We start from the raw sequence: 63,439 nt of genomic DNA on the forward strand, positions 1-63,439 counted from the left end.
CCCCGCCCGCCCCATCGATGCCCCCCTCATAGCCCCCCCCCATAGCCTCGGGGCGCGCTTGGCGCGTCACCGCTCACGTGACGGGGGGACCTGGCAGCGCCCGGGCGCGCGCGTGGTGTCACTGTCACGTGATGCTGCCGTTCTCTCCTTCAAGAGTCGCCTCCAATCGATTTGCGGGCGCTCGATGCAGCAGCCTTCGCGGAGGAGCATTCTTCGGTCTCGGCCGCCGCCGCCACCTCCTCCGCTGCCGCCGCCGCCAATCGATGCGCTCAGGGCTCCGGTCGCCATTTTAGGGGGAGAGCGAGGGAGGCAGAAGGAAGGGTCGGTAGGTACCGGCGCTGCGCTGGGCGCCCCCCTGCGCTCGTCCCCGCTGCCCTGGCCGCGTCCCGCCCGCTGCCGCTCCCGCCCGAGGCTGCCCGCGCTGCCCCGCAGGCCGCTCTCCGTGCCCGCGGAGCGCTCTCCCCGCCCTCATTCAGTCCGTCTGCCCCACGCCCCCTCCCCGCCCGGCTGCTGGTGCCCGGGACCGGTCMCTGCGCTGCGTGCGGCGCTGCCGGCGGGCAGAGGAGCGCGCGCCGGGCGGGAAGGCGCCCGCCGGGGAGGGGAGGGAAGCGAGGCAGGGGCTCCGCGAGGGCGGCTGGCGCCGGCAGCTCCCGGCACCTTCCCCGCTAGCCGCGCTCCCGACCCTGCCTGCCAGGGCCCCGTGTGCCGGCACTGGCGCGGCCAAGGAGAGAGCGGCAGGGGAACCCTGCCGAGCGATGCTGCTTTTTTTTTTTTCTTTTTTCTTTTTTTTTCATCCTACTGGATTATTTTCCTTATTGTTCCTCAATATGGTTCACATTCCATTTCCTGGCAATGTATTCATTCACCCATGAGAAAAGTGCAACAAGTTTCATTCATTTCATAACACTTTTTCATTTTTTTTGTATAGTATTGAGTCTTAACTAAAATATGGCAGTAATAGGTCTGATCTTATATTCCAAAGTTCAGCAGGAGGTATTCTGTGCTTTATTGCAGTTGTTACACGTAACAGTCTTGTATATAGTTTTTTTTTCTTTTTTATATCTTTATTCCAGGCCCCTCCAAGGCATTCCTTGCTCACAATGTATAGAACAAAAGTCAGCTTGAAGGATCGTCAGCAACTTTATAAACTAATTATTAGTCAGCTCCTATATGATGGATACATAAATATTGCAAACGGTTTGATAAATGAGATAAAGCCTCAGTCAGTCTGTGCACCATCTGAGCAACTGCTGCATCTAATTAAGTTAGGTAAGCTGCAATAAAAAAAAATTACTCAATTTCCTAATCTGTAGTTGAAATCCATGTGAATTAAGACCTCAGTGTTACTGAGAGTATGAAGCTCATGTTTATTGGTACTATAACATTTTTATGTGTTTAGATAGTCTTTGTCTCCATGGTTTTTGAGGTGCCTTTCAATTCTGTTTGTTTTAGTATGCATTGGAAGCAAAACAGATAAGGCATGTTGTCCATGTCTGCCTGTTTGAACTTCTGTAGCATGTAAGACTACCTGTTCAGGCTTCCTGGGTGACTGACAGCCTTCTAAAAATACCCTCCCATGAGTAAGATCATTGAGTCTATAGATGTAATAAGAATAGGTTGACCCACCCCAGTTCTCTGTAAGCAGCAGAAATATTTTTAGTATTATTCTCAATGAACGCATGGAAAAAGGAGTACCTTTCTATAGTCTTTATTCAGTCTTCATTTAGTCTTTATGGGATTTAGTCTTTTTATACTGATCTCACAAAAACAAACCTCACAGGCTAGGGCCTCAGCAAGGCCATGGTCTGTTCTCTTTCCTGGGAGTGCATCTGTGCCATAGTGTGTAGTCACAATACCTGAGCTGCTGTTGAAACAAGCAAGGTGCTTGGAAGAGGCCTGGGCATGGCAGCATGTCTTCTGTGCTTTGTAACTGAACTGGTTCTGCTGCCTGAACTAGTTAAATTCCAAGAGTATAAATATGTGAAACCTTGTGTCTGTGTGAATTAAGAATACTAGGCTCAATTCGTAGATGAAAGTATTGAGAACTTTTTATTGTCTATGACGGATTAATGAGCACATTKGGGCCCATAACTGAAAATTCTCATGTCCTGGCTCAGGTTCCAGTGCTGAATTGTCTTCCTCCTGTAGATGCATGCTAGAAATCAGAAAGTTAAATCTACAGGATGGGTGTGAACAGCAGTAATCATTTTTATTAGCAATGCTGGGATAGTTTGTGGGATGAGATTTTTTTTTCCTTTAAGACAATAAAGAATCACTAAATGSTTCCAGTTCTAACCTCATGCATCTCGTGCATCAGTGGCATTGAGGTTTGTTTTTCCTTTCTCTGGAAAAACTGCATCTGTCTGTGACTTTCCAAAGTGATCATTTGTGCCCTTATCAGTATTTAGTAGAATATACTTGCTGGTTGTATATGCAAGGTTAATACTACAAAAGTAATATTAACTACTGTGTTCTGCTGTAGKGTAAGCAAATTGCCACCCATTTCTTATGTATAAATTAACATGTTCTGTTCGCTCAGTTTTGAATGGGATAGCTTTTTTAACAGTTGACTCATCTAGCTGTTAAAGACTAGATCTGTAATACAGATCCAGCYTCAGCATACCCATGTATGGGGAAAGTTAGCATACTTTTAAGAACATTAACATCTCTTTTTCAGGAATGGAGAACGATGACAGTGCCGTTCAGTATGCAATTGGACGGTCAGATACGGTAGCTCCAGGCACAGGAATTGACTTGGAATTTGATGCAGACGTACAAACCATGTCTCCTGAGGCTTCTGAATATGAAACTTGTTATGTCACATCTCATAAAGGACCGTGTCGTGTAGCTACGTATAGCAGAGATGGACAGTTAATAGCTACAGGATCTGCTGATGCCTCAATAAAAATACTTGACACGGAGAGAATGTTGGCCAAAAGTGCTATGCCTATTGAGGTAAAGTGTGGCTTGAATCATAGCCATTTGCTGAAATTTTAAAGGGCATCTGTGTTATATGGTGGCTGTGCCTTGTGGTTAGCCCAGTGGGCTGGGCTAAATGTCTGTCTTGCCATATTTTGTGCTCTAAAGCAACTCAAAAACATCCTTCAAGTAAACGAACAAGAAATGGGGCCAGTAGGTAATGGGACAGGTGGTAACCTCTGGCAGTTGGTTAGAGAACGAGCCAGAAGTTGCTTCTAAATGCTTGTTTCTAGTACTTGTTGATAGCTGCTATCTTATGCGAACAGAGTTTATTTTTGTTTAGACACATAGCAAATTCCCAGCACTCAGCAGTGTGCTGTGTGAATGAAAGTTGTGATTTTCCCAGATGTCACACCTTTCCTAAATTCTCACGGAAATGCTGTGCTTTAATTTGGACAGTTGAGAATGAAGGCAATGTTTAGTGTCCCAGGCTATGCTTTTGTGGGTCAATTTTCCGCTATTGGTGCTAGCTTGGACAAGTCAGTTTTTGTAAAGATACTGGGATGTTATTTGGTAACATTATCATGGGCCTTCAAATAATGAAGGCAATCACTATTAATTTGTATGCCTAGTTACATGTTAGATTCTCAAGCACATACTTCTAACAGGAAACCTTTAGTATGTTCAACCTCCTAGGACTAACTTTTGGAATATTCATTGTAGGTCATGATGAATGAAACAGCACAGCAGAACATGGAAAATCACCCTGTTATTCGGACTCTGTACGATCATGTGGATGAAGTTACGTGTTTAGCTTTTCATCCGACGGAACAGATCCTCGCATCTGGTTCAAGGGACTACACGCTTAAATTGTTTGACTACTCAAAACCTTCTGCCAAAAGAGCCTTCAAATATATACAGGTCAGATACAATAGTTCCATTGAGAACAACCAGAGCTTGAATCTCTTAAGTACTGTGGCTGAATAATGTCTATTTAAAAAAAAAAAATGACTAGGTGGGAAGGAGTGTGCAATGACACGTAATACAGGCATTGTGGTAATTGTGTGTTAATAGTTTGTGCATAATATTGACACATTTATGCCTACRGTGTTTAAAAATCTAATGCCTATTTAATTTTTGTAATTATAAACCTATTGTAATACTGATAGCTTTGAAATCAATCCCAGTAGTTTTGGAGGACGATTTGGAATTGTTTTGTGCTAGGGCGTGGAGCATGTGACAGGTTGACAAAATCTCCTCTTGCTCTTATGTCATCCCTAAAATGAGTGGGCACTAAATGTTGCTTAAGGACAAAAGTTATGATGCGCTTAAATGTTTTTTCTCATCCTGATAGTATAGAAAGCATTTTCTGTTGATGGATAATTTAACTCACTTTTAGCACTTTAACATAATTAGAATTAACATTTTCTYGCAGATTTTTTTTCTTGTTGATACTGATTATCCGGTTGTTTTTGTCTGATTGTTTTTACCAAACAGGAGGCAGAGATGTTACGTTCAATCTCCTTTCATCCYTCTGGAGACTTCATACTTGTTGGTACCCAGCACCCTACCTTACGCCTTTATGATATCAATACTTTCCAGTGCTTTGTGTCTTGCAATCCTCAAGATCAGCACACTGATGCTATATGTTCAGTGAATTACAATGCAAGCGCAAACATGTATGTGACGGGAAGTAAGGATGGATGCATCAAACTGTGGGATGGTGTTTCAAATCGCTGCATCACTACTTTTGAGAAGGCACATGATGGAGCTGAAGTCTGTTCTGCTATTTTTTCCAAAAATTCCAAGTATATCTTGTCAAGTGGAAAAGACTCTGTRGCTAAACTATGGGAGATCTCCACTGGTCGAACGCTAGTCAAATACACAGGTATGTGGTAGGTGATCTKCCAGGTATCTTTTTTTTCAGATTGTAGCTAGTGAGGAGATGCTATTATCAGAAGAATTAAGTTTCTTTTTTGCTACTAGAAAATAAATTGAATCTGTAAGAGAAGCTCTGATGGTTGCATATCAGCCAGTATTATAAAAATGTTAGACTAGATGAATTTACTCCATTGTTTTCAAAGGCAACTTATTTTTTAAAGTTAGTGAAAGTAAAAAAGGAGCATGAGTAGCTTGTAATAGTAGGGCGCTGGTGCAGCAGGACTTGTTCTCTGGGTTTCTAAAACGCTTTAGGAGAAAACAGTGGTTATTAAAGCAAAACAGTGTCATGGATTTTCTTGCTTGTGACCATTTTTATTTTTGTTCTTGTTGTATGCATGGCTAGGCAAGGGGCACACCTCCAGCTGGAAGGATTAGAAGTGGCCTAATCCACTTCTAGCTGGAGTAGACCTGAAGAGTACCCCAGACCCAGGGGGACTAGAACATGGCTTCAAACACATGCCTTAACCCATAGATTCCTGCTTTGATCTCAGCAGGATGTAGAGCACTCAGCAGGAGTGAGTGAAAGATATGAAAACTTTGCACATAACAGCAGCTGTAAAAATGCAGAAGTGAACAGTAGTGTGCTTAAATATTACTAGATATACTGGTAGCAGGTAAGATGACAGCGTGTTGAAGACTTGTGTCTGAGCATTTGGGACCAGTGTTGAGTACTTGCACATAGGAGCTGTGTTTTGCTCTCAACCAGCAGGGCGCAGCACTTCCCTAATAGACCTTGCAAGATGCCAGTCAGGAGGATGGTGCTGTATTGCTTGCAAAAGAAATATCCGCACATGAAACACAAATTCCAAAATTTGAAGGTTGTAGAGTGGAGATATGACCGAGCTAGGTCCATACATTGTGGTTTCTGCACACACAGAAGAAACAAAAGGTGTCTTTGATACTAAGAACCTGTATGTTCTACTAACAGTGGTCTTTAAAGATCATTATGGTTGCATGTCTCTAACGGGGTTGGGGAGGAGTAAAACTGCTCTTCAGGCTAAGTATTTGCACTCAAAGCGTGAATGGCCTGCCTTGGTCTATGCAGCTGGGGTAGTTAAATCCCTTCCATCTTCTGTCTCTAGGAAGTTGACTGATTTGACTGTCCTTTGTTTTGTACTGTCCTGCACACTTTGTTTTGTAACTCAGAACAGTTTCCTTAGGCCATAGCAGTTGGTAACTGGGGGGGGTTTGCTAACAGCTCTTTAAAAAGATTCCTAAAACAGATCCTGTTTGGCTTCATATCTTACTGCACGTATCGAGTGAACCTTTGTGTTATTTTCACAGGAGCTGGTCTGAGTGGACGACAAGTACACAGGACACAGGCTGTCTTCAACCATACAGAGGACTATGTGCTGCTCCCGGATGAAAGGACCATAAGTCTGTGCTGCTGGGATTCAAGAACTGCTGAACGGAGAAATCTTCTTTCTCTTGGGCACAACAGCATCGTCCGCTGTATCGTGCATTCTCCCACCAATCCTGGTTTCATGACCTGCAGTGATGACTACAGAGCTAGATTTTGGTACCGAAGGTCAACCACAGACTAAAGACAGCTTTATAAACCAGTGATTTTCCAGACTCATTCTATCATCTTGTATTGATTGTACCRCCAACAGATGCCTAGATGAGAGCCATGCTGTGTCTGCTTTTCAGTTCTGTCAAACGTGGCAGGAAATATCAGAGTACTGAGACTGAGTGTTTGCCCCACGCTAATTTTTTTATTAGTGTGTATGGCATTATTTTTTGTAAGTCATCTCTAATTGTATTCAAGGGAGAGCAGGGGGGAATAAAATGATCCTTGCAACAAGGATTCAACTTGTTCTCCTGTCTCTAAATCCCGCGAAAAATAATGTGACTAAATCTTGCTCAAACTGGGCAGAACGAGCCAGTTTTGCTCTGCATTGTATCTGTGCAATCCCACTGAAGTCTGTTTAAAGAATAGATTACAAAAGTAACTGCAGAACTTGGCATATACTTTAATGAAGCCTTAAGCTGCTTTCAGTTCTGATTTATACTTTGCAAAGCTGTTGTGTATCTTAGGTTTTTTTGGGGGGGCGGGSAGAGGAGAGGGTTCTTTTGTTTTTTGGGTTTTTTTTGGTTTTTTTTTTTTGATTGTTTGTTTTTAATTGGCCCCGAGGACCTTCAATGCTGAGCCAATCTTGTGCCGTAGGAATTTGAAACACAATTTTGAGTTGTTTAGGTGAATTAAAGAAAATGGCCTTCTAGTTCTGATGTTAAAGCTCAGGTTTGAAATCTTGTCTTTCCTTTGAATTTATCTTAACAAGTGTGGCTTGAAAGAAAGCTCGTAGTGTTCCCAGGACTATCCACACTGCAACTGCAAAGAGCTTATGTGGCAGTGTTGCACTGCGTGAAGATGAGGAGAATAATTTTGCCATAGAAACCTACAGTATCCCTTCAAAGAAAGGGATACACATACTTTTTTTTTTTTTTTTTGTACTTTAGAAATGTCATTTTATTTAGAGGCTTTTATTCTGTAGTTGCTGTGTTACACAACACTTGAATGACATTCTTTAATTCAAAAAAAACCCCAAAAGTTAAATAATTTGACTTATCTCTAATAGTGCTACTAGTTCTAAAAGTTTTTCAGGTAACATTTACAGACTATTAAGATACTGTATATTTAAAAAATCTGTARATTTGAAAATTCACTATCACTTGTAGATTATTTGGCCTATGAAAGGCTTTAAATATGTTTGTTCTTCCAAGCATCCTGACTGACACAGTACTCTTGGGCTTCATACGTGGGAGAATTTCTTTAGTCCCAACCTCGGCACTTGCTTTTGGTAGGAAAGCATCCAAATATTAGGTTGTTCTTAGTCCTGAATTAATTTTCCGTTGCCACAGATGAAATATCTTTTAAAGGGTTGAAGGGGCTATAGGTTGTGCCTGTATTTAAATAAAAATTACCTCTTAAGAAGTTATTTAATATATAAAGAAATAAATGTATTAGTTGTCTTTCGATACAACAAAGAGCCAAGCAAATTAAATATTTTAAGGATCTGTCTTGGGAAGGTGTTACAGCTTGCTGGATTGTTCTGCCTCGTTACATGTAAACCTGACATGACATAAGCCTTGTAGTTGGATAGTTTTAAATGGATGTGATTTTTTTTTTTCTGATTTTTTTTCCCCTCTTAATTCCTTTTTTCCCATTTTTTATTATTATTATTATATTCTGTTAAGTTGCCTATAGGTAGCTCATTTCCTGATGGTGAATATTGTCTATTTTCAAATTTGCTATTTGCTCACTCTAAGTAGATAATGCTTAGATAACTAGTTAATGTAGAGTAAAATGCTTTTGGAGTGTAAAATCCCTGTGGCACCAGGTGCTGGCTGGAGGTTTGGGATAAGAGCAAGAAGCGAAGTTTGCTGTACAAAAAGGCAGTGTTCAAAGCATGCCCTGGAATTACTGTACAGAGGAGCTATAGCAGCATCATGAAGAACACACCTAGTCTGCCTTAGCTCCACCCTTGATTGAAGGGGAATGTGCCTGTGCACTACACAAATCTGGAGGAATCTAAAGATGGTCTTCGTGTGACCAGACTTGCTGGTCGGAGCGGCTCTGCTCCCAGAGCTTTGTTTGCTGCTCCTCATGGGTGGATGTCAGAGAGCAGGAATGTGGGGAGCAGGAGCAAGAAGGGGCTGCTGGTTTCCTTCTCTTGTCTCCTGGCTAGAAGGAAGCTAGGAGATTCTGAAGCTATGTGTGAAGTCGAGGGAAAAAAAAGGAGAATTTGTAGTTATTGATTATTTTTAGTGGTTAATAGCATTTTTCTTAGACTTGATGCTTTTGTAACGAGTAGGCTGAATGTGATATAGTTCTGATTCAGACCTGAAAGCCTAAGGTTTGGCATAGGTAGTACTCGTCAAGATGCCTCTTTCAGGGGCATTTTACTTATTTGGCTTACAGTAAAAAGTTACACTTCCCCAGCCCTTTTGCATAGATCCTGTCTTCAAGCAATACTATTTTAAGTGGTTTTGTTGCGGCACAGAGGAGAAGTGAAATGTGTAACTGCAAGACAGTGATTGATTAAAACGTAGGCAGTTGCACTGAGATGCTTTCCTTATCACAGTAAGGGATTTGCCCAGTGAGTTGCTCTGTTCTGTGGCTTAGCAGGCAGTTCAAAAGTACTTCCCATGTTGCCTTTGAGCAGACGCGTTCAGAGCATTTCTCTGCATTTCCTCCCAGAGCAGTTCAGGGGCCTTCTAAAGAGGGTTTCAAGAGACAGGGGAGAAAGGATATGGGGCGGTGGGGAAGCTTTATCCTGGTACTTGTGTGTGTTCCTCCTCACTCCTAAGAGTAAGCAGCATTAGAGCATGGAGACAGCTCTCTCTYCAAGCTGTTGAGATGCAGGTACTTGTGTTAACTTAGTCTCAAGCCTGTACCTTTTTCAGATGTTCTGCTGTTATGCCCTGCCAGACTTTATTTGAGGCTAATAACTGCCGTTCTCTTGTTTCAAACTCTGTGTTCCTTGGAGCTTACAGTCAGCTCCTCTTCCAGCTTAAAGAGGAAGCAAACATGTAAACAAGCCCCTTGCAAAGCAGAACTTTTGCCTGGGACAAGCGGTCAAGGGCTGTGAACTTCTGGCCGAGACGGTGGCGGTGGAAACCCATCACCCTTCTATGAAAGAGCGATCTTCAAATAGGCAGCAGTCTTGACACCGCTGTGACCATGAGAGTTGAACATTGGCCATCTCTCTCTGTCTTAAACCTTGTCAAAACCGTAAGATTTATTTTACAAAGAAACATCCTTCCCCTCCCATTCAGATCTAGTCTCTTTAGTTGTCCCACCTGCGGGAAGGCAGCTGTTGGTCAGCAGCTYGCAGCTGTGCTCTGCTGCAGGGTGTTACCTGCGGAAGGTGCTCACAGCTGAGCTCCAGCAAGCTGGCACTGCCTTCTTAGACCGCTGGCCTGGACCATCGCCCTAGATTTTTGCCCATTCTTTGCAGAGGGGGTGGTTTGACCAGTCTCTACTGATCAGCTAAAGTTTCAGTGCACTTGTGTCCTCTGTGAGTTTGGCCCTGTGTACCTCTTGGCACCTCTGCCTTAGCAAGCTTCAGGAGCTGCCACCTCCTCAGAAACGTTTCCCTCTTATGGCTGTAGGTCTGATGCATCTGCCCAACACGGGAGCTCTTCTCGCTGCTCCCCAAAGAAACTGTAATGGAAACAGGGTAGTGGGCTGGGACGTAAAGTTTCCCGATTTCCTAGACATGGATGCTGTATTTCCACAAATGTAAACCTGGGAAGCCATGGAGCAAAAAAATCATTAAATACAGTAAAGGGAAAAGACCTGGGAGAGAGAACCTGGCATGTGAACCTGGCACTCTCCACTCAGCTGCTCTGCTCACAGGCATAATTCTGCCAAGAGCATTTACAGCCCACGTCTTGTTTGTGTGGGTTTAAACCTCGAAGGAATCTTTTGTAAAGAATTCAGCCCCAGGTAAAATGTAAGATTTCTGTTACTTCAGAAGCCCTTTCTTTGCCTAACAAAAAATTGTGTAGGATATTTTAAATGATGCGACAGCTCTGAAAGACATTAAATTTTGGCTTGCAAATCTTGAATTAATATGATTGTGGCACTTCTTTCTATCAAGCATTGTGCAGCCTCTTGTGGTACATAGTATTCTTGTAGGCACTACACTTCTAAAAAAGGAAATACAGGAACAGGCTGGTTAATTACGACAAGTTGGTGACAGAAAGATCAAGGAAAATTCCACTTGCAGGCAACTTTCTTCTCAGTGCTGGATGCTATTTCCAGCTATTTTTTCTGTTTTCTTTTCCTTTTAATGATCTTTCAAGAGACTTTTTTGTACAACTTCCTAAATGCTGTTACGAGGAGAGCTATCAGATGTGTTCGTTGAGAAATAGTTCCTGACACGGTGCCTGTACACGACAAAGGTCTCTGCCCCATGGTAGTTATCTGCATCGCATAAAGCGACGCTGCAGGAGAAAGACAACCATGAATACGACCAGAAGATTCAACAGAACTGCAAAGGTAGGTCTAGTTTTTGAGTACAGCATATAAATGATTTTTTAAAAGTATAAGTCTGATGTTTTGAATTCAAAGCGCTGCCTGGTGATCCTGGAGATGTTTAGTGTGGTAATCGTGAGGTGGAAGGAGGGTTCGTTAGGATGCTGATGTGCCTGAAATATCCCTGGTCTTTTTGTTGTGGTCAAATCATTAGCCAGTGGAAATGCCTTTGTARGGAGGGCTCTGAATGAAGCAAGATTTGCAAGTAGCAAACACCTGTGAATAAACAAATTGGTGAAAAAAATAAACATGCACCTTCCTGGCCCCATCTGCCTTACTGCCGTGCTGTAATAACGTTTGATACGTGCTTACACTGCCAGAGACTTGGAGCAGCGGCAGTCCAGATGATCTGCTTGCAACAATAGGGAGTTTTCCTACATTAGAAGTAAAACAGCAGAGTATTTAAAGCATTGTTTTGGGTTGTTTTGAAAGATTGAAACTAGTTTTTGTGGKTTTTGTGTGTGTATCTGTGTGAGAAATTACTAATTTATTATATCACATCTAATATAATTTTATATACATATACGTTGACTTCTAGAAGCTGTAAAGGTCAGAAAATGCTGAAGTTTGCCTCCTAATTCAGTGCATTGTTTTTCCTACTGTCTGCAARCTTAATAAGCAGCGTAATAGAATTATTCTTTTCATCTTGGATTATCAGCTCAATGCTTACTGTGAATAAACTGCTGGCTGTACATCTGAAACAAAATACAGTGGAAAAAAATTTGGTCCCCCCTTGATGAGCCATTTGTTGCACTCAGTTTTTTCACTCTGTGTCCACTCTGCGTATGTAAAGATAAGAGGCCAATTTTGCATGTTAATTCATCAGAAACGATGGAAAATGTTTTTCACCTCTCTTCCAGGAAAAGAGTTTCTGCTCTAGGTCGGGTATTTTTAGTTTTATTGAATGGTTCTCCGATGGCTAAATGAATTTGCTGGTAGCAAGGTGATCTCCAGTGCTGCTCTGACAGCCTGGCCAAGTCAGGGGAGGTAACAAAAAGCCAAGTTTCTTCCCACTCCACCGTTCAGGAATGGTTTAGAAGGTTCCCTCTGTCCTGGCCTCAGTTTATCTGTTTACTGCAATAGCTGAACGCTGCACGTAGTGCACAAGCACTGCTTATGTGGGGTTTTATAGGATCTGGGCTTCTTGAAGCACCACACACCAACCATCAGTACTTCCCTACGGCAGGAGGCACCTCGCAGGTCCTGCTGGGTCCTGCTGGGTCCCCCTTTGCGGGGGAGCTGCCTCTGCAGGTGAGCTCAGCGCAGGCCTGCACCCCCAGAAATGATGTTTCTTGTTGTTGTTTCCGTAGCCATGGCCAAGTGTGCACAGGAAACGTTGCATGCCTGGCTGCAACCTAAAGGGCAGTTGCAGAATGTGCCCAGGAAACAGTTCTGTTACTGTGTGACAACATATACTGCGCTCTTGCCRAAAGAAAAATAGGATCCTGGCTTTAGTACCCATTAAGTTTATATTAAATAGTCACTTTTTCCAGCATGCCCAGCTTACACCTTTTGTAAGTGTCCCCTTGCGCGTCCCCTCACGCGTTTTCTGCCACGCTCTGTCAGTGCTTAATGACTGAGGTGCCCCATGGGTGCTGCTTGGAGCAGAGGTGCCCCAGGCTGCCCGGACGGGTGATGTTTGAGCTCACGAGGGTGTCCCTGCTGCACCCTGCGGCATCCCCACAYGGGCACCCACGGGCTCCACGCGTTACGAATTCCAGGGTACTAAACTCAGGGTTGCTCTTTACCYGCTGCGCAGCGTGGAGTGTTCCCAACAGCAAAAGCACCGATTGCAATCGGAAGGAAAAGCAAGCTAGCACAGGAGGCATCCAAAGGGATCACTTCGTGTCGGGTTGTTTTCCTGACACACATCTGCATTCCAGCACATCTAGACAGATGCATTAGCTGCTTGGTCCTGGCCCCTGCCCACTTGCGCAGATTTTGTTGAGAAAGCATTTTCAATTCAACATTTTCTATTTCAGCCACTCTGTTCTGCTTTGTTGGTTGTGGGTTTGGGAGCGAGTGCCTAATTTGAAGCTACTATAGAAAGAGGAAGGAAGCTTCACAGTAGCTAGAAAAAAAAGCAGGATACATAAGGATAAATGCAATAAGAGCATGCAAAACTGAAGATATTAAGAGGTAAAGAAGCAGCATAGCCTGCTCACTTGCATAAGCATCACCTTGGTAGGGATGGTGTTGAGCAGAGTACAACAACAATAATATTGAATAATGTGAAACATTTTTTWAAAAAATGAATAGTTTAAAAACAAAACCTGTAACCTAAAGTCAATGTTTAACTTTCATCTAAAGTTCTGTGCCTTTAAATAAGGGAATTATTTAGTGGTGATTTACACAGCTGCAAAGGAGCGGTGCTACTTTTTAGAGAACGGAACATGAAAATTTTGAAGTGCAAGACCAAACCACTTTTAGGTACAAAAAATGAGCAAAAAGAAAAAAAGATGTTGCAAAGGCTGTGAATATGCCTCAAAATCGAACGCCCTCATATTCTCAGCCCCCGCTTTCCACGTCGTGATGTATCTGCGGTGCAGCCGGCACTGCCGGCGGCTCTGAGCACGGGGGACATGAGCGTGTCCCGGTGCCCGGCCCTGCTCGCAGGGGCAGCTGCAGGCCGATTGCACCGCGGGGCTCGTTACAGAACTACGTAATCAGCTGCACACCGTCCCGGCCGCCGCTCTGCTGCGGGGCTCCCTGCGCGGGCGGCTGAGCTGGAGGGAGGCTGCGCGTTCGCTCGCGGCGCCCGGCCGGACCCCGCAGCGTTGGCGCCTGAGCCGAAGGGCTGGGGGAGATCCCGTCCGCCTCGCCTGGGGCATGGAGTAACGGGCAAGCAGAAGGCAGCAAGATGAAGGTCAATGTAAGTACGAGATGATTTTATTTCTCTTGCAATTAGCTGCAGTGTTTGTTTCATTTGCAATGGAAGTTTATACGGGGTAAATAACTGTATCTGTCAGGATTGCTGTTCAAAGGGTGCTGATGATCCTCTGCACAGGTTACTAGTAGAACACGTGGTCTTAATTTTTAAAACATATTCTGTGCCTAGCTGAAAAATGCTTTATCAAGAACAATAGGCTGCCCAAGAAAGGTGAGGTTTTCTGCCATTAATATTAGACAATGTTACACTTTACCACAGAAATAAACTGAATCTAAAAGGCTGGCCCTTGGATACCTCTTGCCTTTTTCATTTTCCTAGGGCTATTGAATATAAATTACTAAAAATGGTCTTGAGTTTATACATCATTCTAAAGAGGAGCCACACGTGCATTTTTTGCCATCAATTACTAGGAAATAGCCAACGCAAATGTGTTAACACCTGAGGTCACTTTTTGATATAGAAATACCAGGTAATTTGAAAACGAGCCATGCGAGGCTGAGGCAGCTTTTGTACTCTAGGATAATGTGACAGACCCCGTGCGACAGCGACAACTGAAGCTCAGAAGAGGAAAGCACCGGCTTAGCAAGCACCATGCTGCCCTGGGAGGAGAGGGGGACTTGTACATGGTGCATAGACCCCGCCTGGGGTTTATTTGTTAGTCTTGGCTCCCAGACCCYGGCACAGCGTGCGTGCAGATGCCGAGCGCTAGCTTGCCTTGCGGTAGGTAGGACAGACCCTGGCTATGAAAGGGAGTGTTCCAGCCTAATGTCACAGCTGATCCCGGGCAGCTGTATCGCAGAGCAGGAGCCCTGCCCGTTCCCTGTGCTCCCTAGTCACAGCCCAGCGGCTGCCTCCCTTAGTGGTTGGGGCAGGTGAAAAGCCATCGACTTCTCTTCCCATAAAAAAGCTGAAATTTCAGATAAAGGAAGTTAAAAAAAAAAAAAAAAAAAAAAAAGCCCTAATTTCTTTGTCTTTAAAAAAGTCTTTAAAAATGTCTCTAATGTCTTTTAAAAAGTCCCATCTTGGTGTAGATAATGGCAACGAGGGCCGGGGGAAGCTGGTGCCTTTAGGAAGCTGCAGCGTGTCCACTGCTTCATTATGAATCAGAGGGAGCCGCCTCGCTCGACCATCTGCTCCGCACTTATCGGTCAGTCGTTATTCAGCTAGTCAGATATCTCTGTGACATCCGTGTAGGCTGCAGCATCTCTACTGCGAGTAATGTGGGCTCCGGGGACGGCGTCCGGTGGCACCTGCGCTCCGAGCGGGAAGGGTGCACAGCAGCCACTGCAAATTAGAGACTGTAATTAAGGACGTGGCCATGCACTATTTATTCGGGGAATGGTAATTTCAGCAACCACGAGGGGAGCCCGTTTKCTTGCCTGGGGGGGAAGTGCAGGAGACAAAAATGATGATTGATTGGTTCTGTTCTCTGCTACATTTCTCTCTAATTAGCGCTTTTTGGGAATGAAGGGGGAATGGGACAAAGGTTTGCTTCAAAGCACAACCTATTGTGCGAGCCGTGCATGGTCAGCTCTGCTCCCATGGCCCATTCTAGGAAAATCTGCCAATTCCCTGTGCAAGCAGAGGAAGACAAGTATTAAAAACTTCCTTTTAAGTCTTAACACCCCAGTATTAAAGACTCTGTGCTAAACACTTACTGCTTAGAACCTGGAAAGAAAAAATTAATACTCATCAGAACTTTCTGCATTTTAAAATCTCTGTTTGAATATAAAYTTTGTGGTAAAATACAAAGCAGATACTAAAAAAGTTCAGAAAGAAATCAGAAAAGCAAATTAATTTGATGCATGTGGATAGAGAAGGTTGGTGTGGCAGGAGGAGCCCAAGCCCAGAAATACATATAGATGTATTTTGTACATATGAAGAAATGGCAGTTTGTTTTTCTTAGAACTCAGGCATGAAACAGCACATGTGTAAATATGAAAAATGGGAACAAAAGCCGGGTGTTACTTAAAACACTGGGATTTTCGTTTTTGTTTTAATACAGCTAGAGGTTGATTAACTTCATTTATGAAGAAAGTAGAACTGAGGAAAATTAACCAAATTGTTTTATAAACCCTAACATTGTATCACTGGCTAAATGTGATTCCACACAGGTTCTCCTCTAAGCAGTTCCACATGAAGTTTGAAAACTAGTTGTTCTTTATTTTATCAAAGACTGATTTGACTTTCAAAGCTTTAAATCTGAAGGAACTTGATTCCATCTTTCAAAAATTAATTAAGCYTTTGAATAAGGATTAAAGGCAAGTCCTGGCATTCCATTYTTGCTTAAATGCAGCTCTTTAAAATATCTATAGAAAAAAACATGTGGGACTTTTGTCTAACCAGAAAACATACACCAACAATACAATAAAGTATAAGGAGCTTCTGCAAGTGACAGAAGAAGTACCGCAGCCAGCGGGACGGCCAGCAGCTCACAGCTGGGAGGAGGTCACACACATGTGGAGGAAGCTCAGAGCACTTAGGATATGTTCTTCTTTCTTCTGTACATGTTCAGCTCTGTCTACAATTAATTGAATTGGGCAAAAGTTAAATTGACTGAATTTGAGCTTCTATTTGCACAGGACTTCTCTGGGAAACTCGTTCCCAGCTAGCAGGGCAATGGAGAATGTTTATTTCTTCAGCTTCGTTCAGAGGTGAAGAGATTAACTGGGAACAGTTATGTAAACATGTCAGAGGCTATCRCTGATGCATCAGCATAGCTGGCTTGCAAACACAGCCCACTGCCTTCAGTGGTATCTCTTCCTTCTGCTCAACTACTTGAAGTCTCATTTTCCTGCAATAAAAGTGCTTCATCCACAAAAGAAACCCCCAGGACTGAAACTGTGTCTTCGTAAGAATATTTCCATAGGTGTTAAAGAAACAAAGAAAAGGCAATAGAAGACAAAATAATTGTTTTTTGGGTTTTTTTTTTTTTTTTTTTTTTAGTTTAGAAATGAAGATGCTGTGAAGTATTAGCACAACTATAAATCAGATGAAATTTTACGTAGCAGTGGTTTGGAGTTTCCAAACACAAACTGTGGGAATACAGAAAGGATGATGCGAATTTATTTTCTTACTAGTATTATAGACTCAGGATAAGGATCAGGATGGGAAAGGGGTTCCTAGTAATATTGAATACTGTAGAAGTTGTAAGGTTTTTTTATTTGTTTTGCATCAGTGTAAACATTTATTATGCATATAGAACACAGATGTGTGCAGCCCACTTGGAGATTATGGAACTGAATTTTATGGACCATACAAAAAGGTACAATTATCAGGATTGTTCATGCTTAACTTTTCATGTCTTTGTGAATATACACGAGTGAGCAGCTTTTGTTCTGGAGACTCCCAAGCACTGCTTATTCTTTGCAGCAGACCCAGTGTTGCTGGGTATCCAAACAATAAAGATGAGAAAGGGAGTCAGAAAGAAAGAAAATGGATTTGTAGGGAGAGTTACACTCTTGTATTAGGTCAACTGGTCCAAAAAAAAGAACATCTACCCCCAGGTACACCCAGATTTCTCTTTAGGCCTGAGCTAACTGAGCCCGTGTTACCAGATGTCTTGCCCTTCAGGAAAGCCCTCCAATCTGGGCGGCTCAACGTAAGCCAGCTCATCTGCGTTGCTAAGACGAGGTCACGGGCCCCAGCGCGGGGAGGACAAGGTCTCGAATTGAGGCCACTGTGACCTGTCATGGCCTGGTCAAACCTGCCCAGCTCAGGGAGGGCCGGGCCGCGCTGAGGTGCTGCCTCACACAGCAGCAAACTGGTTTTAAGATGTTCTTCGTCTCGGAAAGTCTTTCCAGGGCCGCCCAAAGGGAAGAACCAACAAATGTCAAAGCAGAAAAACACTTTGATGTCTTCTTTGTTGCTTTAGTACTTATGCTGGTTATTGTAAGGACACATTAAAGAGATCACATAAAGTAACTAGGAACTACACACAGCTGGCCGAGATGGCATTCTGTGGATGATAGCGTTAGACAGGCGGTTTCCGCTTCTCTGGTAATAAAGAAAAAATGCAGATCCCATTGGCTGCAGCGCACAGCCTCTTCCTATCCAAGCATCCATAAGGTCTCTGTGATCCTGGGAATGCAAGAGTTGTTTATGTTTAATGGCAGGTCAGAGATACTTCTGCTTACATGATAGAAAGGGGCTGCCACAGTGATTCTTTACATATGTCCTTGAGAGCTGGAAGTGTAGATAGCGCCTGATTTCTGACTAACAGCCTCAAATTAGGCAAGCCAGATCCTGCACTACAAATAACCTCGCTCCATGTAACTGTAGATACAACGGGTAGACCTTCACTCTCCATCTGTTTTACATCAGATGGATGTTCTTCATCCCACGCTCACCTGTCACAAATATCCTGTAATTTTAATCCACAAAATTGCCTGTGTTTGTCTTCGCTGTCAGCTTGGCATGGTGGGTGTTAAACCCACACTAGGTTGGTCTTCAAGGTGTGTTCTAGGATCCTGGGCTCATATGGACCAATTCCATAACCGGGACTCCCACAACTGCTGGAGCTCATGCCAGTGGTTTCTAAACTGCCAGCAGCAGTTTGGTGATAATTCTGCATAAACGAAAACCCTCATGGGTCTTTTTCACACTAGCCCCCATTGCTATCGATGCTGGAGAGACCAGGTAAGAAAACAACCACAACACTCAGAAAGGAAATAAGAGAAGAAGAGGAGCTTTCTAGCCCTATAGAYAGAGGAGCAAAGGAAGATGAAGAACAAAATGCAAAGTTGTTCAACCTCCTATTTCTTATGTCTTGTGAAAATGCTTCCCCTTCCGTATTTTTTGGGAGGAGGTCAGAATTCGGCAGAGGGTAAGTTACTTGAGTTACGTGGCATTGCTCGTATTCATTTTTACGTGGCATTGCTCATATTCATTTTTACAACATACTGATGTTTGCCAGGTTGTGGGCAGTGAAAATATATATAGATGTGCCTGTTGAAAGGAAGAAGTTGGGGTTTAGGGTTTTTTTTTTCTTTGGTGTCAGTGGGTTTTTTTTTGGTTTGTTTGGTTTTGTTTTTTCATCCTCATATCTCGCTGCAACAGATGACTGACAGGGGAGGCTAAAAAGGAACAAGAATAAACAAAACAATGAATAAAGTCTAAAGTCTCTGTAAATTTTCTTACAGAGTATCCTAGAAGAGCTGCCATACAGAGCTTTGTATTTGTGTCAATTTGCCCTACTATAAAACAAAACTTTTTGGGAGGTGTTCTTTAAAAGAGGTTTACCTGACACCTTCCTGGGGTTTGGTGGCTACAAGTTACTAACATATTCTGCAGTTCAGGTGTTTCTACTTACTTATAAATCTCCTTTTAAGATGAGTTCCAAGACAAATGGTGTCTCACCGTGGGCTACTTGCCCTTGGATGTTTGCCCAGCTTTTATTGGCAAAATTGAAGGGATATATGCTGAATAGACCCCTACGCTGAAAAACCTTTTGACTTTCATGTTCTAACCTTAAAATTTCACTTTTTGTTCACTGTGGACACCCCTGATATTAGCACATGAAATGTTTGTCAGTTGAGGTTTGACCTCTTCTTTGCAGAATACCTTTGCTATTGAATGAAGTATTGACTGACTTCTCTGCTTACACTGTCCTGGCTCTTCTCTCAGTTTATTTGGAGGCAGAGCTAGTTTGTCCAGGAAAATAGATGAGAGACATCTGAACATGTGAAAYGTTTTATCCTCCTAGTAGCTGCTGCAGTCACGTTTGAAAGTTGCAGATGGGAAGAGCACCTCCTCCCTTTTATAATTGGGCTGTGGTGTAGATTTACCATTTGCAGAAATACTCAACGAGGTATATGGTCCAGAATTTATTTTAGCAAAAGTCAGTGTATTTACTCTAAAACAACTGAGATTTGAAATTAGRCTTGTGTATGCTGATTAACTAAATATGGTGTGTTCAGTTTGCTATTTCAAGAAGAAATAATTAGCTGGAATAATGATGACAACTAGTTGCTTTTAAAAATTACACTGTGAACCAAATTTTCCTATTATTTTTATTGGTGTAACTGGGAAGGACGGTCTTGTTGTCTAAGGCAATATACAGGACYTCAGTTCCTCCACGTTTGGACTTCCTGGTTCTACCACCGGTTTCCTGTGTGATCTTGGATAAAGCTCTTAATATTTCAGTTGCCTGTTTGCAAAAGAGGGAGGGCTCTCCCTTCGCCTGCCCAGCCTCTTCAGACCTAACAAGAGGGACCTTTATTTTATTTTATTTTACAATGCTCAATAAAAAAGGTGTCAAATTATAAGCCAAATTTAGAAGTGTCACCAATTAATAATAGGAAAAGTAGTTTCTCTATATTTTAATTGATTATTTGCAATTGCCATGCGATACCAAGCCCAAACCCTCCCCAGGCTGCAGTCTATGATGAGATTCCTGGAGGCCTGATTTAAGCACAGGTGGTTCAGAGCTTTTGCCGTTGTCCAAAGACAGGGTGGGCCACCACATCCATGGCAAGAAGACTGCTTTAACCATACTATGACATAAGGATAATGGGACTGTTGTTGTCCATCTCAGACAGCTGTTAATGGACAAACCCGTGTATGATAAAAAGACCATTGTTCATGGTCATCCTTACAAAGACATGTATGCTGCTAACAAGAGGCCACTTCATCAGCTGAGCTGCCAAATTGATTTTCTTCTGCTGTTACTTCAAAACAGCTGTTGCTTCACAGCAAATGCTCTGGACAAAAATACGAGGCATCATGTTTCCTATTTGGGCACTATCTCTCTGGACATGACTTGCTCTTTCTGATAAGAAATTAATGCTAGAACATATCCACTGGGGAGTGACCAGCCTCACTTCAAAGTCGAAGGCAAACGTGATGTTGCACTGAAAAACACCATGTCCAGTTCTTTTTACAGAGCTACCTTCTGCAACTACTTTGCATTAACCATCATCTTGAAATGATCAAGCAATTGCAGTTAGGATCAGCATATCCTCATATGCTAAAAATAAAGAAAGTTTATCCCACACACTGATAATTGCCACAAATTTATAGGCTTCAACCAAGGCAGATAGGGCTGCTCTGTGGTCAAGCAGCCCACTAGAACCCTGGAAAATATGAATATTTGTTCTCTCACAGATTTTCTATGATGTTTCTGAAAATGTTACTCTCTTTTTCCTTTTCACTTACTCTCTTCTTCCTTGGTTTTCTGTCTAAAACATATAAGAGCACTGCATGAGGATGCTGAAAGATGCATTAAAGATTCAAGTATCTGGRTACTGGTAGTGTCTGTATTGTGGAGAGAAAGGTGGACACTGCGTCAGATGTGCTTGCCTGAAGATAAGCCTGTGAACGCACTGTTTTGCACTGAAGATTACCAAGCTAATTGGTTTGGCATTATAGTACACAAACAAATCTCTAGATTTGTCCCCAAGCTGACGGGACATGTAAGAGGATCCCATTACTGTGGGATTCTCTGTATGAGGTAGTATCCATCTTACTCGTCCAGGGCGGCATGGGCACATCGAGCTGATGTCTGTGCCCCGCAGCAAATCAAAGATATCTTTTAGGGACATCATCGATCATGGGCACTTTGCCTGTGTCTTAGGGTTAAAGGAAAATAAGGGTTTTTTTGTTTTGTTTTGTTTTTTCTTCAGGAAGGAAATCATCAGCTTCACTTATGTGCAGCTGAAGTCCTCAGACAGTTAGCAGTGAGAGAGATGTGAATTTATCTTTGGTTTGGTGATGCATTTCCTGTGTGACTTTGACTTCTTATWAAAAAAATTTAGAATACCATTGAAAAAAGTACCTATCTTTCATATATGGATTTTCATAAAGTCAAAATAATGAGTGTTAGCAGTGTTCTTTGAGAATCTCAGCAGAGAAAGATGATGAAGAAATATATAACAGGATTATTCTGCACTGTATAGAACAGAGGACGCATGCTGAAAAAGCTTAACCCTATGAAGCCAATGCTCTTGAGGTTGTTCAGTATTAAAACTGACAGGTTTGAATTAAGCTGAAATTAAAGTGAAGATAAAAGCGAGACTGGCGACCAGTGTAACATTTCTATTTGTGTAAAGGATGCAAAGCCCAATTTTGTTTTCCCCTCTCCAGAACAGTCTGGCGAAGGCTCTGTATGACAACAAGGCAGAGTGCTCGGACGAGCTGGCCTTCCGCAGGGGAGACATCCTGACCGTTCTTGACCAAAACGTCATCGGCAGTGAGGGCTGGTGGAAATGTTCCCTCCACGGGAGACAGGGCCTGGCTCCCGCTAACCGCCTCCAGCTGCTGGGTGACTGTCAGGTGGACCTGCCATCTCCTGCCACCCGGAGCGACAGCGCCGAGCTGCCAGCCGCACAGCAAAACATTTACCAGGTCCCCTCTGTCCCCAAACCTGCCACGTCGTCGTCTGCCTATGAAAAGATGGACGGCTGGGTGAAATCACCAGCTACGATCTCCACTCTGCCTGCCCAAGGGCTGTACCAGGTACCAGCCTTGGCTGCACAGGTGCTCAGTGAAAGGATCCAGAGCTCAAGAAATCAGGTAAGAAAATGAGCAGATAATAAAGGGGAAAAAATGTTATAATTAAGACAATTATTAGGAGATGAAAAATGCTGAATTTGCAGAAAAGTTACTTGAATGATGTTTAGGAAACTCTTAAAATCTACTACAGTTTATAGTCTTATACAAGAAGTGTTACTCTGGGCAAAATACAATATCTTTTTTTCTTTTTTTGGCGGGGTCAGTTTAGGACAGCTGTAGAATAGGACACTAAGTAAAGAATATACAATTTGTTTGAAGGGGCCTAGGAATGATTTGCATTCCATTCCCAAAATTAGAAAATCCAGAACTTTCTCCTGTGATGGAGCTGTGCATATGAAGATGCATCTWCATCTTCATCTGCATCTACAAGATTCCTCTGGGGTCTCTGCAATCATCTGCACAGGAAGATGGCTTGTAATAAGTAAACCAGCCTTGCTGAAAGGCTTTCTTTGATCTAGTTTTTCCTGTTTCCAGCTCCTCGGCAAGCTCAGAGCGCTGTCGCTGTCTGTCTCTTCTGCCATTCAAGGTTGTCATTAGCCTTGCAGAAAACAGACAGCTACCTGCTTTAGACATGCTGGAGGAGACAGGGACTCCTTGCTCAATAGCAAGAGCAAGTGGCTCTGCCAGTCTGTGCTCCCAAGGGATGTGAGCAGTCACCAGCCCCTCAAGGCACACAGGGAAGATGCAAGCCTTGTTCTCCAGGGATTCATTACAGTTTCCTGACCTGAGTTTCCTGATCTGGCCCTTTTTTTATTCTCTGCAAACTCAGATTGGGTGACATATGGGGGGAAAAAAAGCCTTTTGCACGTGGTATTACCTGATTTCTCCTCATTCCTAACCTTAAAGAGTCATTCACAAACATTCACAAATAGTGTGTGATATCAATATACATTTTCCACGATGTATCARCAAATCAGGCCCTGAAGCTGCCAAATGACATCATCTATTTATTTGAATAAGTGACACTAGGTAAGAGTTAATCAGCTTTTTGGGTCTGTCATTTCAGGATGATGCCCTCTGATACCCAAGCCTTGTTTTCCTTAACGGACACCACAAGATAATGCCCTACCCTGCTTTTACCCCTCGGAAGCTCAGATTTTCCCGAGCTGCCCCTCGCACCACGTCACAGCTGCTCCTWCAACAACTGTCCCGGTGTGGCCACACGCAGATGCAGGCAAAGGGCCTCTGAGTGCTGGCCACAAACCGAGGTGCTCGGGAGCGCCCCGTGCAGATCCATTGGGACAACTGGCAGAGCTCCTAACATACTCAGCTGTTCTCTGAGCAGCTGCCTAAAGCCCCTGGAAGGATTTAAGGGAGCTGACTGAAAGCAACAAAACAAAACAAAATCCCTCAGAGCCTACAYGCTTTCAGCCTACATAAAAGCACTGTCACTTCTTTATTTGTTGCTTAATACACAGAGCAGTTTTTTTGCTCTACTGTGACTGAAAGGACTTGAAAATAATTTATTCTTCACAGAGCCAGAGATGGTATTGAGCGAGCTTCCTTTTTATTACTTACTGGATGAGACTTGCCCTTCTGAAAACAGGTTTGGGCTAAGGATAACATTTATCTTTTATCCTCATCTTGGAAAATGCTTTTTTATGCTTCTCTTAGTATTGTTTTGCAAACAGGATAACTCACACAGCAGAGCACAAGGGGGGGTTGTGTTAATTTTTCATTTCCTTTCTTCAGAGAAAAGCTTTCACAAATAAGAAACAAGCAGATGTAATCCTGTTCCTCTACCACATTTCCACTAAATTAAGTGACTTCAGCTCATATGTTGTAGAATGATCTTTCCAATTTTTAAATAATCTGCTTCCAGTTGTGCTTCCATGGGTCAATAGTTTGCAGTTATAACAGTCCTCTTCCAAAGTGATCGGGGAGAGCCAGGCTGAACCCATGAGAAAAACTCATAATGGATTGGGGGTCAATAAAAAGTCCCTTTCCAACACTTGGCATCTTACCTAACTGCCCTACAGATCTGATTGTAGATCTTGAAATAATGCATAAAGAAAATTAATCTATAGCTGACCTAGATAATGGAATTTCTATACCAAGTTCTCTGTTTATGGAGCTGGACAGTCCATTGAAATAACCATGTTTATTGCTTCTGAAAGAGTAAATCTTATTTTGGTACAAAATAATGCATCTCTACCTGGACCTTCTTGCTGGTCCTGCTCCCGTTATATGTGGTTTGACCTACTGGCTCTCTGAGAGACTGCAGAAGTAGAAATTCCCCTGTTTCTTTTTTTGGTGGTTCTGCTTTTGCATAGTCAGAAGGCTTAGATGATATCTAAAGCTGTAGTTTCTCCCAGTCTTTTCCCTCCCTTGGTTAATAAGTCCAATTCTCTTTAATTTGTATGCGTCAGTTCCTATCTGAGATAAAGTGGAAACGCTGGCAAAGAAGGATTACAATTATTACCACAAGAAGAGATACCAGGCCTGCTTTAAAGTCAGTTCTTGTCTGCTAGCCCCAGTGAACATTTGAAAGGGTTTGAATATGATCTGCTTAACTAATCGAGCTTTAAAAGAGGTCCTGGGCTCGCTGTGGGTTTCTCAAGCTGTTTTTCCCCCCTCTAAGCACCTGCTGACGCTCCCGCGAGCCTGCCGGGCCTCTGCCCCCAACATCAGACGAGAGGTTTACGACGTTCCAGCCGCGCAGCGCCGCGAGTCCCTGTTCACGCGGGTGAGTCCCGCGTCCCGGCCGGCAGCCCGGCCACCCCGARCCCCTTGCACGGCCCTCCCGGGAGACCTTAGAATACCCTTCAGAGGAAATTCTACCGTTTTCCTGTTTGTTTTGAAATCTTCTGTTAAATCTGGCAGAAACTCATGCTTTTTTTTTTTTWGGGAAGTTCAAAACCTAAAGCAGTTTTCTTTTGAATTTGTTATAAATCTGGCTATGTTTCCAATGAAAATGAACACTTTTGGTTTTACCTTGACTCAGTTATGAGGCACCTTTTTAAGGATGAATTCCCCATGTCAGGCAGACCCACCAGCCTCTTGGTTTACCTGTGAGGAAATGGGACTTTTTTCCTTGTTGACTGAGGAAGGTTTAAGTGTTTTCTATAAACTGTCGTGAAATGTTTACAGAAGAGGCATTAGTGCATGTACAAATGGAAACTAAAAGGTCACCCACCCTCCCTCTGGGCAACAAAATGCAAGGGATTAGATCATGTAACCCTGATATATTAGGCGTAAGAGCCTTTTGAATCCACCCCTTGGAGCAACCTGTCATATGATCTTTTTCTTGACACTGCAATTCCTGGGGTAGACTGAATGTCACTCCAGCAATCAACAAATGGCTTGTTTTGCCCACTCTATATAAATGGGGTGGTCCCTGTTCAGACCGAAAGCCAAAGTGTTGGTGACAGCTTCCTTGCACCACCTAGCGCCCGTCCTCCCCCAGGCTGTGGGAACAAGGAGCTCCAAACCMTATGACCCAAAAGCCTTTGGTACCACAGCATCTTCAGCAGGCTCGGAAATGAACTGAAGCCAACCTGTGTATTTTCCTTTGACTAGAGTGGTGCCACTCCACCCACAAGAAGGAAGGKCTCTGCGCTGTTCAGATCCACTGAGGCTTTCCGGGAAGAGCCAAACCAGGTTTATGACATCCCGTCCAGCCCAGAAAAGGCAGGGGCCACTATCCAGAAAGACTCCCCAGGGAGCAACGTAAGTAGGAATCACTGGATATGAGAGTAATATCTCTCTAGTACTGTGCCGCTCTTCATATGTGCTGACCCTCCCTGAGGTGGGTTTGCAGGTGGGTTGCAGTGATGGGACCAGCACATCTTCAGCACAGCTCATGGTATTTGATGTTAAAGGAACAAATACTACCTGGCTCCTGGGAGTCAGGACACCTAGCAGGGCTGGAACTTACTGTCTTTTTAGAACGTCCTACATTCTTGAATGTCTGATTGTTTAGGCAGACAGAAAAAAAAATGTACGTATTTTGTCCCATGTGCCCATGTGATAATATTTCAAAATATATGACAGTCCCATGTGCTCTGTTGCAGTTATATGATGTCCCTCCTAAAAGAGAATCTGATGTTTCAGAAAATGGATCTCAGAAAAAGTGCTGGGGCCATTACAACACCTTGCCAAATCCTCGGAAGTCAGAATGGATTTATGATATTCCAGTATCACCAGAAAAAAAAGGATTAAAACCAAGCCCTCTTGGCCATTCCTTGGAGAACGAGGTGCTGTATGATACACCACCAGCCAGGTACAGGGCTCTCATGACAAATATTGAAGCCAAAGTTGCAACTCCACAGTTATACGATRTTCCACCGCCCCAAAACAAAGCAGTGTTTCCAGATGTCCCTCTTTATGACGTTCCATCTTCACGGGAGATGCTCCTTTTGCGACCAAATGCTATCCATGATATATCCCCAAGTCTCTCGACTCCAAAGGCTGAGAATCAGATTTCTGAAGGGAACGTTTATGATATTCCAAAAACTTTGCAGTGCAGGAAGGAGATTGGAAAAAATAACAAAAGTTCTGGAGATGTTAAATTGGAACAGGACAGAGCATCTCTTTCCAGTGTGGAGAGCAGGACCAGCACTACCTCTACATCCTCAAGCTCTTCTGCTGAGTCCCCTTCTGTGTCATCATCAGAAGAGCATGGCAAAGAAATGAAACTGGACCTTGAGATGGCCATAGAGACACTGACTAGATTGCAGCACAGTGTATCGAGCTCCATTGCGAGTTTAATGATCTTTGTGAGCAGTAAATGGAGATTACAAGAACACCTAGAGAAAAACATTGAAGAAATCCATAGAGCAGTTGATCACATAAAAGTCTCGATGGGAGAATTCTTGGCCTTTGCTCAAGTTATAAAGGCAAATGCTTCGTACGTCACTGATAACAACCTTCAGACCAGAATTAAAAAACAGCTAGAAATTCTGGTGAACTCATTCCAAATCTTAATAGAAACAAGACAGCAATTAAACAATTGCAACTGGAAGCTAGAGGTGTTGGTTATGAAGAAACCTCAGAACAACCCAGACGATCTCGATCGCTTTGTTATGGTAGCGCGCACAATTCCTGATGACATCAAGAGATTCGTATCCATCGTCATTGCCAATGGAAAGCTTCTCTTCCGCAAGAATGAYAAGGAGCAAGAAATGAAGCAATCAAAAACAAGCACAGAATATAAAATGGCCAAGCAAATCACACGGCCCAGGAGAACAGAAGTGGATTCACTTCAAAGAAATGATAAGCCAAACCACAGTCAAGTCTCTTCTGATAAGCCAAAAGAAAATGCCATTGAGGACTGTGATTACGTCCAGCTACAGGTTAGTATAACATGACTGTACTACCTGTATTCTGCTTGATTGTTGGCAGATATTAAGCTACTAGAATTGTTTTAATTTTGTATTAGTACAAGCATCTTTTTCCAGACTGCGTAGGAACTAAGGATTTTATTGGAGTACGACGTGGTACAGCTACCATGATCAGTAATTAGAACTTGAGTCACAGAATTTACCTTTTACCTTAGAAAACATTTTAGCTTACCCATTTAAATTAACTTAATACATAGCTTTTACTCGGGGTTTAAGCAATATATTTCTTGTCTTCAGACTAGTAGTTCTATTCTTGCCAACATATTTTGTGTGTTGACTCTGACACCACGATATAAGAGAGGTTGACCTTCTAAACTGGCATGGATTAGAGAAGCAGTTTTGTAGGGAAAAAGCCCGTCACTTAAAAACAAATTAAACTCTTGCTGTGAATTGTCAATTTTCTTTTTTGTTAGAAAGTTCTGGATGATTGTTAGAGGAATGACTCTCCTGAGAAGTACCAAAATGCCAGCTAAGCTAACTCTTTAAGTCATTTTATAACGAAAGGATTATAAAGAATTTAGGATACATTACATTTTGTTCAGGTTAGTTTCAGTCTTAGATCTTGCAGAATCACACATTGAATTTTTATTAGAAAAAAAATTTTACTTCTAATAAAATTATCATTGTAGCCCGAATAGGCTGCATATTATTGTAGCACATAAAGCTGCAATGCAAGCAGGCATTTTTTCCCTGAAATAAGGTAAAACCAAATCCATGTTGAAATACTTTATATAAACTAGTTCAACTTTGTTGGCATTTTGATTTATAACAGGCACAGAAAATCTATTCAACTACAGAGGTAGAAAAGAAGAATACAGATTCAAAAACAAAGGTATTCTTGATTTTGAAAACTATTACTTAAAAGGACTTCTTGTCCCTAATTTCTGTGCTTGCTAAAATTCAAAATAACTTGGATTAGTGCACATATATTGATACATAGAAACATTGTTTTCTCTTTGATCATGCTGTCAGGGCTAGTTCTTAGAACTAGTGCTGAGAAATTGTGCAAAACATTTATTTTCCTTGTATGTAATGCGCACAAGGATGTGAGATAATATTTCAAAATATATGACAGAGCACTCATTTAAGGATAGACTATCTTGTGTTTCTACATTTTTAATCATTCCTAACCCACATGAAGTCAGTACTATTAAAAGTCAAGCCTACATGAGCTGCAAGTTGGAAGTCCAAATTGTATAGAGGATTGATGTTTAACTACAGCACTTTGGGTGCCATTTTTAAAACTGTTATCAGTGAAACTTGTTCAGAGAAAAGGTAATTGGGAGAAAATACTATTTTTTAAGCAGAGTGCTTTAAGGAAAGAGAAACTTTTGCAAAAGATCTCTGGGCTGTGACACGTTGAAGTTTCCTAGCTAAGAAAACTCCATTGAATGGAAGAAACATGAAGAATACAGGGTAGAACAAATAAAGAAACTGCATGCTGCCAAGCTGAGTCTTTTTTTATTGTTGTTTTTTCCACCTTTTTCTAGGTCTTGCCAACTGCAAAAAGGAATATAATTCAGAGCAAGCAGGACTCTGCAAAGAAAATCACTCTTTCGGAACACTGTAGGCTGTGCTTTGGAGCACTTCACAAGGCAATCAGTGTCTTCACAGATAGTCTCAGCAGCAACCAGCCCCCTGAAATCTTCATATCACACAGCAAACTGATCATTATGGTGGGGCAGAAGTTAGTGGATTCTCTCTGCCAGGAAACTCAAGAAAAAGATGCTCGCAATGACATTCTCCATAGCAGCAGCCAATTTTGCAGCCTGCTCAAGAACCTGGCGCTTGCCACCAAAAATGCCGCAATCCAGTATCCAAATGCAGACGCAACGAGAGAACTGCAGAACCAAACTGATGCGCTCTCTAAATACACCCAGCAATTCAGAGCAAAGATGGAATGACAGAAACCTCCCTTTTTTTTTTTTTAGGATTATTGGTGAAAACTTGAATTTCTCAGTTGCTAGGATTTTTTTTTTTTTCCTGGCACTTGCCAGCAAGGAGGCAGATGCAGCTCCAAAAGGTCAGCTCCCATGGAGGGATGGGCAGTTCCCTCGGGCACTGATGCACTCTCAGCAGGTGAAGACCCCATAGGATCTGACTGCCCCAGAAGAGCATTTGTATAAATAAATCTGTGCTTTTATTTCCACCCTCCAGACCCTTCCTGTAAACCTCTACTTCTCCATGTCCATTTATTTTAGCAYGATAATTTTAGTCCCCGATTCATTTAGTATCTGATCTGAACATTTTTTWAAAAATAGATATAAAATATATTTTTCTATTTTTTTTTTCTATTGGGTACATAAGATCTTTTTACATTTGGTGGCATATCAACCCACAAATTATGACATGTCGCTGTGTAAAGCTATCATCAACTGTTTCTAGATGACTGTACTCAATTTTGTAATTTTTTTTTTTTTATAAATCCACTTTGCTGTTGTTTAATGTATAAATGTGATAGGGGTGTTATAGGACAAAACGTGGCAGGCCCTGGGAAAGGCAGCAGCACTGAACAGCAGAGCACAGAGGGAAGAGACTCAGGGGAGCTCTGGCTCCCCGTAAATCCGGGAGGAAACCACCTCAGCGGTCTTCATTTAAACACATTTCAACCTAGCGTTCCAAATGGAAGAAAAATGTATATATTGACTGCAGTCACTAGAAATACTGAGGTTTTGGGGAACTTCGTCCTACAAACTGCAAACAGGACATCATTCCTCCCTTGACGCTTGTAGCAACAGCCCAGGCAGACGCTGCTCCCTCAGGGGCTCACAAGCATGGATTTTGGGGACTCCTAGTCCTAGTTCATTAATTTTATCCTGAAATCTGCTGGATCCGAGCTCCACAGTGATGGCAGCCTGGCAAACGGGATAGATSGTACACACGCATCATTGGTGCTTTTGTCATTAATTTATTTAAAAGTTGTATGTGAATTTTTAAACCATGGCCTCTCTTGGCAAAGCTGTACCCTCTTTTGTTTCCTTTTGCTTTTTCCAACTAAAGTGGGCAGCGAGTTTCACCCGCGTTCCTGGCCGCAGCTGTCTGGCCCGACAAGGGCACCCCTAGGGTTAACTTTAACCTCGCGCCAGTTTTATTTTCCCGTTGCTGTCACCACGTTACACGTGTTTAAGCGCAGCCACACGCCAGCGCGGCGGCGGCTCGAGCCCCGCGCGCGTTTCGTGTCTCCCGCGAACCCCCTCGCGGCCGTTAGGGACTTTCCTTGCCCCAACTGTGAGGAACGGCCCAACGCGGAGCGTGGGGGGAGCTGGGGCACCTTGCCTGCCCACAGCGGTGGGTTCTCGCAGAAAATAAATATAGAAAGAAGGAAAATAAATAAATAAATAAATAAGTAAGTAAATAAATAAATAAATAAATAAATAAATAAATAAATATCTTAAAAATGTGCAGCATGCCAGGGCCGGGGAGGGAGGGTGCAGCCCCCGCCGGGCATCGTGGTACGTCCCAGTCCCCCTCCCCCCCGCCATGGTCCTTCCTCCCGTCCCGCAGCCCCGCCCTCAGCCCCGCCCTCAGCCCCGGGTTGCTATGGCACGGCGATGACGCCATCAAGGCTCGCCGGAAGCGCCGCTTGGTGCCGGAAGCGCGGCGGCGGCGGCAGCAGCGATGGGTTGCGATGGCGGCACCATCCCGAAGCGGCACGAGCTGGTGAAGGGGCCACGCAAGGTCGAGAAGGTCCGAGCGGGTCGGAGCGGGAACGGGAACGGGAACGGGAGCGGGAACGGGAGGGCGGCAGCGGCCGGGGCCTGCCGGGGCTGTGCCTGGGACCGTGAGGCTGGGCCCTGTCGTCAGGCCCTGTCGTCCGCGGAAGAGCTCCCTGGATGTGTGAAATTCGGGAGAAAAAGCACTGGGTAGACGAGGAGGCGCTGGAGCTCGCCGCTGTAAAGCAGCTAAATGACTTTGCTTTTGTCTCCATGTGCTCTGCGGCGCTACTGCCATGCTGTGCGATTCCTGTTGCTTTTAATTTGTGTTTTTCTTGTTTGGCCTCCAGTGCCGTACTGGGCTACAGTACCGAACTGGAGCCTCGGATAACGCCCTGATATCTGCAGCATTGCTTGGCTTGTGTTTGTTCCTGACTGCGAGTGATACAAAAAATAGCAGATAAGAGAGATAGAATTGAGAGAAAGAGGAGAAAATGAGGGTAGTGGAAAACATGCGAGGAGCAAAAAGTAAAAGAGATGAGAATTGGTGGAAGTGGCCAAGAGGAAGAATGCTGAGTTAGAGCTGGGGAGCAAACGCCCCTGCGTTTGTTAGTGATCTGTAGAGGTGAATCTTTGAAACTGAGCATGACTTTCACTGAAAGTCCATTACCATTTACCATTATTTTGGTAAATAATTCGTGGAATAGCTTTGTGGCAGGCAGAATTGGTAGGATGCCTGGGTATTTTATTTGATATTTTCTTTTTATCAGGTTGACAAGAATGCTGAATTGGTGGCACGGTGGTACTACTGTACTCTGAGTCAAGAGAAACTCTGTCGACCAATTGTAGCCTGTGAACTGGGCAGGTACGAATGTTTGCATGTAGAGTTCTCTATTAAAAGGGACTACTTTCTAAATAAAGGTCAAATATTTACAAGCACCAAATATTTTTTTCTACAAATTTATTGTTGTAGGTTGTATAATAAAGATGCTGTCATTGAATTTTTGTTGGACAAGTCATCTGATAAAGCTCTTGTGGAAGCTGCATCACATATCAGGAGCATTAAGGTAAAAAAGTTGTATCTAATTTTAAAGAAGGCTATAAAGGTGAAAATATGCTATGAAAACTCAATTTACTAATGTTAATATTCAGAATATATTTCCTTTCAAGTGCCAGAGAGGCAAATGTGATAAGAAGATGGATCTCTATTGTGTATGCTTAGCGGCAGCAATGGTCATAATCTTAATATCTTGGCATGGAATTCTTAATTTTTTGGACAGCAAAATCTTGCTAGTAGATTTTAATCATTTGGTTTTGATCTGAAGACACAAACATGGAAATTACACTGTCGTAGACACAATGGCTTCTTACATAAATAAAAGTTTGAGGCATTGATGGTTTGAATCAGGAAAGAGTAATTAACATTAGTTAATTAGTCAATTAGTCAATTAGTCTAATTAACAGACTTGTAATTTTTTTCTTAGAGCTGCAAGTTTAGCATTTACTCAGATGGCAGTCAGAAGTAGAATTTCAACAAGTATTGTCAAATGTCTTTCCAACATGCATTTATTGCATGCATTATGTATTTATAATTACGCTAAATTTCTCTGTTATTGAACTTGTGTTATAAAATCTCTTTWAAAAATGTCACTAACTAGAAACTATGTTGTTTCAAGTCCATTAGGAAAAAAAATATCTTCAGGAATGTTATTATGGTTGACAAATCGCCAGCAAACAACTCAGGACATGCCTTTGTATCTTTCAGAGTGTTACAGAACTAAATCTTGCAGATAATCCAGCCTGGAGTGGTGATAAAGAGAGCATAAAAGGTGACAAGTACGATGACATCCAGTGTGGACGTTTTATATGCCCTGTGGTGGGCTTGGAGATGAACGGGAGGCACAGGTCAGTGTTCTTGCTTCTGTATTTAATTTTCAAAAATGAGTTGTTCTAAATGGAATATAGAGCAGGTAGAGTAGTTTAAAGCAATAACGTCGAAAGGCAGGTGCTTGTACCTACCTCAGCCTTTTTGGAGAGTCTTTGCCATCCAGTTAGAAGGGAGTTGGGAGATCAAGAAAAGGTCTCTATACTTTCCTCCCTTCCAGTTCAAGAGGGGAGATGAAATGTATTCCTTTACACAAGCCAAATTGTGTCTATAAATGAAAGGGCAACGGAGGGCAACATTTGCAGGGAAGAAGCAGCGTTCTGCTATTATCAGGCCACGCCACAGGAGCTTTATGTGACCAAGGGGAGGAAGGTCAAGTGAGACCTTCAGTCTCACTTTGGGATGGAGATGAACTGTGCAGGGCTGTATTTTACCTGCACAGAGTTTCTGAACATGACTGTGYGACTTGCCTTCTTTTCTTTAAAGGTTTTGCTTCTTACGGAACTGTGGCTGTGTGTTCTCTGAACGTGCTCTCAAAGAAATTAAAACAGAAGTTTGCCACAAGGTGAGTTTTTCTTCAGATTTAGTAATGGAAGGGCCATGAATGACCCTAAATGATATATATACCTATAGTTGTGTTCACATCTACTATTTTATAGTGGGTTGTTGTTGTTGTTTTGGAAATGGAAATGTATTTCTTTATAATTAAATAATGATAATTTTCATAGTAAGTATTATTTTTCTTGAGAGAGGTTTTACAAAAACTACTTTCAAATAAAGTGATGTTTTTTCGCAGTTACATGGCTTATTGTAGAAGGTATCAACTACGTTTCACTAGCACTTTATAGTGCTAGTTGTGTCTATAGATCTCTAGCTAAGAACAATGATACAAATTGCAAACACTGTTCTTTTTCATATCTCTGCTTTTGTAATCAGGGATATTTGTCGTGACTCTAGCGGCTACTTTTAAGAGGAGTTACTTTTCAGTCAACACCCTGATATTTGCTATAATGTACAGTGTACTTAAAAGAACCATGAACCAAAGGCTTTCTTGATAAATTGTTCAAGGTGATAGGGAATATTGATACTTAAGTGTAGTCTCCTTTTGCTATTCAAGGTTAGTTGAAGTCTGGTAACAGCCTTCTGCTCCCCTCCTGTATGATATTGATCTATTTTTAGATCAATAAAAATTTTTAAATTTTWAAAAATTTTTAAATCKATAAAGTGTGAAATTTTCATTTCACACTTTGCTGTTGCTAGATGGGGGGGTTGTATGATTATTAAATACAGAAATGAGATGTTTTAACCACAGCTTGTCCAGTGTACTAATCTTGAAAAAAGAAAGTTAGTCCTTCGTATTCTGTGTTTTCTTACACTATGTTTGTTTACAGAAACTGTTCATCACAATCTCATATTTGAATACAAACATATGTATGAGCATATGGATTCTTGACCATATTTGGAGATGCTTCTAGGAATATTTAAATGCGGATAATAGCTATTCTGTCTTTTATTATTGGGCTTCACAGAAAGACAAATATGTCTCTGGAAGAACATTCCTTCTGGAGTATTGCTTCYGGTAACAGATAATTTTCTATGTGCAGCAGAGCTTCAGAGACTTGTTCTAGAAAATTAATTCCTGTGGGATTTGTACATTGTCCGAGCATAGAATATCTGTTTTTTAAAGTCTTGCTGGACTACAGTAAAGTGGCTCTGTAACTTCAGGCTTTCTTCAGGGTAGAAGTATGAGGAAACAGTGTGTGRTGACTGTTAGTTAAGCCGGTTAGCGCAGCACCTAAATCACTCAGTGTCAGCACTGTACCTTACTGTACTGTAACTTACACTGTACCTTACAGCACTGTACGGACACTTCAGCAGCATCAGCACTGTGCTTTATAGCTTAAAAAGGCCTTCTGCTCCTTTCAGTATCATATGGAGTATGTTTATGACTACATTTAACTTTTGACAGTGGTTAATAAGTTTTCTGTTGATTCTGTCCAAAATCAGCAGTAATTAGACAACTGTGAGTCAAAATCTTGACTCCCTGTCCTTTGCACTTTTCCCTTTAGTTAAAACATAACAGTTCCAGTTGTCAGCACAGAGAGCAATACTGTGCTTTAATGTTTTTTATTACATTTCTACTTTTTTTTTTTAATCCAAGAGTTATGTGAGAGTTTTACTTCCTTGACATCACTGTTTTTTATATACGTTCTATGTAGTGGATGCATTAAGTTTTTTGAAGCATGCTCAACATCTCTAATTACACATTCTACAACATAATGCTTAAGAGCAACTTAAAAATACAAGTAAAACTTGCACTATTGCTTCACACAAAGTGTGTTTTGCTTGAACTGTATGCTTGAAGTTTTGTGGAGTAAGGGGAGAAAACTTAAACTGTCAGTAGGAAGCCACAAGCTAAAGTGTGCCGGAAATGACTTTAGTGGGCAGGAAGAGAAGTGACTTGACTTTGTGTCGCAAGATAATTCTGTAGCAGGAAGCCCTGAAGAGCAGCCAGCTTTCTGTTGGCCCCTACTTCTTCCCAAAGATCAGTGAACAGGAATGATACATGAAATGGAAACTGTCCTTTTAAAATTTGCATTTTTAAATAGAAAATTTTAACCTACTGTTGTTTTTATTTCTCCAGTAGATTGTTAACATTGAAAAGGACAGCAAGAAAATTTCTAATCTCTTTAGTGTGTTTGGAAGTATCGTGACCAATATTGTCAGCTCTGTCCATACTGCTCTGCAGCTGGGGCCAAAGTCATTAAATGTTCTGACACTTCAATTTTCTAACTGTTTTCCTAATTTTTGTATGGACTGTCAGTGTTTGCTACATTTTAGTTGCAGTTTGTTATTTTACAATAGCTGAGTTGTGGGAGAAAGTGGAATAAAAGAATTGTGTTCAAAAATGTATCTATTTTACCCGATTTTTGTGGCGTGCTCACTGATTTAATGCTTTAGCAGTACTGATCTGCAGATTTCATTTCCAAACCGGTAATTCTTCTTATGTAATCCAAGAATAATATGCCTTGTGCTTCATATAGTTAATACCTTGCTTGTGATCATCCTAGAAACTAACCTTTTTAACCTATTTTTAAAAATGTGGTCTCTTGCATGCCTTTAAAATTTATTTTATAATTTTAGAAATGTTTTCATATTCAGCAGACAACAATGCACATAACCCACGTGTTTAACTTGAGATACTGAACCGCTGTACACGTGCCTCGGGTTTTTTGAAACAGGAACTATGCACACATCTTTCAGATACAGAGATTGTGCGTTTGCAATACGTTATAGTACACACTGTTTCCTTGGACAAGGTCACATTGATGCTATATGCTCTTAGATCAACAGTTATCAAAAGTAAGTAAGCACATTGCCAGGATCTCGGCATTTTGGATGATCCACTTTTTAAAAAAAAGTATATTAAATGTTCTGGTCAACTATCACAGTTGAATTACAACTTTTTTTCAACTTACTTAAAAACACACGATGTTTGAGGGGAAAAAAAAAGATGATTTAATTAGGATTATTTGTTGTTGTTTTTGTTGTTGTTTTATATAGGTGAAATTTTATGATAATATATAAATTTAAGGAAGTAGGATCACACTCCAGTGAATTTTCTGGATCGTCAGGTGTAGGGTTACCTAAATCGTATTTCAAGAAGGAGTTTTCCTACTTCGGCCAGCCAGACCCTGCAAACCAAGCCTGTGCTTCTTCAGAAGGAAGACACACAACGATTGTCCTGTAAGATAGCAGTGAAAGGTGAAGCCAGATATTGCTACAAACATAACAAGATGAACGTAAAAACAACATAAGAGTAGAAGCTAGCAGTGCCTTACAGTGCGTTGAATGTGCTTTAGTTAGAGATTCATTGCTAATATTGCCATGATTAATACCTGCTAGAAATCCTCAGTGCTGGTTTTCAGAGGGATTCTGAACAAGCCCAGTGTGAATGTGCTGCATGATTTTTTTTCTCTGTGAAAAAAGTATATTGAGCAGTAGTTGGCCCCAAAATAAGCCATGGAATATACATGAGCCTGAGTACAGGCCTTTGACAGACTTGGCGAATTTGTATAAATAAATAGGGACCAGATGGTCTTTCTTTAGGTGGAAGTTCATCTAAAAGAAACTATGCTTCCAAGAAAACTTGTGTGGGAAAATACGCAGGAATCTGGGAATAAGTTTGGAATAAGAAACTAAACTTTTTGTGTTCTGCTGCTGACTCGGTCTTTGATTAGTTTTGGTTTTTGTAACTCCAAGTTACAAAATGACTTAATCTGCAAGACGTTTTTTTCAGTAGAAAATGAATAACTGGTGCATATGGAAGTTTACATCTTTATAATTTGTAGTTTCTCAACATGTAATAGTATGTGTTTTATTAGGTCCCATCAAAGCTTATCTAAAAAACGGGAGTTTGTGTGTATTTACTGGATTGCTTTTTTTGTCTGTGCCAAATAGTAAGGGAAAAATGAACAACTTGAAATGACTTATCAAAGTTCAGGTTTCCTCAGGTCAATAATTCCCATGTTTTCTTGTAACAAACTTAGGCAGACACAGAGAAAATGAGGATCTTGGCTATATTGCATTGCAGGATCTCTGTTCCTGCTGCTGACGCAGGTTCCCTTTTCATCAGGAGCGAAGCTCCTGGCGGGAGCGCTGCACAACGAGGTTAGAGGTGCAGCTGGCCCTGCACAGAGCAGGAACATGGACAGTGTCTGAACCCAGCTGTCACTGGCTTCCCTACCGCCTCTGAAGCTTTCGTGTAAATCTTATTATTGAAAAGAATCTACTTCATAAGGCATACAGTACAAACCACTTTAACTTTTGCTCTTAATATTTCATTTTTATGCAGCTTTATTATTTGCATACTGGTCAGTCCTTTCTGCAGCAGCAGACACAAGGAATATTTTTTTCCAGTTAAGTAACTCACTTAAGGAGTAAGAACCACCCCCTTGCCTTTAGCAGATTGTAGAACTGCTGGACTGTTGACTTGCACGATCATGTTGTTTTTGTTATTAATATTAGCATTAACCCGTTAGCAGTTAATTCTTTCTATTTTACTGTAAGAAAACTAACTGCTTGTTTCACAGGTGAACAGTAGTACAGTATTGTGCATATTCTTATGATATCATGCACAGAGTGAAGACTATAGCTAAACTTCTTGTTATCTGGATGGTTTCTTTCAATATTTTCTGCACTGCTTAAATGTGTCTTGAGCTCAAACATTCAGTTTCATGTTGAAGTAGTTATTTTCCTGAAAACGCCAGTGATCTTCAATGGGAACTTCTGCTTGCTGCAGTACTTTGAGCCTGTAGCGTCTCTCTAGGCAGTCCATAACAAGTGGATATGTTGCAGGTTCAAATTTGTTGGCAAATAAATGAGGTGATTCAATGATCCACTGTAAATCCCCTAGTCCATAGACACAGATGTCTCTAATGTAATGACCTGCAAAGACAAATGGAAGGTATATGAAAGCAGTAGAAAAATGAATTGAATCATTTTAAACTAGACTTAAGTATCTGACAAACATGCTTGTCAAAAGAAAACCTGTTTTTCATTGAGATCTGGTTAGTCACGTTAATGCATTGGTTAATGTAATAGAGGAAACAAAGCCAATGTACAGAAGCTCACAAAAGGTAAGGTCCCCAGGAATACAACATGTGTGCAGCTCTGTCATTAACCTGTTCAATTATGGAAGCCYAGTAATCGGAGATTGAAAGCACAGCTGTCAGTGTGTGGATCCTGTGGTGATCTTTGCAAGGATAYATCAGGAGATTTTTGGATTGGACACACTGGAGTAATTTAGTAGAATCACCTGCTGGTTTATTTCATACTTTCCAAATAAAATATGCATGACTTTGGGGACATACGAGATGGGTGGTTTTAAAGCATAATATGTAATTTGCAAGAACTGCTAGTCAGTAAAGCAAATTGCAGTTCATGAGCAAAATTCACCTTACCTTTGCAGCCTTTGTGTGTGGTTCCTTCTTGGTCTTTCCATTTAATGGCTCGGATGTTTCCTTCCCAGTCTGCATTCGGTGTAGCGCCTGGAGCATCTTTAGAAACATAACAGTGTGATAAGATTTCTTTCTATTTGCTATAGGGATAATTCACCTGCACCATAGTATTATTTCTCTGGAAGCAAGAGTGTTATTTCTAAAACAATCAGGAGATGTGAAGCAGCAAGGCTGAGGAGATGACCATATCTAGGCAATTAATTCYCTTAAGGATGTTGTAAGGCCCTGAATCTCAAGTCACTAGTTCTCTGTATCATAGACTTGACAATATTGTTATTTGGGGGATTATTCACAGTACAAATAAGATGCAGCTTACCATTTAAACGGTTCAGTGTGACCCAGTAGTGTTCATCYGGGCTGTAGGTGTCTCTTGACCATTCCAGCAGTTCCTTTGCACGTGCATCAGTCAGTGTAAACTCTACAAACTCCTTAGTGAGTATGTAATAGGCACTACCAAAATATATTGTCAAATTATATGGAGCTTTAGCTTTTACATTCTTTGTTGGATACACATAAGACACTCCAGAATGTACATATTCTCTGTAACTAACCTGTGTCCTGTGTTTCATATGAAGCGGTTGCACTACTCCAGGAGTCATATTTTTACCATTCCATTTGCTTTTGATGTATTGTATAATGTCCTTGTTTGTTTTGATGGGATAATCCTGCCCACATAAGTTAATAACGTAACTCCACTGAACTTTGGAATGGACTAGATCCCTCATGCAGTTAATATCCGCTTGTAGTCTTGAAAATCCTGCGTAAACAACATTTTCCCTTTTTGAGGAAATAAAAATATTTTCAAAGCAGTTAACAATGTTTTGTACAGCAGCTTTATAATTTTTCGGTGACTTTTCATCAACGTGTATGCAGTAAATATTCTGAGGCATGTAGATAGCTCTTAGTAGCTTTACAAACATTTGCAGCTCCTTGTGAATTGTGATAATATACGCCAATGAGAAATTTCCTTCTTCTTCAGACAGTGGCCTTGTTATAAAATGCAGGTTTTTCAGAACCRTGGAGCAATTGCAGGTAGTCTGAATGCAGCCAAGTGCTTCTGGTTGGTAGGTGTTCTGGCAAAAGTTTCCTATTTGAGAGGCRGCGCTTTTCCCCACAAAAAGAGCTGAACAAAGTTCGTCTGGATAAAAACCACACTCTGCTGTATCTCCAGCAAATTTTTCTTCATTTGGCTCTTCTGAAAGTGTGTTCTTTAGGTAGATGAAAGTGTAAATGAACATGCAGATCGCAATGCACACTAGAAATCCTGATTTTGTTGCATCAAGTGGGTTCATTTTTTATCTTCAGGATGATGTCTTTTGGTCATAGCTTAATTACACATTCAGAATATCTAAAAAGAAAAGTGAGTTAAAGAGCGGGAGAGAAGCTTGCCGACATTTAAAGGAAAAAAAGATGATGTGACAGTGATTCATTTACAGATCTTGCAGTTACTCTCTTTCCTGTCACTCTGTGTGCCCATATGCCTGCTYGTGCTGGAGAACACAGCCACTGGAAATGGTACTTGCAGGACCATGAAGCATCTGTGCTCAGATGAACTAATGAGCCAAATAGCCAGGCACGGCCCACGTCATGGCTTGGGCAAGTGGAGCCCAGCCCATTGGACTAAAGCTAATTCTATCTTCGGTCAGTAGGTAAGTCCTGGGTCGTCAATTGACCACGGTTCAGCCCTCAGAATAGAGAAGGTGCACGAGGAGTGCACAGCTAAAGGACCATCGTTGCCAAGACATGTTTGAGGCCTTAAGATTCTGCCAGAAAAGTAAATTTTAGTGATCAACCTCTGCTTTTTTGGCATACTCATCTGAAGAATGTAACTAGAGCCAGACATTCCATGGTCCTTTGACCTGGACCATGGAGTATATCTAGGATATAATATATCTATACTCCTGGACTATTGGATATGCAAGATATATGCATATGTATATCTCTATATGCTCAGATATACTGTATATCTGTCTATACTTTTTTAATTAAAAGAGAAGCATTTTGGTTGCTGTGGCTGCCATATACTGAGTGTATACGTCATGCTTTAACTGTATTCAGAGCCAGCGTGCTCCCATGCTACCTGCGAGCACAAGGAGCTTCCACAGAAACAGATACATCCCAAATAAGGCTAATTTTTACTAGCCTTAATGTTATTGCTGTCAGCTGCAGCTATAGCATCTATGGATTCAGAAGATTACAGGCGTTTATTTTTTTTTTTCCTTACTCTTTAATGGTGGTTCAGGAATGGTAAATATTTGCATAGTTTCTTATTTTTCTGTTGTTTGTGCAAGATATTCTGAAATGGCTGCTGCTTTGTCACAAATTAAGAGGACTTAACTGTTCTGTTTGACAACCTTATGTTCCAGTTCACCATGACCAGCAGCAGAAAAATTATTAAATAAACAGAGTGAAAAGTCTTAAGTTGTGCTTCACAAAATACATCCTTTGTTCTCCTTATAAAGTCAGCAAGGCTTTCTAACTTCAGATCTCTTTTTGCCTCTCACATCTTTATATTAGTGATTTTGAAAATAAACCATGTAGGCAGCACTAATTCCTTATTTTTAGCAGACTTGCATATCCAAGATAAAGTATACTACTGTCAAGATTAACATTCATAGGGAAGTGTATAATTTATATCAGTATCAGCATAGAAGACTTCTGCTCTCCATTTTCATGAATATCTTTTTCTTACAAATACCTTCCTTGCTGAAAAGTCAGAAGCATGACAGCACAGAAGTCCTGAATCCTTTGGTTAGTATGTGGAATCTTTTCCTTGAAGCTTTTGATGTAGAATTCCTAGACAAAATTCCTGGAAAGGGGGGCAAAATTATTCCATCAGCTGTTGGTAAACTTAGTAGTTATACTAAGAAAGCTTTAACTGCAGTTTTAGAAAGTACTCGTGTTCTCTTGTACATAATTGTAGAAAAAAAATGTATTTCACCTGTAAATCTTTTATGCTTTGCAGCTATCAACATCACAATGTGTTTGCTATTACCTAAGAACAGAACAGAAGGATTTTTTAATGAATGGGGGTTTTTTGTATGAATGCTGTTGTAGTTTGAGGGCTAGAAAGATTTTTTTTTTTTATTTCTTTTAATGTAAATTCAGTATATATCTCTTAAAACTTAGAAATAAAGAAGGCATTGCAGTTAAAGTAGAAATGAGACACAATTTAAAAAGCTTCAAAAGTAGAAAAGTTGAACCAACAAATCAGATGCTCTGTAATACTAAAATTTTAAGAACTTATTAGGCAGTTGGAAAAGGATGTATTAATTGTCCTTACTGGTATGCACTGGATTTGATGCTGGAAAAATGCCTCCTTTCCACTTAGCATTCCAGAAGGAAGATTTGTGCATTAGGTGGAGGATTCTTCCATTTTGCTTCTCTGTCAACAATGCTGTTCCCTCTGCATTGAGTGCACCAGCCTAAGAAAAACAGCATGAAATCAGGTCCCAGAAGGTTTTTTTTCTTAGCAGCTCCTAAGGGATACATTTACTTTGTAAACAACCTTGATTGTGAGTGTTCCATCCATTTAAAGTAAAAACTTGAGCGTTCCTGTCCACATCAACCTTTCAAAAAGAATGTAGGGGAACAAATGCCTTCAAAAGGTGGAAGCAAGGATTGTCACAGGAAAAATAGAAGATGCTGTAGCAGTGTTTCATTGTGAGTAATTACAGGAGAGACATTGAGGTTGCTCTAAATTAGTGACTGTGATGAGATCTTTATGGTCCGTGTCACATGGAAAGTTCATTCTTGGCATGTGAATTACACTGAAGACTGTGGGCTGTTATAAAACAAAAGAAATAAATATTTGAGGCTTTTAACTGCTTAGAAAATCCTGCACCTGAGCAGGATGAGAGTTGTCTTTTTTTTTTTTTTTTTTTTTTTTCTCCCCTCTCTCATTAAATACGTGTTTGTGGATAGCTTGCAAAGGATAGTTCCCAAGGGAACCCAGCTGTAACCTGTTTGTGTCTTACAATTGCATTTTTATTATCCATCAAATAGTAGCTTCCAGGGATGTTTCGGGTTAAGAATTTGCTGTGGATTTTTCCTTTTGAACTCCGTAACATCTAGACTCTGTACAGCAGTATAAATGTACACAAGGACTCCACTGAAGGGTAAGAAAACCAATCCTTTCACAGTGATAAAATATTTTAGGGGAATGACTAAATGATGAAGACCAACCTTCAAGAACAGAATTACAAATCTTTCAACCTGAGATATAAAACGGAATGAAAATTTTGGCCTTCTGGTGGTGTTTTTTTCAGATTGAGAGCTAGAATTGTAGCTGTCATTCCCACTGGATGTGCAGGTTGTGTCACTTCTAGCCCCTATGCTGTTTGCTGCTGTTGAGGACCATACTGCCATATTTTCTCCTGCCCTTGAAAAGTATCTTCAGGATCTTACAGTTAAGATTATCCTCTGGCCAGGCATAGCCTATTCTATGGCTAAATTACTTTTTCTAGTTATTATTTTACTAGAGTGCCTTTATAGATATTTATTGATACCAAAATATCTCTTTGAAGCTCTTCTGTGTATAGAGCTAAATGTGTTCTAAATGTGGAGTAGAAAAATGCTTTAATTTACAGAAGTGCCAAAATTTGTGTTACATATTCTTCCCCCCCCCAAAAAAAAAAAAAAAAAAAAAAAAATGTAGGCATTTTCAGGCATCTTTGTAGCAGCTCTTGTGGATATTACTTAATGGAAAATTGTTGGCTGCTCCACGTTAAGGTAAACACAGAAGAAAAGTAGGATTCTGTTTGTGTCTGCAAACATGCCTGTAAAAYATCATCCTAGTTCATCAAGATCATTTTGTAATTTGTAGCAAATCATTTTACAATTCACTGTTTTTTCCCCAACATAGAATTTTGTACTGCATGTTGCATCTTTGAATGTTCTGTTTTGCCTAGACCTTTTGTATTTGCTTAGTATTAATGTTTAGATAAACCTCCGGTCAAATGACTTCATAATTCAATGAAATAAAACTTAAGAATGCTTCTTCTAATAATTAAATGGTTAAAACATATTAGCTCTTGTATTACCCATATCTTTTTATAAGTCTACTTTTTGTTTGAAGGATGAAAAAATATTTACACGGGTCTTAAGAGTAGACATTTTATAAGGAAATGAATGTTAATTTTGGTGCTAAAAACAGCAAAAAAAAGTGTTAAAAACAGCACTTTTTGCTGCTTTTGACTTTGATATGCTTTTTCCTCCTATCTAGGTAAGTTGTCTAGGTCTCCTTCTGTGTTATGACAGACATTAAGTAATCAAACCCAACTAATACTGTTTTAGAGATTTGAAATCATGCTTACTTTAAAATACTGGGTCAGCATTTACTCATAAATCTGAAACAGTTTTAAGAACGTGAACCTTTTCATTCACTTTTTTTTTCTAATTGCATTTTTTTTACTGTGTGATAGATGCCCTCAACAGTCTTAMACAAATACTATAATAGCTTTTTAAACAGTTAAGTAATATAAGTTTATAGCATTGTAAAAGTTCTTTGTAAAAGAGCATAACGGGTATTTGTAAGTGCTGTGATTTTTCTGATACTAATAACAGTAAGAACTGTAGATCTGCGAAGTTAAAAAAAAAAAAAAAAGTACAGTTGTTACCCTCAGATTCAAATATTTGCAAAAGGGAAAAATGAATATATTTGAAGTGAAAATATTTGTTGCTCTATAAAAGTTGAAACGGACTTTAATAATAACAAAAAAAGCAAACCCCTTACATTTGACGCTGTAAAATCAAATCTATTCAATCTTACCTTGTACAATATTAGGCAAGAGAAGGCAGCATAATTTAATAAATAAAAGGCCCCATTGTCCTTCAGCAAAATTCAGACAGCGTTCTTCATTCTGTTGCTTGTGTTGGGATCTTGCATAAATGAAAGGGGTTAAATATTAACGTGAATGTTTTCATTTAAAGCTTCATCTGGCTTCCCGCAATGCTTAGCATATTTATTCTGCAGTAATGCTGTTTAGCCCCAGCAGAAACGTCCTCTGCTTCACAATATTGAGAGGAAACTTCATCTTCTCCCAATTTTTGTTGCCGCACTTCTGAGACAGCCTTTAAAGGACCGAAATCAGCCATTTAAATACGTACAGAGCACATTGCTGATGATTAGAAATAGGATTGCTCTACCTCAGGAGCTGTAACCTCTGCACGGCTAACGTGCTAGATGATGAGAATTGGAAAGGAAACAAACCCTCTCTCCTCCTCCCCCTGTTTCTTAACTCTTTGCCTGCTGAAAGTTTCCAACCTGCAGCAATCAAGTGTAGCGAGGAATTGCCTCGGGTCCTTTACATTATCCAGAAGCTAAAAAGGCAGTAAATGACCTCTCTTCTCAGACTGACCATTTACTGCATTGCTGTTTTTGTAAGGGCTTGAGGTGGGGTTAGTAAGTGAAAAATGAGCAGTTTAAAGGTACGAGATTTAAGAAGCTCTGGAGCACTAGAAATGAGTAAGGAGCACTAGAAATGAGTAAGGAAGTAGATATGTTTTATTATGGATAAAAATAGGAAGTTGGTCAGAAAGAAATACACAGAAAACCTGGAAGTCAGTATAGGACAACTGCAGGTACTGCAGATGCAAAATTATCATTGGGTTTTTTTGGAAATTGGAAATTTTGTAAATCGTTCATCTTTAACGGTGTTTTTATGTAGATGCTTTAATGTTTGTGTGCAARTTTAACAATCTGTGAGCGAAGATGTAGAAGGCAGCTTTTCTCCTCATCCGGAGTTACAATTTCCCCTTTGTCCCATTGCCACAGAATATGGTGCCATCAGACACAGAATATGGTGCTCATCAAAGCTTACGCTACCAAACTGCCTGTGAACAAGCGCTTGGGAGAGTGACTTTCCCTGAACCTGTTTTTAGTAAAAGATTATTCAGTTTTGTAACGTCTTGTTAATGTATCAGCTTGTGGTGGCTGGGACTGGCAAGCAGACAGCGATTTGGTCCCTGGTTGAATTKGGCATCTGTTCAGTCCACCTTTCTGAATACAGCCCTGTTGATAGAGGGACAGTTGGTTTGTCCTGATATATGTTCTGTAATCTGTTGGGAATTGTTTGTTTTTATGCATTTCCTAGTAATGCTCATAGTTAGGAGAACTGGAGGAATTAGCTTTTACTATTTATCATTTGGGAATAGGAATTCAAGTTGCTGAAATTTAGAGTAGAAGTAGGCTTTCGAAACAGAGAAATCTTCATGAAGTAAAAGTTCATTATTACTATAAAACTCTTGTGTTTTGTTCCCTAAGAAAGACAAAATCTTTCCCCACATTAAAAACAGACTTGAATTTTAAGATTTTAATTTTTCTAGAAAACAGTTTAAGTGCAAAAGATGACATTTGTGCCAAGATAAGTTTGCTTTATTCGCCTGTTTTGTATGTGAGACTTACTATTCTACCTGAGTTATTTAGTAATATTCTCTATTAACAATTGCTTTTCCTTCACAGAATCTCTGATCACTTGTATCCAGGATACAAGTAGATCCAGGATACTACCTGAATATCCTTAAAAATAAATAAAGAATCAATTAAAAATGAAAAAKATTGTACACAAAGGACTGCATGGAAAAAATACACAATTTGTATAGGCCTTTGCATGGAATACTACTTGTTTTAGAACTTGCTCTTCAAGTTGATACGTAACTAAATGTAGTTGGTAAATGTTACCAAAAGCTCATAATTCACTGCTAAGATAAGTATTTGTCCTGTCCTGGAAGAAGAATGTTATCGTTTTACATCCTTGTACTCAGTGATAAAAACCACCTTTCCCTCTGATACTTAAGTGAGCAGCTGTACTAGGCTGTATTAAAGAAGAACTGTTGGAAAAGACAAAGAAAAGGGCAAMGAGAAGGAACGGAAGATCATATAGAACTATTTTTAACAGAGGTTCACTAGTATAAGGATCGTGAAAAAACACTGATTTTGTCATTTCTTTCCTTGAAGTGTGGTGTTCCTTTTCAAGAGGAAGACGTGATTATCCTTAATGGTAATAAAGAAGATGTGGAAATACTGAAGAAAAGAATGGAGGAGAGAAGACTTAAAAGTAAACTAGAGAAGGTAATCATTTTATATTATTTAAAAAAGAAAGAAGTAAATTTCATCTGTTAATTAAATCTTCTATTAGATCTCATAGCTTTTTCTAATAACTTTATGTGAACTGCAGAATTTCTTCAGTACCTGCACCTTGTACTTTGTAATAGTTTTAAAGATAGAAAACCCTCACACAGAATTGTCCCTATGTAGGTTCAAGTTCTATCCTCCAAAATTTTCTTCCGACTAGTAGGCAGTACGTGATGCTCTGAAAATCAGAACTCAATAGTGAGAGTGTAAAGGACAGTGTGCTAGTTATTCTTCAGGGCTTTCTAAAATTAGTTTATTATTTATTTTTGTATTTTTGTATTTTTGTATTTTTATTTATTAGTTATTATTATTAGTAGTAGTATTAGTTAACTCCAATAATGAGCAAATCTTCTGTATTTCACTTCTTTATTTCTGTCTTATTGTGATAGCAGCTTTTTAGTTTTCTATCTCCAAGTTTCCTCAGTTGAGCGTTGGCAGAAATCAGGTGTTGGGGATGCAGGTTCCTGGTGAGATTCTCAAGACCTTGTTGGAATTTYTTTTCATGTTTCATCATGTTTATAGTTGTCCGTGATGCCCAGCAATGCTCCTTTCCAGCACGCTGTGGAGGTCCTCCCCGTCCATCCGCCTCCCCTGTCTAACCAGACAAAATGCCACAGCAGTTTGGTTTTCTAAACCTCTAAGCTCACCTTGCAGTACTGCACTATCACGTGAGCATTCAACCTTTCTCAGCATTGCTATTTTTCCTAAACTAACAGTGCTGGTCTGGAAGATGACCAAGCAAAAACTGCAGCATTGACTTTGTCCAGAGCACAGACAGATGTTCTTGGTCTCGAGCATGAATCATCAACAACTGAGACTGTGAATGGAGGTTGAGAGTCTCACCCCTGTTACTGTAGCCAATTCTGTCTGCCTCTGAGATTAGATACTCATTTTCCTACATTTTTATAAACAGATACTTGCTAATTTACCAGCAAGTGTGTGACTTCTTCTCATCACGGGGTCCTTTCTTCATCTGTGCCACGCGAGTGTCCCTGGGCCTGAGCAAATACGGCAAAAGGCTCCTTACCCAGAGCAATTCTGGGGCCTGATTCCTCTCTATTAGCAGCTCTRCCCTTAGTGTGCTGCAACTTCTGGCCTAAGAATGGGAGGACAGCACTTAAATACATCACTTAAGTACATCTTATGCTGTCTTTTCAGATGCCTCTTTGTTCTTTTCAGTTCTTTGTAATGGAATCTTTAAAAGGATTTTAAAGATCATTAGAAGATAGAATAGTGCAGATTTTAYACTCCATTTTCATATGGAAGGCAGCACTTTCTGTAGAGAAAAGATATAAACATCTCTTTCTGAGGTGTCTGTGGCCTTGGCTGGAATGGTCTGGAATAGGCTGGAAGCTGCTGCGTCCCCTGCAAGATAGAGAAGTACCGAGGACTGCTGGTGCTTCACTGCTTTGCTGTGACAGCAGAGGCAGTTGTGATGGCAGACRAGGAAATCATGTTTGGGTCTGTGAACTCCATCCACTTTTATGGGAGGAAAAAGCCTTTTTATTTGTTTGTTTGTTTATGTTCAGAGAGTGACCTTCATCACTGGCAGGTACCTTATTTGCACATCTCTTGCCAGACCTTGCGTACTGGACCTCAAGTTCTRGAGCCTTTTTTAAGACCATCTTCTCCTGTTGCACCAAGTGATCTTTGTGCAAATAGAACCTGCCTTCCCTGCTATTGCTTGCACGATTTGCTCTAATCTGAGATCTCTCAGCTGCAGCATTGGAGCACAAGTGTCTTSTTTGGTACTGCTATTTGGACCTTTTACTGACCTTCACTATTCAATAAGGGGAACAGTCTGAGTGGACCTGTTCTAGTTGGAGCAGAAAATGCAAATTCCATTTATTTATGACCATGACAGAAAAGTGTTATGATGATACAGCTACCACTAACATAAAAATTATTTAAGCTGAAATGTGTTAAATGCTCCATTTAATTAAATATATATGTACGTATGTGTGTGTGTGTGTCTGCAAATGCCTCATAATTCAGATCCTAGTCACTAAAAGTAACTCTTCATAATAAACCTGCCCGTGACCCTGCGTGAGCAGGGGGGTTGGACTCGATGACCTCTGAGGTCCCTTCCAACCTTCGGCATTCTATGATATGATATGTGATCCCGGGAGATGTTCCATGCGCACCTATTAGCAGGAAAGCCAAGGCTGCTTTTGGAAAAGTAACCCTCTGCCACCACCTCCTGGCTGAGCTCTGCAGGGCCGTCGCACGCGGCTTGTTTCCCCAAGGGTTACTCCAGCTCTGCGCAGCACTGAGTTCTCCTACTCTGTACATGTATTTAAGTTATTTATTTTCATTGAATCTGTGCAGCCTTTCTGAAGTCTCCACTCCATTCTTTATGTATATTGAGTCGGATTTAATACTAGTAATGCCAGTGGCTGTTTTAATACATCTATTTTTTTCCTTTTTTTTTTTTTTTTTTATAGTTAAGGACAGTAATGGGATTCTTGTTGCTGCTGCTTTTTGTTTTCTTTTGTCCTGTTTTTTCTCATTTGGACACACACAAATTGACTTGGAAAATCTGGTCCACAGATGATCTATATTAGCTCTTCTATGCAACTTTTTTTCCCAAGCAATCACGCAACAAATGATCGGGTTACTAAGTAGACCCAGGAGAGGAATATTTTAGTAACTAAATTAAATAAAGTGGATATGTGATGCATGATTATTCCAAAATGTTTATTTTAATCTGTCTTTATTGATTGTAGGTAACTGTGTCTTTTAAAGTCTTACAGGTTAGTGTCCTAATGACACTAAATGTGGATCTAATGTCCTACGGTGAACCACATGGGTTCAAAAYATCAGATTATTTTAATGATAAAAAGGGTATACAAAGCAAAATATTGCATTCACACAGCTTTATTTCAGCCTCTGCACTTATCTGTGAAGTGCTTTCATGGTTTCTGAGATTATTGTCTTTCCACGTGGAAATAATTTCAGAAGTGTGGAGCAATATTATGGATTGAATAGTTCCACTGCATGAAGAAAAAAAATAGCCGATGTATTTGATAGACACGCAGCTTCAATTTTGGTATTGTATATTTTTTTCAGTATATTRTTACATTTCCACTTATATCTTTTTCAGAAATCCAAGAAATGCAAGTCAGCAGAAGCAGCTTCTCAGCAAGATACCACTGAAGGTAATTTCATAGCTATAAATGATAAGTACTCTTCCGAGTCATTAAGCAGGTTTTTGATTTCCCCTTTTTCTTTCCTAGGTTCTCCAGGCCCATCAAAGGTTAAGAACGGAAAAGATTCTGCCAGCGCCGCTTTGAAAGAGAAGAGGCAGATTGTATTCACCAAAAGTTCAGGTTGGTGCAACAAATGGTTTGCTTTGTAGAATATTTTAGAAGAGATCCTTTTCTGTCTATTTTATACCCTTATTTTCAGAAGCTACCCTACCACTCCCTTTCTTTATGGCCATAACTGTGTTATGGTACTGTAATTTGTTGTTAATCTACCGTATATCACTGCTGGCAGTGGACTATACCTGGAGGATATACTGATATTTTTACAGTTGTCACATAGCTATAATTAATTTTATCTGTCCTTTATTCCAATGGTAGTGCCATCTCTTTAGGTAACATGTATTATGGAATGTGCATGTGTCTGCAGTTATGTGTTACAAGCTCAGAAAAAGACTCTATAGTTTTGTTTTTTTTTAAAAAAAAAAAGTGAAGAAAAATTATAGCTACAGATAAACTATCTGAGAAGCTAAGATAATTTCCATTATTTCCATTAGAAATGTCTTGCCTGACACCTACAGTTGTTTTTTTATTAGGGGCAGACTTTTAAAAAATATTTAATTCCAGACTATTATAGTTGCTTGTAGGTGTTTAGGAACATAGTAGTTCTAATAATGCTTGGTAGTGTTATGTGAAGGAAAAAATATATCCCTTTTGCAAGGTCAAGTCATTGATTTATGTTTCTGAARGTAGTTATATTGCTAAACTGGCAGGAGAACAGGAAGAAAGGAGAAATAGAGAAAAATCCATGGAGTGAKGGGGAGATGGGCAGTGGAATGCCAGTAGCATAAGAATTAATTTGTGAACATGGCACCCTAAGGTTTCTGGACTTGCAGTGTACATATTCATTCTTTCTAATCCAGTGTTTGCTAATTCTTTCCAGACAGCTGTTAGTGGCATTAAGAGCAGCATTCTCCAAAGATAAAAAGTTACAATCCATGCCTATTTACGATTGTAYGTGTAATTCCCTTGACTGCATGCACAAATCGGCTAAATGCAATTTCAGAAAAGCTCCCCTGCTAGTTATTTCCATGCAGTTGTGCCTAAATTATACTAAATGCATAGAGTTTCTGCCCTGTTTGCTCAGGAGACATGGTAGGCGCTCCTTAAAATACTGTCCTTGTACTTTTGAGAAGATGAAGTAGTTGGTGAGAAACAGAGTTTTCTAGAGCAGTAGATTAAAAACACCAAGAGAAACAGCATCAGAAACAGCAGGGTGGGCATTTTCCTCTCACAAATATAAAATGATGCAGTCCATTGTTAATGCTTATGACTCTGCAAAGAATAAATTCCCTAGGGATAGTATGTCACAAGTTTAGCTTTTGTCATTTGATAGCTAATTTTCAAGCAATAGTTCAGGGTGGTGGAATACTTTAATGTTTCTTTCTTAAGACTGGATTCAGAGCCATTTCTCACATAGAGGAATAAATATTGTCAGTACTGAATTGCAGTGCAAGGAGTTTCCACAAGCAGGAAAAAATTCCTCTYTCTCCAAGTTTTCTAAACACATTTTGAGAATAAATTCCTTAAGCTAGGAACATGTTTTCAGTACGATTACAAGATATGTTTGTAGGAGTCARTAAATTTATATACTTCATTTCCATACACATTTTTTTAATACTTTATCAATTTTAATTTAAATGCTGCTGTCAATTTTGGGGTGGTATGCATGTTTCATTTTATTGTTTTTTTTTCTCTAGCAGATAATGGAAGTTCATCTGTCCCAGGAAAAGTTAATAAAGGCTCTTCCAGTACCACGAAGAGATCCATTGCAGACAGTGAGGAGAAATCTGAGGCATACAAATCTATTTTTACAACACACAGCTCAGCAAAACGCCCAAAGGAAGAGTGTTCCAATTGGGTTACTCACACAGCATACTATTTCTGAAACAATGATGTGCCTGATTGTAACATTCATTACCACTTTCCTTCCCTAAGGCTCTCTYTCTGTACAACTCTGATAGAGAACATTTGTTGCAATCTGATGTTATCTAGAATTATTCAGTTTGCAAGTTGTTTATAAACCTGGGAATAGCTAATGAACTTGTGTTAGTTGCAACTTCTATTAAATATAAAATAGAAGACCAAAATCTGTGTGCTATCAACAGACCTCAYTTTAAAATGAGAGATTATTTACACCTTTTTTTTTCCATCATTCTTGGTCCTCAGCAATGGGGAGAGAGGGTAGGAGGTTCTGTCTAATGTTCCCTGCTATTGATATTTGTTGTAATTGCAGTTTTCATTGTTATAGTCGAGAAGTCTAGACCTTTTTGAAGCTTCTTGAATAAGAGCAATAATACTTCATTTGTTTTGCTAGCTATGTGGACCCCCAACAGAACGGGTATACATTTCTTAACTGCTCTGTTTTTCAAGTAGTTTTAAGTAATATACATTTTGATGGAATATATGAAAACATAGCCATYGTGAAAATATTTGTACAGTATTCTTATTGCACATATTATTGTAGGATGCTTTTAATAACAAGATATAGACTTGGAAATCATTACCCCCGTAATCACATGGGTATTTTTTTTCCAAAAAATCTTAGGGATTTTGTTGCTAGTTGCCTTTGTTTAAAGTTTGAAATATCAGGTCTGAGGTTTCCCTGCTTTCGTTAGAGGCTYGTAGCAGAGTGGAACAGAAGGGTGAACGTCCTTCCTCTCCTGCTGAAACAGTGAGGTTCTGTGTACATCTCTGGGGAGGAATTTGCCACTCTGACCTGAATTCAGGCTTTTCAGCTTACGTGAAGAATGTGAGTGGGGAGAAAACTGTGCCTCAAAACAAGACGGAGTGGCAGGCAGATTTGAACTGGCTTTTTAAGGAGAAATGATTTGGGATGAGTTTCATGCAAGTCAGAACCCCAGTGGCAGCTGCTGGAGGGATCCCTTCTTTGAACGTTTTTGCCCTTCTGCAGGCAACTGCAGTGGATGATTTCGGCACAGCTGGGGTACACATTGTTTTATTTTCTGACATAAAATTCTTAACAGCGAACAAATATTTGGCTTTATTTCTTGTTACACGAAGATGCAAAATATAATATGTTTTGCTAAAGTAGGGATTTTGCTTCTGTTTTGATCCATATTATCCCTATGACTTTGATTTAAATAAAATTTGAGGCTGTCRTGTCACCATAACAATTCACATTAAGCTGAAGATCATGAAGATCCATGATATATGGATGTTCACTTTGCCAGTATTAGACCATGATAACTTCCTAATTTTAGTCATCATTTATTATCATGCAGTTTTGGGGGGCCTTTTCATTAGAGTTTATCAAACAGGAATATTTTTAACRTGTTAGTGTTGCATTGCAATGACCTTGTGGCTGAGTGGTGTCTGATGCCAGCAATATCTGCGTGACATGATCAGAGAGGAGGCTAGAAGCTTTCCACCTTCCTTTCTTCTTTTTAAATTAAAATCTGCTTTTATAATTGTGATTCAAAATAACCAAAATAGAAGTGAAAAAAGGCATTAAAAAGTTTTTTAAAAACACATAATGTTACATTGTATTTTTGTGTGTGTGAAAATGATTAATTATCCTCCTAATTTATTTTTAAGTGTCCTCTTTTGTAATTGGCAATAGTTAACTGGAAATTCATATGCTTCGTAGGTGGTCTTCATGGTTCAAATGTGTTGAATGAAGCTGCTCAGATTTTGTTATTTTGATAGGTATAATTTAAAAAATGGCTTGTTGTAGGTTTTATGTTCAGGTAAGTGTTTCAGTTTTGCAAAAACTGAAGATGTGAGTGCATCTGTACATCATATGAAACCATTTGAGGTTTACTTGAGCTTCCAGGAAGCAATCAGCCACATTTTATGTGCATGTCTAGTAATCAGTTTTGTTCTCTGTCGTGTATTTCTTCTTTGCTATTATTTTTATTATTTGTTATTTACAGAGGGTGAAATTACTGCACTAAAAGATATACAATGGCAGTCCCTTTGATTGCAGTATAATTCTGTTTTGACAACATATGCCACATTCCTGTTAGTATTTGTAGGAATTAATTTTTCTTTTATTTAGATGAGTTACAAATCTTAAGGAATATTAACTTAATGATTTTGATTTAGTTATTATTTTGCTAAAGAATGAGACGGTGTCATACACAATGTTGCTTCTTTGATAATGTGTTAGGTAAAATCCAAGTTTGCTCACATGATAACAGGTTTTCCTGAATCTTCATGTACACTTAGTGTTTTTATCTGCAATTGATAGTTCGTGCTCTGCCACTTCTTTAGGAAGGCTTTTGTGTGATAGTTTACCATCCTGACTTGGATTTCCTGATGTTTATGGTTTACAGAAGTGTTGTCAGTGACAGATGAAGTCTTCTCCTTCCCTTTACAAAAAGCAGCTGTGAAGGAATGTGATATATTGTTGGCATGTGATGCAATTCATCGCCACAATTGGCTTTTGTTAGTGTAAAATAGAAGAGCAAAAAACTGACACTTCTGTTGTTGGCAGGCTGGGCTAGGCAGTTGAGACTGGAACGTTGACTTGGCAAGTTTTAATAGATTCAAGCAAATAGTTTGCTTGAGGATGTTTGCTTTGTTGTGGTTTTCTTTTTGTGGGGGAGGACAATTTCATTTTCTTTTAATGTAGGTGAATTTGAATGTTGGTGAAAGTTGAAGACTGCACAAGTTTTAGAATCTGCAACCTTCTGTATTTCTGAGATGTCACATAAGGCTCTACAGCATTGCATCCATGTGTCTCTTTGGAGGAGTTCACAGAACAGCGAGTTCTGCTTCCATGAAGTTCAAGCCTTGGCCTCTCTTCTGAAGTGTTTAGAAACGATGCAGTTAATGTCAGTTGTATAATAGTGGGCTGCTTTTGTGATGTGGAACCTGCCTACTGGAAACGGGACTGAAATTCAACAACTTCCTTTGCAGAGCCTGATGATCAGATGCTGGTCATGAAACCTGGCCCAGATAWGCACCAATGAAGAGGGACTGTAAGGGATAATATACTTTGTTTACAGTCCTGCAGATTATCTTTTTGCATTCTTGTGCAGCTTTTAGTACTTTCATTATTCATTCCTGTAGAACTGAAAAACTGAGGATGTCCATGCATTAAAACTCAGTGGACATAAGCCTGGACTGGTTGTCATACTGTAGTTCTACTCCCTGATCACCCCAAGTCAGATGGGGTGTTTCCTGCAGCCTGCCAGGAGATCCTGGAACAGAACAGAACCTGGAAGCTGTTGATTTCTGCTTGTCTCCCATGTCCTCGTGATTCACAGCAGCGTGTGGCCTCTGGCCTTGCGAAGCAGCTCTGATGCATCAGTCTGTGCCCTGTGGTGGCCTGGGAAGGTGTCTGGAGCTCCTGGCTCACTGTGGATTCCCCTTCCTGGAGGACAGGGAACCTGTGCACCAAACACCCAGGAGTCCTGCAGCCCAAAGGTGAGTTTGGGAGGGATTTCTCTTGGTTCCCACACCACGCAGTAAAAGTGACCGACCTCTTTTACTGCGTCATCCTCCCAGTGTGTCCCTGACGTGCACMTCTCCTGACTCACCACATGCCCAGTGGTGTCAGCTCCTTCTTCAGACTGTTAACACGTTGCTGAGCCACAGGTATGTGCGGATCGGCCGGCTGGCAGGTCTCGGGAAGCCCCAGAGCTCGGGAGGYAACCCATCCTGAGGGAGCATTGCTGTGGAGGACATGTATTTAGCCATTTATTCTCCATAAATTCCATAAATTTTGTCTTCCATAAGTTTTGTCTTCAACACTACATCCATGTGAATCTTCATTGAAATTGGGCAATGATCTGGTAAGAAAAATGGACATGCAGCAACCATTTTTTTTAGCATCTGACAGTAAAATTCTCTAGAGAATGCAAAATACTCCCAGTGTGCAGGGGGAGGCAGCGGCGGAGAGGATGAACCAGGCTCTGATAGAGGGAGATTAGAATTTAGCAACATCCTGCTCCTAAATGCTGTAGTTAGTGAATAATAAGCTTCCAGGGACACAATTCATCCTCTAAGGGTATTACAAGTTTTATTTCCCACAGCCTTTTCAGCACTGATCATGGAATTAAATCCTCTCCAATGGGAATACAATTTGAAAGGCATACAGTGGGAAAATGCATCCTGTTGGCTAAAAAGGTTGGGAGGTTTTACKGGAAATTCACAACTCTCTGCTTGAGTCTCTCACTTCCATGCTGTGAGATCATCACAGCCTATCAAATTGACCAAAAAAAACCTTAAAAGTGTTTTTTCTTTAAAAATTATATTTGTTAGATTGAAATATTACTTATTAATGTTTTATTCTTGGCAAAACTGAATGAACACAATTGCCTTCAAGTGTCCTCTGTGTGCAGCCTAGACGCCAATGCTCTTGGTAGATTTTGCCCAAGGTTCAGAGCTGTGGTGACCCTGCCAAATAGTTTCTTARCTGCCTTTAAAAATAAAGGGCCTGTTTATACATTGCAATCCACAGAGGATCTGAGATGAGTATGTCCTAAGATGAATGCAAATCATGAAGTGCCTTGTTGGAAGGCTTCACAAATGTGGAACTGATTACTGCTAGACAGCGCCGATTTCCTTCTGCAAGATGGAACTGATACAATTCCTTCCTGACCACTAGAAATTGGAATTGGCTTGGGATTTTGTCTCTTTTAGRCTTGACCAACCTTCCAAATGAACAAGAAGGATGGAGTCCTCTTCTGCCTGCAGTTGATGGGCATTTTGTCTGCAAGGCAATTTTTAACCTAGATATCCATCCAACAGCCCGGTTACTGCGGAGGTGCTGCCCATACTGCCCAAAGCCTYGGAGCTGTGGTTCTGTCAAGCATTCGGCTTCATGTGGGTTAAAATATCTCCTACAGGTCAGTGACAGAATCCAATTTACAAGTTGACCRCGATCTTTTTTCAGGGAAGAACTGATTTCACCATGACCTTGCGTAAAATGGGATTCTCGTTTCCAAGTCTCTCCCTAGTGTTTCTGTTTGGGTCTTTGCAGCATATCCAGCTTCTGTTCAACCTTTGTGCGATGTCCTTTGGTATCCCCTCTCAAAGGGACTTCTGTCAAAAGTTAAATGCATGACTTGGTGAAAAAAGCTCCTTTTTCATGGTGAAGCATTTTGCTATTCACCTATAACCAACAGKTTTTTTCACCGTTTTCCCCCTTGTCCCCTCACATTTGCTCCCTCCGTTTCTGCTCCTTGTATAAATCTGTTGGTGATAAATCAATCTATCAATGGAGCAGAGATCACAAGGCATCAAGCTGTGCCCCGCTCTTCCACATTACTGTCAGGAATGTGTTTCCTTCTTCCTTGTGACCTTGTATAGATGCGGAACAAATATATCCGCTTTGCAGGAGGACATTTGAAGACTTAATTTGTGATGTTGGGTGGACACAAGACGATCATATTAATRTACAGGGTAATTTGTAAACAGAAGACATGAGGAGGAATGTTTTTCCGTGGGCTGTTGAAGGTTGAAGTGACTCTGGAAAGGAATATGTTGTTAGATTAAGCCTAAAATAGAAACATTTTAGCGGTGTAAGTTTTCCTAATAATCATAAAAGTCACATTTTTATGCTATGAGGTTCCTTTTTTTTCTTTTTTTTTTTTTTAATTAAAAGTAGTTCTGTGGAATCACTTAATATCCAGGTTGCAGTGATAAGTGGTTTTTGCCATTAGCTTTGAAAAGGCTGCATTGAACAGGCTGGGTGTAGCTTTCTGCAACTTGCAAACAAAGCTAAAGAAATGCAAAGCAGCTTATTGCTCAATTATGCTGACTTTAGCAAACTCCATAGGACAAATTAAAAAAAGAAAAAGAGAGTATCTAGTCTCAACCTGGATATTTAATGGGTCCCAAAATGTGCTGAACTCTGTAGTCTAAATGGGCTCTTTAGTGTGGTGTCAAATAAGTTAAAAAGCAAGGGAGCTTTATAAAGCTCGCTTCATTGTTTAAACTTGTTTAACTCATGTTAAGGCTAATGTACATTTATTCAGACTGACAAAGTGCTGAATTTACACAACAGGGATAGTAATAATTAGGTCAGATACTTTTTAAATGGCACTGGCAGGGTGGGAATGCTTAACTCTTTCGTGCTTATGAATGGAAATGATCATTAGCAGAGAGTGAGGCCAGGCAGTGCGGGCAGAGGCTCTGCCCCCAACAACTCCCCTTTCACGTCCAGTTCTGAGCTCCCGTCCTGCTCCTTTGGGGCCTGCAGCCTCGCAGGAGCAGCAGCCCTCAGTCAGGCTTTGCCTTCTTCATTGCTTAGGAGAACACGGCATTGCTAGCCTGGTTACATGCAGCTTCAGTATGTCCGTAACTGTACTTTGAAGCTGGCCCTCCTATTCCCTGCTGGGATCCGATTGAGACCAATGAATTAGACTAACAAAGATGAAAACCAGGTCATTAAAACTGCRTTGTCTGTTCAAGTTATAAAGTTGAACCCTAATCTTTCACAGTGCCTACTCAAATGTACGAGAGCTGGGTGGCTTTATAGCTAATGTTTCCTCTAGCATCTTTCGCTCAGAGATGAGGATGAGGTGCCGTGACTGCGTTCACACCTTCCTCTGGGATATTTGATGCTGGTCATTCCTGTGACAGTTTGGGGTTGGTTAGTCCAGGGAACTGATCCAGCACAGCAGGATTTGTTTCTCCAATAACATTTTTTCTCTGCTCCCTTCATATTGAACAAGGACTCTGTTCAATTCAGGGAAAGAGAACCCGCTTGCCTTTGAATTGTGCTCGACAGCCGGCATGCTGGGCTGGCTCCATCCCTTAAATTGTGGCCATTTACTTCCCCATTGAGATTTATGATGCCCCTCACTCATTTGGCTTGCATGTTTCCATCCTGGAAGGAATTGTTAAGCAGTCCCCAGCAAACTTGTTGGACAAGCTGCCGCAGCCAGCTGCAGAGAGCGGGCTCCAGAGCCAGGACAATCTGAGCATTCCTGTGCTTAAAAACGAATAATAATAAAAAAAAAATAATAATTTGACCGAATAGGTGAGGATTTAGTCATGCAGACCAAGTACTTCTGAGCTCGTAATCTTGTACACAAAAGCGTGCTCAGGATGTGCACCCAGTGTGTTGGCTTCCAAAGCAGCCACTGGGCAGCAATGCATCGGTAACRTCCCCATATGGGAGAGCTGGTGTGGCAGCAGGTACCTGCTGCAGCTGAGATGTCACTTGCTGAGCSAAAAACTCTGCTTTGGGTCACCAAACCATGCTTATTTATTTATTTTATCCTTTTCAGCTTTGTGACAAGATGTTGTAGTGAATACATGCAAGCTGCACTTGGCCACATTATCCATGTGGTGGCACTAAAAGTACAGCCCAGAGAAAGGCTGAGAATGAAGCCAGTAATTCTTAAGTCACAGAATAAAGAGAGAAGCAGGTAAAAATCGAGGGTACCTTCCGCAACCAGGTAGCATGGACTTTRGTGGAGCACCAGGACACGCTCAGCTCATTTTAAACCCTCGCGTTTGCTTTCTCTGCTGCCCCAAATTTCTGAAACTCTATAACCGTGCTCCATTTTTCAAGCTTAATAATTGGCTCTAGATAATAACAGCATTGCTAAGGCTTTCCCKTCTGTCACCTACAAATATCTTAAATAATTTCCTGTGGCTCTATGTGATAATGTTACGGCATTGGCAAGGGGTCCAGAATGCAGCAAGTGCCCCAAAATAAAAAACAGTGCTGCAGAATTTCTTTCTATTTCAAATCAGAAAGAAAAGGATAAACTATTCCCTTAAGTGATGTTCTGTGAAATGCTGATTTGGAATAGTTGAGCTGGGCCTGTTGCTTGTGCCATCCAACTGTATTCAAATATTCTCTCCTGTAAAAACGAGCTACTGATGGAATTACCATTTTACTGTATTTAAGAGTTGAAATGGAATAAAGTATTTTGTCCCCCCACCACCCAAAAACCCTGGAAATAGCAGTGCGTTTAGGATTTAAATCTTATTTTCTGCCACTTCTATTTCACTGAAAAGTTTCCAGCAGCACTTTGCACGTTTAGCACTTCATGTCTGATACAGAGAGATCCTCAAGTCAAGTTGCCTGTAGTTAGAATTTTAAAAACAAAAGAGGAAAAGAAAAACTTGTCTTCTATTTTAGGGTCTCGCAGTACTGGAAATGCAAACACTGCAGAGTGAATATTTAACTAGTGAATGAGAATCTAAAAAAGTGTAAAGCAAATGCAATGCAACAAGCCCATTTGCCTTGTTCATCTACAGCAGCATTAGACATTAAAAATAGATTTACAGATTTCATAATGCGATTGCAACATTCACACAGGTTGGATTTTTAATTTAACTTTGAACTGGATAGTACAGATTGCGTGGAGACCAGAATGGACTATATTCTAATGGGAGAATTTGCCTTGTGCAGAATTAACATATCAAAGGGTTAGAACAATTTTTTGAGAAGATGGCACAATGCTTGCGAGGTTGGCATCCCGCTGTAACTGTTGGCATCTGAGCAGGATTTCAGCCCATTCCAGGGCGTGAGGGAGGTGCTTGGTCTGTCTTTTTTCATGCTTCCTCATGCTGAGTGTGTGAAACCCTCGCGGCGCAGCCTGGTAGGTTTTGCTCCTATCTTCTGCTGGCGTTCAGAGGTCCAAGCAAGGAGCTTCTGGTGGGTGCCCAGAGCGCGGATGGTCCGTCGTTTCCAGCGGTTTTATCCGGCTGGAAGTCACGCTGCCATTGAACGCAGAGCTGTAGTCTGGCCAGGACTAGCTCTGTTCACAGCACTGTGTRCTGAGCTGCGTTCTTTGCACACATTTGCACCTGCAAACAGCACGTGTGGTGGGCTCGCTGGTGTTGCAGCGTGTTATTCAGCCTCGGTTGGGTCAACCTGCCRCTACAGCAGGGATGTGCACATGGACCTTGGAGCTGCACAGTGCTGGCAAGTCCCTTCCCGAGCTGGCACTGCCCATGGGAAGGGTCTGGTTTGCTCCGAGCACCTTTCCCTGCACCGGGGCTGGCCCGTGGGCGACACTCCGTGTAGAAGTGGGTGCTGCATGGTCAAATGCAGGGCCGTTTAACCATTTCAGKTTAAATCTTGGGGAAGTTTGCAGACTTTGCTGCTTGCAGGAGAATGTGGGATGTGTCTGAAATATTCCAGCCCTCAGYACTGGAATTATTTTTTTCTTGAGGAAAAACATTCAAAAACTAAGACAAGGCGGTGTTTTACCACTCCCGGCAGGGCCAGTGAGCAGATGTCATCCTCTTGTACTTCCTCCCTAGCAGCTGCCAAAGTGCCCAGACTTGGGTGCAGTCGATAGTGCTGGTTTTGGTGCTCGTCTTTGCTGGAAAAAGAGGGATGTAGGTAAAGAAACTGTCTGCATTGCTAACAAGGATAGATAGTTGTAACAAAGATTTTGAAAATACAGCCCAGAAGAGAACATCCCATGGCTGGCTAGATGTTCTGTGACCAAATGGGTCTATTCCTTGCACCTGATGAGCACCTGGTCATTTGTGGAAAAAAAAAAAAAAAAAAAAGAATAGTCATGGATCTTATCAGAGAAGCTAATACAAATTAAGAAGTCCAGTGTAAGAATTCAGAACTTTCTAGCTGTTTCTCCTCCTGGCCCCCGAGGAGCAGCAGCTCTTTGACAACAGGTTCTTCTTGGAAGCTGAGCTCTCAGGATCGCGTTCGGTGGCCGCTGTCTCGCAGAACTGGAAGTGACGTATTTGCAGATATCAGGAACCTGATGTCCATCCGCACCGAGACGTTGCAGCTCCCTGCGGGGTGGTAAGCTTGATGTGCCTTTCTAGCATGGTAGCATTTAAAGATCATAGAGTTGCCCTTGCTCTTCAACAGTGCTAGAAAACGATCCATATGGAAACAACTGAGTGATGGGATGAACAAAAGGAGTTATGAAAACTATACAGTTTGGTCTGAGAAATCTGATGCCTTCTGGGAAGCAGCGTATAATGCACAGCATGAGCCACCCCATCAAACACGGACAGCACAGGCATGCGGCAATGTTGAGCAAGAAGCTTGACCAGAGCTCTGGTTATTGATTTCAAAACACCCCAGCGCTGTGTGGCCACAACAGTCTCGGGCAGAATTGGAGCAGTCAGAATCGAAGCAGTGCAGACACGCCACTCACAACTGCTCTTGAAGATCTCTTAATGCAGATATGCAACAGCTGCAACAAGCTGCATGCGGAGACATGCCTTCCTATTTAATTTAAGCGAAAGAATCAGCACTCGCAGGGTAAGGAATGCTGTCTGAAATCCCTATCGAACCTTCTGCAGCTGGAACTGGATTCACGCTGAATATTATCAAAAGCGAGGGAGCTGTGAGCACCTTAACGTGAATCTTCATTGCAGCAACTCAGGTAGTAACAGCAGAAGTTGAGGATTATTTAAGGATCGGGATATGTCCTTAAATCTCCAGAAAAGGAARATGAGGTTGTCTATGTGCTTGCGCTGTTGCTGTCTGCTAGAGAGTTGTCCTGAGGACAAGGATGCTGTGATTTGCAAGAGCACAAACTAAGTCATTCCTTTTACACCTGATCTTTTTTTAATCTAGACTGCTGCTTTCAGCAAGTTACAGCAGCCCTGAGGTTTCATGGGCAACGACCAAGCAACCTGTGAATGATAAGGAAGAAAAGCAAGCAACAAACTTAGGTTCGCTCTGCAGTAATTCCACTGAAAAGTGCCTAGAGATCCCCCAGTGTTCTGAAAATAAGTGATCTCCACCAATATTTGGATATACCAAACTCAGCAAACACCTACTTTTACCTTTTGAGTGGTGTCCTCTGAGGGTCACAGACAGTTCTTCACTTTTCCATTCGTTTCATGAATTCTTCACCAAATATGGATAAAAAAATACTGCTCACTGAGCTTTACAGAGGGGGAGAAAAAAGAAAGAAAA

The 63,439-nt window shown here is 40.9% G+C and overlaps 4 protein-coding genes across 7 annotated transcripts in view; 3 read left to right on the forward strand and 1 right to left on the reverse strand.

Annotated features, from left to right (window-relative positions):
* CSTF1 (cleavage stimulation factor subunit 1) overlaps nt 1-6,605 on the forward strand; it is a 7,490-nt gene extending 885 nt beyond the window's left edge. Inside the window, exons 2-7 of the mRNA XM_026042160.1 lie at nt 155-325; nt 1,074-1,269; nt 2,678-2,955; nt 3,643-3,840; nt 4,417-4,807; nt 6,145-6,605. Coding sequence (XP_025897945.1) covers nt 155-325; nt 1,074-1,269; nt 2,678-2,955; nt 3,643-3,840; nt 4,417-4,807; nt 6,145-6,404 — 1,494 coding nt within the window. The 3' untranslated portion in view covers nt 6,405-6,605. The remainder of the gene's footprint in view (nt 1-154; nt 326-1,073; nt 1,270-2,677; nt 2,956-3,642; nt 3,841-4,416; nt 4,808-6,144) is intronic.
* An 11,775-nt stretch (nt 6,606-18,380) lies between these two features.
* On the forward strand, nt 18,381-29,554 carry CASS4 (Cas scaffold protein family member 4). The gene is made up of 6 exons (XM_026042024.1): nt 18,381-18,431; nt 21,876-22,304; nt 24,886-24,990; nt 25,824-25,973; nt 26,318-27,598; nt 29,137-29,554. The coding sequence occupies exons 1-6, from the start codon at nt 18,381-18,383 to the stop codon at nt 29,548-29,550; spliced, it is 2,430 nt and encodes an 809-aa protein (XP_025897809.1). The 3' UTR covers nt 29,551-29,554.
* A 1,710-nt stretch (nt 29,555-31,264) lies between these two features.
* Nucleotides 31,265-53,689, forward strand: RTF2 (replication termination factor 2). 2 transcript variants are annotated; one of them, XM_026041945.1, is made up of 9 exons: nt 31,265-31,333; nt 32,070-32,164; nt 32,273-32,366; nt 33,065-33,204; nt 33,671-33,749; nt 47,162-47,275; nt 50,442-50,496; nt 50,575-50,667; nt 52,302-53,689. In XM_026041945.1, the coding sequence occupies exons 1-9, from the start codon at nt 31,265-31,267 to the stop codon at nt 52,487-52,489; spliced, it is 927 nt and encodes a 308-aa protein (XP_025897730.1). In that variant the 3' UTR covers nt 52,490-53,689. The 2 variants fall into 2 exon arrangements, with proteins under 2 accessions (XP_025897730.1, XP_025897731.1); XM_026041946.1 differs by having other exon boundaries at nt 52,305-53,689.
* GCNT7 (glucosaminyl (N-acetyl) transferase family member 7) lies at nt 38,087-45,364 on the reverse strand. 3 transcript variants are annotated; one of them, XM_026041942.1, is made up of 8 exons: nt 44,975-45,364; nt 42,713-42,988; nt 42,488-42,629; nt 42,146-42,199; nt 41,903-42,013; nt 39,521-40,552; nt 39,148-39,243; nt 38,087-38,632 (listed from the first exon to the last, which is right to left on the reverse strand). In XM_026041942.1, the coding sequence occupies exons 6-8, from the start codon at nt 40,494-40,496 to the stop codon at nt 38,406-38,408; spliced, it is 1,299 nt and encodes a 432-aa protein (XP_025897727.1). In that variant the 5' UTR covers nt 40,497-40,552; nt 41,903-42,013; nt 42,146-42,199; nt 42,488-42,629; nt 42,713-42,988; nt 44,975-45,364; the 3' UTR covers nt 38,087-38,405. The 3 variants fall into 3 exon arrangements, with proteins under 3 accessions (XP_025897727.1, XP_025897729.1, XP_025897728.1); XM_026041944.1 differs by lacking the exon at nt 42,713-42,988; XM_026041943.1 differs by lacking the exon at nt 42,146-42,199 and having other exon boundaries at nt 42,488-42,988.
* Nucleotides 53,690-63,439: the final 9,750 nt, after the last annotated feature.

The sequence above is a fragment of the Nothoprocta perdicaria genome, unplaced genomic scaffold (assembly GCF_003342845.1).
Source record: "Nothoprocta perdicaria isolate Ctin4 unplaced genomic scaffold, notPer1 scaffold_3, whole genome shotgun sequence".
Classification (NCBI taxonomy): domain Eukaryota; kingdom Metazoa; phylum Chordata; class Aves; order Tinamiformes; family Tinamidae; genus Nothoprocta; species Nothoprocta perdicaria.

Coding starts and splice junctions, on each gene's coding strand:
- RTF2 (XM_026041945.1), top strand. CDS start 31,265: ATGGGTTGCGATGGCGGCACCATCCCGAAGCGGCACGAGCTGGTGAAG. Junction 32,165..32,272: donor GTAGCCTGTGAACTGGGCAG/GTACGAATGTTT, acceptor TTATTGTTGTAG/GTTGTATAATAAAGATGCTG. Junction 50,497..50,574: donor TCAGCAAGATACCACTGAAG/GTAATTTCATAG, acceptor TTTCTTTCCTAG/GTTCTCCAGGCCCATCAAAG.